The 60,948-nt window shown below is 43.6% G+C and overlaps 4 protein-coding genes across 10 annotated transcripts; 2 read left to right on the plus strand and 2 right to left on the minus strand.

Annotated features, from left to right (window-relative positions):
• Nucleotides 1-10,887: 10,887 nt before the first annotated feature.
• On the minus strand, nucleotides 10,888-27,964 carry LOC116799012 (scaffold attachment factor B1-like). 5 transcript variants are annotated; one of them, XM_032711762.1, is made up of 21 exons: nucleotides 27,664-27,963; nucleotides 26,768-26,855; nucleotides 25,032-25,096; nucleotides 24,665-24,943; nucleotides 23,485-23,547; nucleotides 22,679-22,706; nucleotides 21,226-21,724; nucleotides 20,747-20,796; nucleotides 19,868-19,968; nucleotides 18,190-18,339; nucleotides 17,991-18,091; nucleotides 17,396-17,532; nucleotides 16,544-16,632; nucleotides 15,868-16,004; nucleotides 14,947-15,240; nucleotides 14,336-14,473; nucleotides 13,539-13,578; nucleotides 12,626-12,738; nucleotides 11,742-11,854; nucleotides 11,502-11,568; nucleotides 10,888-11,279 (listed from the first exon to the last, which is right to left on the minus strand). In XM_032711762.1, the coding sequence occupies exons 1-21, from the start codon at nucleotides 27,856-27,858 to the stop codon at nucleotides 11,153-11,155; spliced, it is 2,874 nt and encodes a 957-aa protein (XP_032567653.1). In that variant the 5' UTR covers nucleotides 27,859-27,963; the 3' UTR covers nucleotides 10,888-11,152. The 5 variants fall into 5 exon arrangements, 3 of the variants coding, with proteins under 3 accessions (XP_032567653.1, XP_032567654.1, XP_032567655.1); XM_032711763.1 differs by lacking the exon at nucleotides 27,664-27,963 and adding an exon at nucleotides 27,442-27,603; XR_004360976.1 differs by lacking the exon at nucleotides 11,742-11,854 and adding an exon at nucleotides 13,270-13,343 and having other exon boundaries at nucleotides 11,233-11,279; nucleotides 27,664-27,964.
• A 326-nt stretch (nucleotides 27,965-28,290) lies between these two features.
• Nucleotides 28,291-46,870, plus strand: LOC116799013 (scaffold attachment factor B1-like). 2 transcript variants are annotated; one of them, XM_032711765.1, is made up of 21 exons: nucleotides 28,291-28,582; nucleotides 30,303-30,390; nucleotides 31,295-31,359; nucleotides 31,446-31,652; nucleotides 33,564-33,626; nucleotides 34,226-34,253; nucleotides 35,146-35,644; nucleotides 36,078-36,127; nucleotides 37,847-37,947; nucleotides 39,620-39,769; nucleotides 39,865-39,941; nucleotides 40,863-41,002; nucleotides 41,341-41,432; nucleotides 41,812-41,918; nucleotides 42,712-43,005; nucleotides 43,296-43,433; nucleotides 43,921-43,963; nucleotides 45,248-45,369; nucleotides 45,868-45,980; nucleotides 46,099-46,150; nucleotides 46,423-46,870. In XM_032711765.1, exons 1-21 carry the CDS (start codon nucleotides 28,394-28,396, stop codon nucleotides 46,550-46,552), a joined length of 2,748 nt encoding a protein of 915 aa, XP_032567656.1. In that variant the 5' UTR covers nucleotides 28,291-28,393; the 3' UTR covers nucleotides 46,553-46,870. The 2 variants fall into 2 exon arrangements, with proteins under 2 accessions (XP_032567656.1, XP_032567657.1); XM_032711766.1 differs by lacking the exon at nucleotides 28,291-28,582 and adding an exon at nucleotides 28,907-28,968 and having other exon boundaries at nucleotides 46,423-46,778.
• Nucleotides 46,871-49,434: 2,564 nt separating this feature from the next.
• On the minus strand, nucleotides 49,435-52,966 carry MICOS13 (mitochondrial contact site and cristae organizing system subunit 13). Its single transcript, XM_032711783.1, has 4 exons — nucleotides 52,839-52,966; nucleotides 51,490-51,646; nucleotides 50,690-50,741; nucleotides 49,435-49,655 (listed from the first exon to the last, which is right to left on the minus strand). Exons 1-4 carry the CDS (start codon nucleotides 52,865-52,867, stop codon nucleotides 49,558-49,560), a joined length of 336 nt encoding a protein of 111 aa, XP_032567674.1. The 5' UTR covers nucleotides 52,868-52,966; the 3' UTR covers nucleotides 49,435-49,557.
• HSD11B1L (hydroxysteroid 11-beta dehydrogenase 1 like) lies at nucleotides 52,964-60,312 on the plus strand. 2 transcript variants are annotated; one of them, XM_032711779.1, is made up of 8 exons: nucleotides 52,964-53,449; nucleotides 53,552-53,730; nucleotides 54,525-54,655; nucleotides 55,827-55,938; nucleotides 57,026-57,117; nucleotides 58,162-58,255; nucleotides 59,202-59,409; nucleotides 59,696-60,312. In XM_032711779.1, exons 2-8 carry the CDS (start codon nucleotides 53,646-53,648, stop codon nucleotides 59,880-59,882), a joined length of 909 nt encoding a protein of 302 aa, XP_032567670.1. In that variant the 5' UTR covers nucleotides 52,964-53,449; nucleotides 53,552-53,645; the 3' UTR covers nucleotides 59,883-60,312. The 2 variants fall into 2 exon arrangements, with proteins under 2 accessions (XP_032567670.1, XP_032567671.1); XM_032711780.1 differs by having other exon boundaries at nucleotides 52,967-53,449; nucleotides 59,244-59,409.
• Nucleotides 60,313-60,948: the final 636 nt, after the last annotated feature.

Raw genomic sequence — 60,948 nt, forward strand, 5'->3', positions numbered from 1 at the left:
CTCCCCTAAAAAATGACCAGTAACTCACACAAATCTCCTCGAAAAATGACCAGAAACTGACCCAAATCACCCCAAAAAAATGACCAGAAACTCACACAAATCACCCAAAAAATGACCAGAATCTGCCCCAAATCTCCTCAAAAAATGACCAGAAATTGACACAAATCTCCCCAAAAACTGACCCTAAAATGACCCAAATCCCCCCCAAAAAATGACCAGAAACTCACCCAAATCTCCCCAAAAAAAGGACCCAGAACTCACCAAAATCTCCCCAAAAAAATGACCATAAACTGACTCAAATCACCCCAAAAAGGGACCAGAAACTGACCCAAATCACCCCCAAAAAATGACCAGAAACTCACACAAATCACCTTAAAAAATGACCAGAAACTGCCCCAAATCTCCTCGAAAAAAATGACCAGAATCTGCCCCAAATCTCCTCGAAAAAAATGACCAGAATCTGCCCCAAATCTCCCCAAAAAATGACCAGAAACTCACACAAATCTCCCCAAAACCTGACCCTAAAATGACCCAGATCTCCCCAAAAATGACCAGAAACTGACCAAAATCACCCCAAAAAAATGACCAGAAACTGACCCAAATCACCTCGAAAAAGGACCAGAATCTGCCCCAAATCTCCCCAAAGAATGACCAGAAACTCACACAAATCTCCCCAAAAACTCACCCTAAAATGACCCAAATCTCCCATAAAAAATGACAAGAAACTCACACAAATCACCCCAAAAAAATGACCAGAAACTCACACAAATCACCCAAAAAAGGACCAGAATCTGCCCCAAATCTCCTCAAAAAATGACCAGAAATTGATACAATTCTCCCCAAAACCTGACCCTAAAATGACCCAAATCTCCCCAAAAAATGACCAGAAACTGACCCAAATCTCCTCGAAAAATGACCAGAAACTCACCCAAATCTCCCCAAAAAAATGACCAGAAACTGACCCAAATCATCCCAAAAAAATGAGAAGAAACTGACCCAAATCACCCCAAAAAAATGACCAGAAACTCACACAAATCACCCAAAAAAGGACCAGAATCTGCCCCAAATCTCCTCAAAAAATGACCAGAAATTGACACAAATCTCCCCAAAACCTGACCCTAAAATGACCCAAATCCCCCCCAAAAAATGACCAGAAACTCACACAAATAACCCCAAAAAATGACCAGAAACTCACCCAAATCTCCCCAAAAAAAGGACCCAGAACTCACCAAAATCTCCCTAAAAAAAATGACCATAAACTGACTCAAATCACCCCAAAAAAATGGCCAGAAACTCACACAAATCACCTTAAAAAATTACCAGAAACTGCCCCAAATCTCCTCGAAAAAAATGACCTGAAACTGACCCAAATCACCCCAAAAAATGACCAGAATCTCACACAGATCTCCCCAAAAAATGACCAGAAACTCACACAAATCACCCCAAAAAATGACCCCATATTGACCCAAATCACCCCCAAAAAAGGCAAGAAACTGATTCAAATCTGCCCAAAAACTGACCCCAAAACTGACCCAAATCACCCCAAAAAATGACCCAAAACTGACCCCAGAAACTGACCCAAATCATCCCAAAAACTGCCCCAAAAGTGACCCACTTTAATTAGGACACTTTCAAGACACTGTAATTAGGAGTACACTGAGCCATAGCCAGGTCGTTCCCACAGACAGCTTCACCGTCCAGTCGTACAAAAAAAAAAGCCCTCGCCGAGGCCTCAGGTAGGACGGTTCCTGACGCTGACCAGGTGAACACCTCCCTGGAAGCCCGCTCCGCTCCTGCCAGGCACTGGGGCTCCCCCAGAGGGGCTCTGCCAAGCACCCAATGGAAATTAAAATGACAGCCCGGGCAAAGGCGCTTCCCGCAGGACCGCTCCTGGCCAAGGCCACCGGTCCGTGCGAGTCAGCCCACTGACCGCCCGGAGTGGGGGGGGATTTTCAGGGGCACGCTTCCAGCTTTTATTCTCCAGAAACTCCAGTTCTTTCTGGCACCGCTTGCCAGAAAGTCTTCCCCTGTTGGAAGAGGTCACTTTAGTCTTTCGAGGGGCCAGAGTGCCAAAGCCCGGCCAGTCCATTCCCACGAGGAAAGGCAGCTTTGTCTTGTACAGGATACTGTGGGGGGCGGGGGGGGAGACACAAAATAAAAGTTTAATTTAAAACAACTGCCTAGAATAGAAAGCAATCCAAACATAAGGCAGACAAGACTCGTGCAAAACTGAATTACATTTGACTTCAAAGGAGAATTATTTCCCTCTGCACCTCAGAGAACGCAATTTTCACCCAGGTCCCGCTTACCATCGTCGCACAAAACGTGCTGACAACATTTTTCGTGACGCCAGTGAAGAGCTATCAGAGCACGCTGCACAGGGAAGCCGAGGCTGCCCCTGGATCCCTGGAAGTGTTCCAGGCCAGGCTGGATGGGACTTGGAGCATCCAGCCGGGGATGAGAGTGGAAGGTGTCCCTGCCCACGGAAGACAGGGTGGCCTTTGAAGGTCTCCTTCAAACCAAATCACTCTGGGATTCCCCTCCAAAATCACTACCAAAGAGACACAGCAATCAAAGCAGAGGGACTGCACTCCCAGCTTTTCTTACCTGCAGGCACGCAGCACAGCACGCTGGACGTAAAAGCCACAGGGTTAGTCCTGCCAGAGGCGTCCGGCACATCCACGGCAACCGAAGGAAAAGAGAGAGCCTGGGAACACGGAGTAAAAGACACTTTAATTAGGACTGCACTGACCAACAGCCAGGTCATTCACACAGACAGCTTCGCTGTCCAGTCACACAAAAAGCACTTACCTACCAGGGCCTCAGTTAGGATGGCTCCTGACGCTGACCAGGTGAACACCTCCCTTTGCCCCGGGGGGTCAAGAATAACATCCCTGGTAAGAAGTCACCCCAGATGACAAAAAGGGAAAATTAGTGAAGCACGGGGTCCTCTTCTGACTAGACTGCCACCGGCATTCAATAGCAAATGCCACGACTGTTCTGTTACAGACGAGAAAACCCTGTTCTCCCAAACAAACAGTGAGGAGATTTATGGGCACGCCTGAAAATTTCCTGTGAGGAACTTTTTGTAACTAAGGAGCAGGTGCTGCCTTGAGTTGAAGGCATCAATTTGACAGACACTTAGTACGGCAAACTCTTCAGCAGAGGAATTAATTGCTGCCTGTTTGAACAGCAGGGGAGAGAAAATGACAGTCGAAGGGAAGACAAGAAAAGCAGAACTGGAATCAGCAGACTTTTCTTCCATCTCTCCCGAGAAAGTCGTGTTTCTCTGTTCTAATAATTCTAGGCCCTTTTCTACACAAAACTTAGACCAAGGCTGAAAAAACAACTAGAAAACACGGAGAGAAGCTTTTTAGAACGTCACGTGACTTTCCCAAACCCATCCCAGAAAAGCAGAACTCGGTAGAATGTACTCACCTCCAGGCCTTTGGTCTTTTTTTCCATAAGCTTCGTCACCTGATGGAAAAAGCAGAGTAGACTCGGTATTTAGGCTCACAACAGGAAAACTTCCCCTTCGTTTCCTAAAAGAAACTACATTAATTTGCACAGCTGCAGGTGCGGATCCAGATGTTAAAGTCTTCCAGCTTTTCAGAGGGTGAGAATGCCCTGCTAAGGAAGGCTGAAAAATGCTCGGAGCCTGCACAGGTCAAAGACCACCTTGATTTTGTCTGTGTTCCAGTCCCTGGCTAAAGAAACGGTAGAACAACTGCAGTTGTTCCTTGCCTTTTCCCTAAGAGGTTTTGCCAGGTGCTGGGCCAGCCCGGGCGCTCCGGGGGAAGGCCGGCAGTGCCAAAACACTGCCGCTTTCCCACGGGCGTCGCTTCCAAGCGCGCCCCCCAGCGCCGGGCCCTGCCTCACAGTCGCCGCCTGGCGGACACGGCCGGGAGCGGCACTGCAGCCGCGCGCGCCACTGCAGCCGCGCGCCCCTCCCCTCCTTGGCGAGACGCGCGGCGCCTTTCGCGAGTACGGGCCTTTCTTCCCTAAAACCTGCCCTTGCCTAGGAAAAGCTGAGCAATTCACAGAGTTGCTGTTTCCACCCCAGCTTCCCAAAGGATTTCTCTCTCCCGGCAGCACAGACAGGGTCCCCGAGGCAGCGCAGACCCTCCCCGCGGGGGGAGTGTGGGGGGGGCGTGGGGGGGTGTGCAATGCCAGGGCACATCCGAACCCGGCCCTGCGGCGGCACGCAGGTGCAAGTTTCTCCGCAGAGGCGAGAAACTTGCCTGTCGCTTCCCCTGCCCGCGGTCCCCGCTGGCCGCGGGAGAGGCAGAAGAGCGGCCGCGCCCCCGCCGCGCCCCCGCCGCTTACCCCGGGGACGATCTCCGTCGGATCTGCCGCCGTGGGTCGCTTCCGGGGGGAGAAAGCGGCGGCGCAGCCCCGAGAGCATCTCCAGGGCACGGCGGGACCGAGCGGGCCGGGAGCGGGAGCGGGAGCGGGAGCGGGAGCGGAGCGGAACGGAACGGGGCGGAGCCGCGCCTGGGGGGGTCCTCGCGCTCCGGCGCGCGCCGCGGCGCCGAGAGGGGGCTGCCCGCGCCGGTGCCTGCCGCCGCCCACGAACCTGCCGCCCGCGCCCGGCGCCGCCGAGCGCCCCGCCCTGTCCCCACAGCGGGAAGAGGCGCGGCGAGACGGCGCTGCGGGCGCGGGGCGGGGGTCCGGGTCGCGGCGGAGGTCAGGCAACAGGATAGACGCCTCTCTGAGGCAAGGGGGGGGGGGGGGGGGGGGGGTCCTCTCGCTGCCATCTTTAGTGTGGGCTCGGCTAAGTTCCGGTCCTGGCGGCGCCATCTTTACTGTGGGCTTGGCGGACTTCCGGGCCTGGGCCGCCATCTTTAGTGTGGTCTCGGCTAGGTTCCGGCCCTGGCGGCGCCATCTTTACTGTGGGCTTGGCGGACTTCCGGGCCGGGACCTCGGAGGACTTCCGGTCGCTCTCTACTTCCGGCGACCGACTTTACCCAAATTAGCGTCCCTCGCTAATTTCTGCGCTTTCGACCCTAAAAATCTTCATGTTAATTCCCCACACACACCCCCCGGGAGAGACGGGAGACCGCAAGTCCCGCCGTGCCGCCGGAACCGTCCCTTAATTTGAGCAGGGAGCGCTGCACCGGCACGAGAGCCACTGCGCATGCGTCGCCGTTCCCGCGCCTGGCTGCCCTTACTTACCACGTGATCGCCGGCGTCTTGCCAACGACTGCGCAGGCGCCGGCGTCGCCACCTTGGCTGCCCCGCCGCCCCACCGCCCGGCTTCGCTTTCTTACTGCCGCTCCCCCTCCACTTTTTCGGCTCCCTGGGGTTCCCCCACCCACATTTTGGGGTCCCCTTCTCACATTTTAGGGGTGACCCCGCAATTTACGGTTCGGAGGGGGGGGAAAGGAAACGGGGTGCCCAAGAAGGGGTTTCTTTTTTTTTTTTTTTTCCTCTTTTATTTCATTTTCATTTTATTTCCTTTTTAGGTTTTTTGCTTTGATTTTTTTTTATTTTTCTTTTGTATTTTATGTTTCCTTTTTTATTTCGTTTATTTTTTATTCTCCTCTCCCAGTGCACCCCAGTAACACCCAGTGCTCCCCAACAACCCCCAGTAACACCCAGTGCTCCCCAAAAATTGACCCAAAACCCACCCAAATCGCCCCAAAAACTGACCCAAAACTGACCCAAATCATCCCAAAAGCTGACCCAAAACTCTGCATTTATTTGGCATCATTTCCTCTCAGAAACAACATCTCCAATTTAGTTGATCGCTAAAGCCATCATTTTAAAATCATCCCAGGAATCAAAAGGGACTGGAAAACACACAGAAATCATTCCTACATCCACCAAATCATTAGGAATTGGAACCCAATTCCCTCATCTCCCTCCTTGTTTTTCTTGGCTGGAAAACCTGATGATCCCCACTGGCTATTTTTAGGCTGGTTTTCTTCCACAGCTCCTTTCTCCCGGCTGAAACCTCCTGGCATACTCAGGGCTTATCTGGAGGGAAACCCCTCTGAGGTATTTCGTCTCGTGGCAATTCTGTGGGATGAAGAAGTAAAAAAAGCACGTCAAGAGCTCCTTCTACCCCCTTCCCTCGCAAACACCCTCCCAGTTTGTCGTCGGCAGCTCCATCCCCCTGGCACCCGCATCCAACGCTTCGGCTCCGTGGGAAAGGGACAGCAAGTGCAGGAGCAAGCTCAGTGCTGGGCAGGGGCTCCCTGGGGAACGGCACTTCAGCGCTTTAGTCCATGGCCTTTCCTGCTGCCCTCCCTCCCGGAGGCAGAGGATGACCTGTCCCTTGTTTCTCCCACGCTCGCAGACCCAGGTCCTGCTCTTTTGGCCCCACTTTTCTTAGCAGACCTGGCATCATTTTCCAGGGTCCCCAGGAAACATCTGCACTTGACCCATTGCTAAGTGCAGAGCACAGGGCAAGGGAAGGACAAATTTCTCACCACCCACCACCTGGAACTTTCCTTCTCCACAGCACGCTCCCGTTCCCGCTGTCTCTGGAGGTGCCTGCATGAGTCCTCCTTGTCCCAGCACCTAAGAGAATGTCATTTTCACCCAGGTCCTGCTTACCGTCGTCCAACAAAACACGCTGACAACATTTTTCATGATGCCAGTGGAGAGACATTAGAGCACACTGCACAGGGAAGCTGAGGCTGCCCCATCCCTGGAAGTGTTCCAGGCCAGGCTGGACGGGACTTGGAGCAACCGGGGACAGTGGAAGGTGTCCCTGCCCACGGAAGACAGGGTGGCCTTTGAAGGTCTCCTTCAAACCAAATCACTCTGGGATTCCCCTCCAAAATCACTACCAAAGAGACACAGCAATCAAAGCAGAGGGACTGCACTCCCAGATTTTCTGACCTGCAGGCACGCAGCACAGCACGCTGGACGTAAAAGCCACAGGGTTAGTCCTGCCAGAGGCGTCCGGCACATCCACGGCAACCGAAGGAAAAGAGGGAGCCTGGGAACATGGAGTAAAAGACACTTTAATTAGGAGTACACTGAGCCATAGCCAGGTCGTTCCCACAGACAGCTTCACCGTCCAGTCGTACAAAAAAAAAAGCCCTCGCCGAGGCCTCAGGTAGGACGGTTCCTGACGCTGACCAGGTGAACACCTCCCTGGAAGCCCGCTCCGCTCCTGCCAGGCACTGGGGCTCCCCCAGAGGGGCTCTGCCAAGCACCCAATGGAAATTAAAATGACAGCCCGGGCAAAGGCGCTTCCCGCAGGACCGCTCCTGGCCAAGGCCACCGGTCCGTGCGAGTCAGCCCACTGACCGCCCGGAGTGGGGGGGGATTTTCAGGGGCACGCTTCCAGCTTTTATTCTCCAGAAACTCCAGTTCTTTCTGGCACCGCTTGCCAGAAAGTCTTCCCCTGTTGGAAGAGGTCACTTTAGTCTTTCGAGGGGCCAGATTGCCAAAGCCCGGCCAGTCCATTCCCACGAGGAAAGGCAGCTTTGTCTTGTACAGGATACTGTGGGGGTGGGGGGGGGAGACACAAAATAAAAGTTTAATTTAAAACAACTGCCTAGAATAGAAAGCAATTCAAACATAAGGCAGACAAGACTCGTGCAAAACTGAATTACATTTGACTTCAAAGGAGAATTATTTCCCTCTGCACCTCAGAGAACCCCAATTTTCACCCAGGTCCTGCTTACCATTGTCGCACAAAACGTGCTGACAAAATTTTTCGCGATGCCAGCGGAGAGGTATCAGAGCATACTGCACAGGGAAGCTGAGGCTGCCCCTGGATCCCTGCAAGTGTTCCAGGCCAGGCTGGATGGGACTTGGAGCAACCGGGGTACAGTGGAAGGTGTCTCTGCCCATGCAAGACAGGGTGGCCTTTAAAGGTCCCCTTCAAACCAAATCGCTCTGGGATTCCCCTCCAAAATCACTACCAAAGAGACACAGCAATCAAAGCAGAGGGACTGCACTCCCAGCTTTTCTTACCTGCAGGCACGTTGGACATAAAAGCCACAGGGTTAGTCCTGCCAGAGGCGTCCGGCACATCCACGGCGACTGAAGGAAAAGAGGGACCCTGCACAGGTCAAAGACCACCTTGATTTTGTCTGTGTTCCAGTCCCTGGCTAAAGAAACGGTAGAACAACCGCAGTTGCTCCCTGCCTTTTCACTAAGGGGTTTTGCCAGGTGCTGGGCCAGCCCGGGCACTCCCGGGGGCAGCCAGAGCTTTCTGCGGTGGCCCCTTTTCCCCGGGAGGAATCTCCGTCCCTATTCGATTCTGGGAATCGGACTGGCAACGCAAGCCAAGTCACCGGCACAATTCTGGACCTTTGGTCTCCTCAGAGCGCCCACGGCGAGGGGAAAAAGCACCTTTGGGTCACTGTCCCGAGGATGGAAACAAACAAAAAACCACGACACCGGACTGAATTCCCCCGCAGAAGCCCAAATTCACCGAACGCTTGCTGAACTCAGCAGGGACACACTCCCTCTACGCCTCCGACTCCGGATTTAAGCTCGGAGAAGCCCGGCAGTGCCAAAACACTGCCGCTTTCCCACGGGCGTCGCTTGCGAGCCCGCCCCGAGCGCCGGGCCCTGCCTCACAGTCGCCGTCTGGCGGACACGGCCGGGTGCGGCACTGCAGCCGCGCGCGCCACTGCAGCCGCGCGCCCCCCCCCTCCTTGGCGAGACGCGCGGCGCCTTTCGCGAGTACGGGCCTTTCTTCCCTAAAACCTGCCCTTGCCTAGGAAAAGCTGAGCAATTCACAGAGTTGCTGTTTCCACCCCAGCTTCCCAAAGGATTTCTCTCTCCCGGCAGCACAGACAGGGTCCCCGAGGCAGCGCAGACCCTCCCCGCGGGGGGGGGAGGGTGTGTGCGATGCCAGGGCACATCCGAACCCGGCCCTGCGGCGGCACGCAGGTGCAAGTTTCTCCGCAGAGGCGAGAAACTTGCCTGTCGCTTCCCCTGCCGGCAGTCGCCGATGGCCGCGGGAGAGGCAGAAGAGCGGCCGCGCCACCGCCGCGCCCCCGCCGCGCCCCGCGCGCTTACCCCGGGGACGATCTCCGTCGGATCTGCCGCCGTGGGTCGCTTCCGTGGGGGAAAAAGCGGCGGCGCAGCTCCGACAGCATCTCCAGGGCACGGCGGGACCGAGCGGAGCGGGAGCGGAGCGGAACGGGGCGGCCGGGCGGCGCCGCGTGTGCACCTGGGAGTCGTCGCGCGACCGCCGCGCACCGCGGCGCAGAGAGGGGGCTGCCCGCGCCGGTGCCTGCCGCCGCCCACGAACCTGCCGCCCGCGCCCGGCGCCGCCGAGCGCCCCGCCCTGTCCCCACAGCGGGAAGAGGCGCGGCGAGACGGCGCTGCGGGCGCGGGGCGGGGGTCCGGGTCGCGGCGGAGGTCAGGCAACAGGATAGACGCCTCTCTGAGGCAAGGGGGGGGGGGAGGGGGGAGGGGGGGCGTGTCCTCTCGCTGCCGCCTTTAGTGTGGGCTCGGCTAAGTTCCGGTCCTGGCGGCGCCATCTTTACTGTGGGCTTGGCGGACTTCCGGGCCTGGGCCGCCATCTTTAGTGTGGTCTCGGCTAGGTTCCGGCCCTGTCGGCGCCATCTTTACTGTGGGCTTGGCGGACTTCCGGGCCGGGACCTCGGAGGACTTCCGGTCGCTCTCTACTTCCGGCGACCGACTTTACCCAAATTAGCGTCCCTCGCTAATTTCTGCGCTTTCGACCCTAAAAATCTTCATGTTAATTCCCCCCACACACCCCCCGGGAGAGATGGGAGGCCGCGAGTCCCGCCGTGCCGCCGGAACCGTCCCTTAATTTGAGCAGGGAGCGCTGCACCGGCACGAGAGCCACTGCGCATGCGTCGCCGTTCCCGCGCCTGGCTGCCCTTACTTACCACGTGATCGCCGGCGTCTTGCCAACGACTGCGCATGCGCCGTCTTCCCCGCTTTGGCTACCCCCCCCCCACCGCCCGACTACTCGGCTTTGCTCTCTTACTGCGCGCGCCTCGCCCGCTTTTCTGCGGCCTCTCCCACATTTCGCGGCTCCCCCTCCGGTGCTTTTTCGGCTCCCTGGGATTTCCCCACTCACGTTTTGGGGTGACCCCCAATTTACGCGTCGGAGGGCGGGGCGGGGATTAACCGGTTACCCAAGAAGGGTTGTTTTTCTGTTACATTTCACTTTTCATTTTATTGCCTTTTTAGTTTGCTCGCTTTTTTAATTTTCTTTCGTATTTTATATTTCCTTCTTTATTTCAGGGGAAATGGCCTTACAATGAGAGTGGGAAGAATCATATTAGAGATTAGGAAAAAATTGGGTGGTCACGCATTGGAATAGGTTGCCCGGGGAGGTGGTGGAGTCGCCGTTGCTGCAGGCGTTCAAGAGGTGTCCGGATCTGGCGCTGGGTGACGGTTTACGGGTTACGGTGGCAGTGTTTGGTAATAGTTGGACTGTGGTGCCAAAAAACCCGGTCCGAAAAACTGCTCAGAGACTTTTGTATCTTTAAGCAGCAAGGTATTTGTTTATTTAACGTTGGGAACAAGCCAGGTCCTGTTTAATTACTCATAATTAATTACTCATAATTAGTTAATTACTTAGTTACTCATAATCTGCACTCTTTTGATTGTGGCCACGACGTCACAGCAGCAGTCACCTGGCCAGAAGCACCAGGAGTGCTCCACGAAGCTCCACATGCTGGCCCTCAAGTGTCCGCAGCCATTTTGCTGCAGCATGGCATTTCCACACCAGGAAGGACTCTCTGCTCCCGGTGGAGAATTAAACAAGGAAACGCATTGATCCTTCCTCTCTCAAATGCAGGTAAGGAGATACAAATCCATAGTGTCACAGATTTGTCACTTCAAATCTCACAGTGTTAAAAGCAGATGGTCTCTTCACTGACTTTTACATCCCTCATAAGAGGCATATTGCCAAAGACTCTAGAAACAACAAAGTAGTAGCCATACGCTGATTTTATTCTTTTTGAAAAATGGAATGCTTCACTTACAGAAATTTAGGTGATGTTTGACAAACACCACGTTCATTACAAACAAAAGAAAACAAAAAATAAACCAAACCAATTTGACATAGTATTTGGCTACAATGCAGCAGCAGTCTTGCTCTTTTATAATCACAAATTCAATGTGAGCCTGGTTAATAAAATTCCTGACCACTGTAATCTGGTATTAAAAAAAAAACAAACATATATGTACAGCGCTTTCAGTAGCGGCGGCTAAAACGGGGTTCAGTCAGTCTGTTTGTCCGTTCCTGGCCCGCAAACACACCTTGGATTCCAGTACTCTGCAGCATCTGGCTCTGGTTTCCAACTTGTGTAAAGCTTCCACGTCTAAAAATAAGGCCAGACAAATTGAACATTGCCCAGAAAAGTTACTTCTACTGTGACTCTGAGAAAAGATGTGTGTTTAGTTTGTTGGGTTTTTTTTCCCCTTGCCAATCCATTGTTAAGCAGAAACTGAAAGTATTTTTCACAATTGACACAGGAATTTGTTTTATAGAGATCAATCAACTATTACAAAAACATTATAAGCACTCTGACAGAAATTCTTACCCAGACATCCCTCCTCGATTCATCCCATGGCCTGGTCCTGACTGACCAGGCATGCTTCTATCACCACCTAATTTAAAAAGAAAAAAAAGAAAAAATACAGGCTTTTGTGTTTTCCTAATAAAAAAGTCAGCTTGTTCCCAGAATTTCATTTGCTTTCTCAGTGATTTAACTACCACTAGAAGTTCAGCAGCAATAATTCACAGAAAAAACCACAATCACACTGGTAAGCAGCAAGTGTACCTTGCCATCTCTCATGATCCCGTCCCATCATTCCTCCATCCACATTTCCCTGCCATGTACGATCTTGATGCCCCTCTAACTTTCGACCATGATCTCCCCAGTCACGTCCATCTCTTAAAAAAATAAAAGAACATCTTCTAGGTACGTCCCCTATCCATTTAGCAGCATAGGGTAAAGCCAAACACCATACCCCATACAAAAGTGTGTTAAATGGTTAATCGAGCTGTAGCTATAACCACCCAATCATCACAATAAAAACTGGTCAAAGTGGAACAATGAGAAACTTGCTGAACAGCCTCCTTCACACAACAAAACTTGCCTTTCTGACCTATAGAGACATCACTGATATTGCAATGGACTGAAATACTTAGACATGGAACAATTCATTGGCTGCCATTTCTCCGTCTGGTGTATTTTTAGGCAGAACTGAACATTATGCATCTGGAATATGCCCAGCTTGACTAACCGGTTTAAAGAGAAACCACCATGATTCTACATGAGTCAGTTCTCCACCCTCACCACTGCAGAGACTCTCATCACTCAATTTTCTTAAAACCTGATCACTAGCCATAAATGAGACTTTTGCAGGCCTTACTGGAGCATCTGGTATGTGACTAAATCTCACCTGTAGACATGAAAGTTATTTTTATGAGAAACACAGCTATGAGCTAACTGAGCAGCATTTCTTTATTCACTACAACGCTCCATTCTCCTGATGGATGCGGGAGCTACACATGTGAATTTCTTGCTCCTCCAGGTGCTCAAAGAAACTGCCTGGAGAAAGGATTCACACTTGTCAAACTGCTTCCGCTGTCATCCTTCAAAGGTTCACTGAGCACTAAAATTTTAACTACAATCCCTTCCCTTATTTCACAAGCACTAACCGGGTTTGTGGGGGTATCCCTCTCCCTTCATTCATTCTTCTGTCAGACCCATAGCCACCCCAACTATCCCGTGAGTGACGATCAGGCCCTCCATGGCGATCATCCGGGTAATGCTGAAAGGCAAATGGTACTCAGTTATGCTAAGAATCAACATGGGTTTTCTTTTCTGATTGCAAAAATTCAGCTTCTTGGACGTTGCCTTCCTATCAGCTGTCAAAAAACAAAATGGTAGCAAACTCATTTTTTTAACTGGTTCCATTGTTGCTACTGTGCAGGGTTCACTCTAGGCATTTATTTTGTTTCACAGCTCATATTCTGCTCTGCTCACTGGTGGGAGAAGTCTGTTTGTAAGGTTTTTTAAGGCTTACATTCTGGCTCCAGATTGTTAATTTTTACATAGATTATCTGCCTACTTCCCACCTCTCTTCAGAAGTGAAAGGTTTTGAATACCTTTGTGGTATTGGTTTTCACACCTGTCCTTTTATCTGTCCAAGTCATCTGCCTTGTTTCATTATGGCACTAGTTATTTTCTAAAAACCATTCAGATAAATGTGACAGAAGGGATCCTTCACCAGCTAAGAAACTACAGCAACTATCTCTTAACACCTAAGATGGTTAACCAGAAAACTTTTATTGCAACATACCAGCCTGAAAGGATGCTGTACCGTAGCTCCCATCGCTCGGAGGTTTCCCCCTGCCCGTATCTGTGGCTACCACCCTAGCAAGCAGATAACATAGTAACTTACTTTACGCACATTAGCGTACAAAATTAGTTGCTGCTTGAACATCTGCTCAGTTTAAACCCAGTGGTGACTGCGTTTAAGAACTAGGCTGCACGAGCACTGTGTTCTTTCTGCTTTGGGGTCAGCTTGACTGGCTTTTTCACAGAAGCGATTATTTGGTTCTAACGCACCTGCCCATCTCGATCTGGTATGCCTCTTGTACAGTCTCTTCTGGAACAAAAAAGGGCAGTTTCAGTTTAATCAATACAGTAATCATAATTCCAATGTCTGCATGAAATAGCGCACAAAAATTTATCTTCATTAGGCTGTAAATCTGGATGCCAACATTCCTTTAGCGGCAAGATACTCAAAGGAGTTGCTTCATAGCATAAAAAGAAATGAAAGTAGCATCTCTCACTGTAACATGGGCAAGCAAAGCATCACTGAGGCATGGGCATGCACTCAGTGATACCCACAGAGAATACTGAGTGAACCTACCAGTATCAGAAATGAGTTACAAGGCAAAAACAAAGTAGTATGGCTTTCACCAAAGATCCTTTGGGAGCAAAACAGAAGTCTCAATGGCACTATGCAGAAAACATGCTTCCATTCTGTGGAGCTAAAAATCTGCATTAGCCAGGCTGCAAAGATGAAAATACAGAAAGTTTTAAAGCAAAAGACTAAGTCTTAGGCTGAGGAACAGGGATTCACAAACCAGACTTGCACACATCGAGAGAAGCTGTAGTATCTCCATTAGCATCATGGCAGACTACATTAGGACTTGGTTTACAATCTTTATGCAGCCTCTTTCTGGTATGTCCATAACCCATGAAAACAAAGGATTGCAAGCACATGCGAAATTAGACATGAGAAATGCACAAGGGTCATTTGTTTTACTCTTCTGACACCCTTCAAGCCATTAGGTAAGCCACAAAAAGACACTAGATTTCCATAAAGGTTTAGGAAGAAAAGATACTGCCTTGCCAACCTGTCCAAACAATGATCTTGGTATCGTCCACGATCCCTGTGGTCAAAGTCGTGGAATCGGTCTTGACGACTAAATTCAGAATGATATCTATCATCTATTGCCATTCGCTTCGCCTCTGGCCAGTACGGGTCATCTCGCCTGCAAAGGTGGTCACCGTTAGTAGTAATCGCAAAACGATCTTCCTTTTCCTGCTCTCTTGATATCAAACCTATCCAATTACCTAAACTATTACTTTTTATTTCTAATTAAAAACCTGCGCGCATTAAGAAGGAATCACATTTTGGTTTCAGAGAAAACCAGGTGTACTGACACTATACACAAAGCTTAATTTCAGCACAGTGCTGATGTAAGAATGAGTATCTGTTCCCACTAGCAATCCTGCTTTAGAGTTGATGCAGTTACTATTCTTGGTCACTCCTCTCTGAGAAATAAGAATAAATCTCGTGTAATAGAACACTGCTTACAAGTATACAAGCACAACATTTCTCCTCTTCAAGATTGCTATAAAGTGTTAAAAGCAACACGTAAATAGTCCTTCAGCTGTGAGCTTCCGTGGCTGCTTTATCAAGAGTACTCTGAAGAGTTTGGAATGTCACTGCCATTATCATTACCTGCCATCAGGATCATAAGGCCTTCTCATGGCAGATCGCCGTTCCTGTTCATAACGTAGCTGCTCCTGCTGACGTCGCAGCTCTTCCCTCTCTCTCTGGATTCGCTCCTGTTCTCGTCTCCTTTCCTGTTCTATGTGCATTCTTTCTCTCTCCAACCTCTCTCTCTCCAAGCGCTCCCTGTCAAGACGCTGCCTTTGAAATTCCAGTCGTTCTCGTTCTCTCTGGAGCCTCTGTCTTTCATCCCGTTCATGAATAGCTTGAAGACGTTGCTCTCGATCTCGCCTCTCTCTCTCTCTAATTTAAAAGAGATACTTTGTTTTAAATTGAGAATCTTAAGTCTAAGCTTTACTGCTTCTTTGTTTTGGATGGGGTTTCTTGTTTGCTTTTGCTCTTTTGTTTGTAAAGTTTCTGTGTTCTTACCACCAGCTGCTTAAACTCGAATTATCTCTTCCCAATTAAATAACAGCAGCTTAGATTACGGGAAAGTAAAAAAGTCCCCATGAAAAAAGCAAAGATGAGCATTTGAAAAGTGTCTAAGAAACACAATATCTACTCTAAGACAGGTCTGAAAAGGCTTTCATAGAGAGCATGTCCTAAGACATAAGTCTGACAAACAAAAAGTATTTACAAGATTACAGGGAAAAACCAAGTATGGAAATTCAAATCTGACCAAGTGGAACACAAAACCTACAAAAGTCTCCTGAAACGCACAGGCTGAGAACATCGATTTCAATAGGAAAACCCTTCATTGTCTGGTATTATGTCTATTTTACCAAGAGATTAATATCAAATCAATCTGAGATACCACTCTTGGAGGGTCAGCACAACACTACTTTTGCAAGCCTGTTCAAAACACAAAACACATAAGGGAGGTAAAAAGAAATACCAGTCAAAGTTTAGAGCAAAACTGGGAAGACTCACCGGCGTCTTTCCGTTTCCCTGATTTCTCGCTCCCTCTGTCGCTGACGTTCACGTTCTCGCTGTTCTTTGATTTTATCAAACGATAAAATATCTTGCTTTTCTTTGCTCTCAGATTTGCGATCCTGGCTTTTTGTACTCTGAGTTGAATCAAAACAATACATTAGCTGAACACAGTGCATTTTTAGCTAAAATTCCTAGGTAAATGCCTACTTTATAGCAACCTGAACAAAACAGACTATCATACCTTACAAGAGGCAAACAATGTTGGAATGCCAGGAAAAAGTAGGCGAGGGAAAAGTATCCCAAATTTGGCTAAAACTTCTCAAGCATTTAAATACATATCAATACTAGGAGCACGTGACCTGACTTGCACTGATGGCAAATAATACAACTTTATGGTCACCAGTAACTGTATTTCAAACCTGGGGAAAGAAATCCTAACAACATTTTCATATTGCAATTCTACTTCTTCAACTAGGACAGCAGTGCAAAACTATAAAGAAGGTGAAACAGAAACATTTACCCTTTGCCACACCATTAACACCCTAATGCTTTCCAGAGACTGATAAAAGGATGAATGTACCAATATGCAAGGCAAAAACCCCTTCGACTATAAGTGTATAAAGCTATCTGACACCTATTTTTACACAAAAGCTTCTCTGAAAGTTGGACTTACCCTCTCTTTTGATGCAGAGGTTTTTACACTAATAACTGGCTCTCCTTTAGATTTATCCATTACGACTGTCCTTTCGGTTCCTCGACTTGCTGGAAAACCAAATACATCCAAAAATAAGTAATACACGAAACATTCAACAATTCATGCAAGATTTAAAACTGTGAAGACACTAAACAGTAAAAAGTTATTTTATTGAGGTTTTCAATTACTTACGGAACTTATTTATGATTTAAATAGCTTACCAAGATTTGGACAAGTTGAGGATGGGGGCAGTAAAGCTACCACAAAATTACAGTAGTATTTTCTGGCAGGGATGACAAAGAAAGCAAATTTAATTTAATTCTCCTGTCTGCAAAATACATCCCTTTGCCACAGTTTAAAAAAAAAAAAGGGGGGGGCCACATAGAACTACACACTGTGTCGGGTCTAAATTCAGTGATAGTTCCTTAAAACTCACAGTTTAACGTTTGGAGTAGTTAAAGTCCAGTAATTATGAAAGAATGCTAGTAACTTACAGCAAAGTTAAGTCAAAGTTTTCAAGGTATTTTCTGATGTTGGCTTTTGTACACTAAGAAAACCTCAGTCTTACTAAGCTTCATGGTCTTTTTACCAAATTAGCAATCATATCTAATAAGAACACTAAGGTTTGCAGAAGCTGAAGTCTATGAATCAGCTGCAAATTCTGAATGTTTATACTTGTTCTTCCATTTCCTATCAAGTTGGAAAAGGAAATCTTTTTGGATGTAAAGTAAAAGTTTTGTCACGGCCACCATATTCTTCGCACCAATTTTCAATTGTTTTTTTCTGAAACAAGTGTCTTTGAAAACATTTCTGAAAGACAGCTAGCATTACCCGATTTGCTTGCCCTAGATCTATCAGAAGATCCAGCTTTTTGTTCCTCTTTCTCTTTTCCTTCTTTTTCATCTTTTTCTGATTTCTTAGCATCATCTTTTCTGTCGGTCTTCTCCTCCTTCTTAATACCAACAGATCTACAAAAAGAAAAATGCCTCTTTCAAAAGCAACAAACCACTTGAAAAACAAATATTTGAAGTATCACTTGCTAACCACACCAACAGTCAACCAAGAAGACAGACTAAATCATAGAAATAGCTGTCAGTTAAAAGAGGAGACCAAGCCGGAGTCAGATCAGAGGATGAGCGACTGATAAAAATAAGGGTTTATCTAGAAAGGAGTTGATTTAGTATCTCCTAATATAACAAGTTTTGATATTAACCCTAAAGAGCTTTGTATTTCTGAGCAGAGGGCCAATTAAGATGGCCTTGCTGCTGAAGAACATCAATTTCAAGTTTTCGAGTATTACTCTTATTTCAGATGCAATATGAAAGAGAAAATCAAGATTTATCACAGTTACTGTTCATCTTGGTCACATGGCTGTATTTCAAATGAGTGGTCTTTAAATGTAGAAAAATACAAAACAGCACTTTACTTCTCAGATTTGGACTCTGCAGAATGGTGCCTGTCTTTTTCCTTCCTTGTTTCACCTTCCTTTTTGTCTGAAGGTTTTTTTCCAGCTGGTTCATTTTTTGCCTAGAAATTTAGCCAGAAATAATTTTATAGTGAGAGACAGACATTAAAGTTGCATTCTTTTATTTTTATTACAGTGTCCTGAAATATCTACCACTTACCTTTTCCACAGAAATCATTTTGCCATGCAGTTCTGTTCTGTGGAGATGATTAATACACTTAGTGGCTTCCTCAGATGTTGACATTGTTACAAAGCCGTAGCAGCGAGCACCAGGACTGCGAGCATTTGTCACTACTTTTGCACCGACCACCTTTGTGGGGGAAATAAAAAAAAAAAACAAAAAACAAAAAAAAACCCAAAAACCTGTGTTTGCAGATCTGCCACTAAAATTCTAATTTAATCACCATTTCATGGAAGCATTGAATGGTTTAGGTTGGAAACGACCTTTAAAAGCCATCTAGTCCAATGCCCTGTCATGGGCAGGGACATCTTCAACTAGCGCAGGCTGTTCAGAGCCCCACCCAACCTGGCCCTGAATGTTTCCAGTGATGTGGCATCTACCACCACTCTGGGCAACCAGAGTTCCAATGCCAGTGTTTCCACCACCTTCATCGTAAAAAATTTCTTCCTTATATCTAGTCTGAATCTATCTCTTTTAGTCCAAAACCATTTCCCCTTGTCATATTGTTTCAGGCCCTACTAGAACTGTCCCCCATCCTTCAGCACCTCTGTCTACCAGTACTACACAGTATAGCACCTATCCACTTTTAACAGGCAGGAATTATGCTCAGCACAGAAGATTCGATCAGTATTCTCAGAAGAACACATCACTAGGCTTGTCTGATAGACAGCAAAAGAAAGGTCATTGTTTTAACTTGACCTCTATATTGCTGGGCCAGCCGTGTTCTAGAAGTGCCTCACTAAAGACTACTACACAGAGTGTGATGTGAGCAATGGTTATGCCCATGTCAACAGAAATAAAGCATGGCAGAAAACGTTCAAATTTAACATTGTTACACATGTTCACAAAAAAGTATAAAATTAGCACAACATTCTATGAAACAGCTAACTCCGATCGTAGAACAGATTGCTGATTACAGCTCTGCTGAAAAAGAGACCACTGTCATAATCAGCTGACAAAAATTCATCTTCAAGTCGCTGAGCAAATCAGTAACTGAAGGAAGTTATCTATATAGAGATATATAGATATAGATACGGAAAGTGGGGAGTGTAATAATTAAATAAAACTGAAAAAAACAAAATTACTACCATTTTCTTTTTTCTTTCAGCACATCTGTGCTAGTTTCAATCCACAGATGACAATCTCATAACAGCCAGAGGCACGCGCTTAGCGAGACAAACATTTAATACTACATTCAGAAATGTATTTGGCAGAAGGGCAGATAGTCACACAAGGAGTTTCTTTCCACAATCACGGCTCTTGTATGCTAGTGGGCACCGCAGAACAAATGGAAGCCTGCCCTCAAAAACTAGATTGCTCAAAGGAATACTTCTTGAAATGGAAAAATTTAAACCAGCTCTCAAGAGGTGTAATTAGATTACAGAACCCCACATGATACTCTACCAGTCTCTCCTATTAAGAACTGCCTCATTTTTGCAGGCATCTGCACAGATATTCTCAGCAAACTGGTTTTCTCCTCCCCACCCCTCCTTTTCAGACAACCTTCTTTATGAAGTATGCTACTTTCAGATACAGAGTTTCAAAATAACGCAAGGAAGTTAAGTACTTAGCTACCCAGTTATTCATCAGGGAAAATAAGATCTAAATTTAAGGTCAGCCTTAAAATGGTCTGTTAATTTACATATCCACTACATACCTTTCCATACTTGCTGAAAAGATTCTTCAAATCTGTAGCTCTAGTAGAGGATGAAAGTCCACTAACCCACAAATTTCTGCCAGAACCACTACCCACACGGCCTGAGGTACAAAAAAGCCAAACACAAAAGACCATGTAGCAGACAAATGCAACAGTGCAAAACCAACTTCTTTTCTTCCTAAAACTTTTCAAATGCAATTTCACTCCTACCTCTTCCATTCATTCTTAAAATCAATGCACCGGAGCCTGCAAAAATTAACTTCTGAAGTACAGGCTTACTGTGCATTTGAACAGTCTTAATGTGTTTTTAGAAACATATTTTCTTCCTGTACTTCAATCCCTTTTAGGAGAATTACAAAGTAATAAATGTTAATTCACAAGAGGCTCGTTATTGAACCAAGAAAACAAAAAAACCAACCAGCAAACAAACAAACAAACAAAACACCCCAAAAAACCAAAACCCAAACTTTTTGGTCAGTAAGGTTACAGAAGTTACATGAACTGAAATTTTTTAAGCTATACTTCGAAGGCCTGTGTGACAAGTGCATTGCAGGTTCACTGAATTAACAGTCCTCACCAGAACTGCCACACAGAGTATAAACCTAGAGATTTAGCGATCTGTTAAGATTTTTCAGACAAATCCTGGTCTTTCTGGTACCTAATACCATTCATGAAGCTAGTGGAACTCCAGTATAACTATTACAACGAAGACAGGCATGTGGTTAAAGAATGAAGAAGACACAAAAAGAAGCAGTGTTAACTCAGAAGTAACTGTTAGAGTCGACCCTATAACATTTTTATTTCCGGTCCTTTGTACATTAAAAACAAACAAACAAACGAACAAAAAACCCACACACCACAAAAAACCTATGTACATACCTTTCTCATCTTTTGAGATTATCTTCCTATCTCTGTTCTCCTCAACAGGGCTAGAGACAAAACATCATATTATTCAACCAACTGAATGCAAATAGAACATTAATTCTAGATAGTTTACTAAAATTGGATACCTACCAGTAAATTAGTTTCAAACTAAACACTATATACACAAATTTATAGAAGAATGACAGGAAATAGGGATTTGTACCCGTAAACAGACAATTCTGTTTTGCATATGACAGAAATAAGAGTAATTTGGGAAAACAACCTTTGAAGGTTGAGGAAGGAAAGAAATCAAACCCACTGTGTTTAAAAAAAAAATTAAAAATATCTGCACACGGAGAAATAAAACACACTCTTTAGGAATAGGCTACAATTTCATCAGTCTCGGTGGCCAATTGAAGGAAACAGCTTATTCGCATCACTTAACGACCAATGATAAAAGATAGCATCTGGTCTATAACGGAGAAAAAACAAACCTCTTTTTCTGATCACCGCCCTCACTGGCTGAGGACTCTTTAGTAGCAGGGGATTCCTCAGAATTAGCTTTGTCTTCTGTTCTCTTGGCATCTTCTTTGCTATCTTTGGCTTCAGGACCTGCGCCTTTTGCCGCTGTTTCCCCACTAGAGGCTTCCAGGCCTTGGGAGCGTTTGCTACTCTGATCGCTTAGGGTCTCTACTACTAAAGATTCAGAGTCCGGCTTCTCTTCCTCTAGTGTCTGTTCACATGTCTCCCCTTTTGCTACAACTAAACGCTTTGCTTCCTTCCTTGCCATAGCTTGTGCCGATTTGCTGTCCAAATCTAAAGCATCTTCCTCCAACTGAGCGGCAGCAAGAGCGTCCTCTTCCTCCGCCAGCCTCTTGCCTGGCACCGCGATACTTGCTTCCTGTGCATGTGGCCGCTCCACTTCGGAAGTTTCTTCGTTAAGTACTTCAGATTTACAAGTTTCCCCCAAAATGTCGAGTATTTTCTCATTTTCTACGGATTTAACAGGAATAGAATGGCACAAGATTTAATCACCAGGGAAATACAGCAATCACAAATGTGGAACTGGCATGGCTGCCACACTAACACCAAGAGAACTTCTAAGCTACACAGAGATTGGAAAACCCTAGTGTACACAGTGTTAAAAGTACTCTGCTAACTGCTTTCTGACAAACTACCAAATCAGCCCTAAAACGATAACAGGGAAGAAAAATGCCCCCACAGATTTAACAAAAAACTTCTGGCTCATCCTCCATATTCTTCATTAAATCCTTCAGCTTTTTCTTCTCGAGTTAGCTTCCAGAGTCCCAGATGCTTAACTGAACGTACCAAGGCACTGAGAGTTCAATTTCCAAATTTCTGTGAATTTCTTTTAGCAGACAGTCCAACATGAGAACTGGGCATCTTCTGATGGTGCACGAGTGTGTTTGCAGTCCAGAAAGTGAATAGGATCCGTAGTAAATTCCTGTGATGACAGTGTATTCCTTCTTCTGAAGTCCCGTCACTCTTTAATGTCTGTTCTGTACCAGAGCTTTGTACTACCTGCACTCCTGTATTATGTTTATAGAACTGCTGTACAGTGTGATATCACAAGATCTGTTTTCAGAACCTTTACATCTTTAAGGCTCACTCCTTAACTCCACTCTGTAGTAACAGTTCTATGGAATCATTCCATCGCATTAAACACATTTTCAAAAGGTGGTTATTCACAGATCTGGTGATATGACTAGGTTTCCAATCTCTATGACCCTGCATTGACCTGGATTGTCCACCATAAAAATGAACACTACAGTAATACATTTAAAAAAAAAAACAAATAGGGACGCAAAAAGCCTAAATGAAGAATGGAACTGTTTAAATGCCCAAGACTCTTTTTTCATTAAAAAAATACCAAAAAAAACCCAAAAATACCAACCAAACAGAAAAAAAAAAAACCCCAAACAGTACCTGGCTCCAAAGGTAACTCTTCAAGTTCCTGCAGTGAAAAAGATTTTAAAAAGGAGAAATATCACTATTTCATAAGAAGTCAAGCTGTTTTTCTGAATGACACCTTTCAACCACCCAATACACAGCAGAATTTAACGGAAGTGTTACTATGATTTAACCTATTTCAGCTTTGAAAACGTTGAAATTTCTCAGAAGGTTTAACGTGAGTTTTTAACATCCTCAAAGTTTTAGGAACTGTGTAAAAACTTTAACGTTTCTCAAATTCAGACACCTGTTGAACACATGGTGCACATTCACATCGGTAAATAAATCAACAAACATAAGCCGCACAGAGAAAACCTTATTTTCATGTTACCCTTCTTTACAACGTACTTTGTGACGTCTCCTTTCTGAAAACAAGATCAATAGAAACACCAGGTTCACCTGGAGCTAGTGTCCTTAACTTACCATGAGCGATGTGGAACCAAGGTCAGTATTTCAGGAACAGTTTCAGTTTCCTTGACAACATGGGATACCTCCACTTTTAATGGAAGTTAAATATAATGTAAAGCACTGAGTTGGTATATACGTCAGATAAAAGGAATCAAATCTACCACCAAACTCAGTATGGTACATATATCACATATACATATATACATTCTGAGAGATACACAGATCTTTGTACATACGAGTAAATTAGAAAGGCCTTAGTTCCTATTCTTTGCAGAGTAAGAATGCACCCACTGCGTACTTCCTGTACATACACTGTTTCAACATATAGCTTTATATGGGGTTTTTTCTGTAAAGAAAAACTGGCTACGATTTACCTTTATTATGGTTAAATCTGATGAAGAAGCATCTAAACTGTTTCCAACATCTTCAAACTCTACCTTTAAAAAAAAAAAACAGATGGAAGACATTTTGTTATCTATAAAAGAATATCGTCAGTGAAACCTGAATGAGAAACCCAAGATTTTAGTTTCACTGACAACCGGTATTAAACAAATATATCTAGCACACAAAACAACCAATAAAAGTAAAAACTGAGCAATGACCCTCAAGATTTCTCTCGATCTCCACTGACTGGATAAGCTTTCTCATTACCTCTTAACTATGTTGGTCAGCTCACACAAATCTTTTAAGTACGGGGATTCCAACAGAAAACTTTCTCTGACTTATATCTCTGTTATTTACAGCAACATAAAGCCAAAAAGTCTATGTAACTCGATAACTATTTCCTTCTTCAGTGGTAAAAAGCAGACCACAGGAGGTGGCCTGGTCTCAAGCAATTCAGTCACTGAAAAAAACCTACTTTCCCTGTATTTCTATTTGACTCATGTAGGACAAGGATATGCTTTGGGATAGGGGGTCAAACTTATCTCCGAACTTTCAGATCACGACAAGGGAACCACACAGCTTTAGAATCTTGTAGTCCGGACTTATGACACAATGGGCGTGCACAACAAAGAGCTACACTCCCTCTTAGATGGGGCAGAAATAACTTTCTTAAAATGCTGTGTTGTACATTTCAGGAGATACGCACTTGATTCCAAATGAACGTGGAAAGTCAACATAAAAATACTTTCGAAACTGCAAGACCCAATCTTAACAAAAAAAATAACAAAGAATATAGCTTCCTGAATGTTGCTGTTCAATTGAAGAGAATAAAATAAGCTATTGCATTTGTATGCCTCACATGTTCTCTAAAATAAAGATGTCAAAATGGGAATGTAAACATAAAGCGAATCAGAGTTCAAAGCATGATTAAAAACAAATGCTTTCTGGACTGCTATTAATTCATACAGTCATGTGCCCATAAACAACATATAAGTATTTTAAAATTAAGAATCATATTTTCACAAATATATAAAGGAATAAGCAATGGCCATAAAAACCAGTAGAGTCCCAAATCGTTCCAAATATTCTTTAGCTACCATTGTGCTATTTAATTCACAAGTAAATAAATTTAAAAAGAAATCTGATTCCACACACATAAGAGATGCATACCATCACTATTGGTATTTCTCTTGATTCTTCTTTAATTTCTGAAAATTGTGGGGATGCCTCCAAGTTACCTACAGCATACTGTGCAGGCTGATCTGGAAATTCTTTCACTTCTGCATCAGCATTTTCTTTACTATCAGACAGCGAGTCAAGAATATTATGAGCACTGTAATCCTCTCCGCAATCTACCACATTTCCATTATCTATTTCAGCTTCATCTAACACACTAATATCCATCATGTCAATATCCTGCAAGTTATCCAAACTTGCTTCAATATCGTCCTGTAAAAAGAAAAAAAGTACATGTAATAGTCATTGCAACTTAAAAGCAATGCTGTCGTTACTTTGCTTCAAACCCAGCCTCACATACCTGCCCATCTCCCGAGTCCTCTTCCAGGCCATTGTCTTCTACTCCCTCTTCCTCTGGTCTACGTCCTAACAACATTACGATCGTTAGAATGAAAAGACAGTAAATACATAAGTGCTCTTCAAGTTTTACTTTTTCATCAAAGTTGGTATTCTCTTCAATTTAGTTATCTGCTCTACCCTTATTTTCCACAACCGAGCATTCGTATGCCATACCAGTTCAGTAACTGATACACATGCTACAACCCAATGTCTGGCAAGAATTCAAGTAGCACCACTGTGCACTCCCCAGAACATTTGGCTCAGCTGAGATTGCAGCAATTTATTATCTCAACTTTCGTTTCTTTACAGACATTTACTAGAAATAAAAAAAAAAAAGCACCCGAACAAAAAACACAACACAAACCAATGAAAAAAACCCTATCTCTGTGAGTATTACTGCATTGCTCTGTGCACCGGTTGGACTTGCCATATCACAACTGACACTACCGAAAACAGCATGCCAGCTTCAGCATGAAATGGTAACTCCTCAAGCTCAGAGCTAAGTAGTTGTTTCATTTTTTATGAATTCTATTTTCCTCAAAAACTACAAGCAGACTTCAAAGCCAAGAGAATAATTTCATTTATTTCCATCCCAATACTAAAAGTGCTGTAACATGTTAAGTATTTTTCTGAGACTTGAAAACTAATGTGATTATCAAAAATCTCTGCTTTTACCCAAAGCTGTGACATTTGCTCTCTATCTGCTCAAGATTTCACATTTTAGTCTGCAAGCAATTGCACTATCACTCCAAATGGGATGTAACAACAAAAATTTGGATCAAACAAATTAGTTGGCAAAACATTTGAATCTCATCTCACAAATTTACATTTTGTTTAAGTCAAAGTCAGAAATAAAAATACTTAATCTAACCTAGTTATTCTGCTTAGCTCTAATACAAAAAATTTTAACAGTATTTGATCACAAAATAAGACGAAACTGTGCTAATTAACTAATTCTAGAAAAAGAGTAGACTATTTTTTTAAAATAAGGATTATGTAAGACTGTCTCACCATTAGAAAAATCCAGCATAAAGCCCTGAAAACACACTTGATTTCACATATTGATTAAAAACTAGTCTTCTGTGAACAAAAATGTGACTGCTATTAGCTATGAAGCCTAACCATAACACTACAGAGGTTATCTTGCAGTTGCTAGAAACTTCATTCCTACCTCAAAAAAAAAAAATTCCTTTTATTTCTCAAAAACGAAAGTACAGTCACATGAAAAACCAAATTAACTATTTTAAAAATAGAGACACTGCTTTAGTGTTACTTAGTAATGTCTGCTACAAATTTCAGGGAATGCTGAGAAGAAACCAACAGATCCTTCAAGTAGACCATTTCCTGCCTTATTAAATTACATTAAATTCTGTGAATAAATGACCACTAACCACACCACCCATCCCTAGAAACCTGAGCACAAATGTGAAGAAGACTACCAGTAACATGGGATTAAAGGTCCGAACCAAGGAACAGAACATTCAGTTGTGCTTAATTTCTTCCAGAAAACCATTTTTACTCAAATCTGGCTCGGGCAAGTAACATTAGCTACAGCTTTGGGACTGCAAAACATTTAGCAACAGTGCCCAAAATAAAATCAAGCAAAAAGAAAAACAGAGAAGAGGTTCCATTTCATGAGTACAGTTGCTTGAAAACTCAAGGGAGATGGGGTGGAGATTCTCCCTAACTGCCCTGTACCTTTGCTGCTTCTTTTTGGAGTTTTCTTCATGATACTTTCTGAAACCACTGGAATTTCATCAGGATTCCCTCCTTCCTCCTCAATAGCCTAGTAAAAGGAAAAGACAAAGGTAGATATGAAGATGGACATAAAAGATTTCATTTGTGCATTTTTGCTGAGTTTCAGAGTTGGACACTAGAGGCTGAAAAATTTCAAAACAAGAATCTGGTGCTTGGAATCAGCAACTTGGATACACAAATGAAGAACCACCAGCTCAAAGCAACAAGTATGGAGAAAACAGTAGCATGTTGGTGTAAAGCTTCTGCAAAGCAGTCAAAAGTCAATCATACAGCATTTGCAACTGTGCACTGCTATGACAGAGTGAGAACTTCGCCTCTAGGAAACAGCAAGCATCAGTTTGGTGAAGGTGTTCCACATTCTGCTAACATACCAAACATTCTGATACAGTGTACAGGCTACCAACCAGAAAGCCACAAAAATACCAGTACGCAACAAAAGCCTAGTGCATAGTGTACAGAAATATAAATGCAGGAACTGAGTGGAAGGCGGAAAATTCATGCTAAAAGCACTTAGGCCGAATGCCACAGCAGACCCGCTGTGCTGTACGGGTCTAGGATATCGGGAGCTGATTCGCCGCGTAGATGAAAGCGCCCGGCTCGCACACAACACCCACCGCCACTGCGTGACAGAAGGGTTCGCTCCTAGGATGGCCAAGCGCAGGGCCTCCCCCGTCAGGCACGGAGCGGTCGCAACGGGTTCCGCGGAACTCCCGCTCCCGGCGCAGCCCCGGCCCCGCCGTTCCTCGGCCCTTTGGCGCCATTTTCCTCGGCAGTGCCCGCCGGGCCCGGGTCACGCCGGCTACACCCACCCCTCAGGCGCGCGCCTCCCCGCTCACCCTCCTGAGCCGCTCCATGAGGACGCTCTTGTTGCCGCCGCTGTCCAAATTGCGATGCTTGAGCTCGGCCCGCAGGTCTATCACGCGCAGCTCGCTCAGCGGCCGCCGCCGGTTTTCGGACTCCGAACGGGAAAATCCGAGCCCACACAGGGACGCAGGCTCTCCCTGCCCCGCCGCTGACTGACTCTCCGCCATGGGCCGTCGTTTCGAGTCGCGCTCGCAGGGTAAAGTGGGATAAAAACAACGCGGAAAAGCCGCAGCACAAAATGGTGGAAAACCGGGGCTCGGGGGAGGGGGGAACAGTAAAAGGGGCGGGAACGGGAGGAGCCGCTGCGCGCGCAGCTTACCCGCGCCCTGACGCGCGTGCGCTCTGCGGCTCCTCTCGCTCCAGGGCCGTGATGGCAGCGCGTGCGCGCTGGGGCTTCGATACCTCACCGCGGGAACGCGCGGCCAGCCCGCCCCGGCCCCCTGGGCGCGTGCGCGAGAGCTCGCGAGCCGTCCTTGACGCGGGCGACGCTATCTTGCGCCTGCGCGGGAGCCTTCACTCACTTCTCCCTCCAGGCCCCGCCCCCTCCCTCCTCCCCCCGCCTGCGCACTGCGCGCTTTGTGCCCCCTCCCCTCGGCGCGTCTCGCTCCCACCATTTTGTGCTGTGATCGCAAGGTTTGTCGCGGGGCTGGGTTGTGTTCTCCCGCGCGCTCGGACTCGAGGCAAAACATCGAAGGGGCCTTGATGGCGGAGAGTCAATCAGCGGCCGGACTGGGGGATTTCACATCCCTTGGCGGGGCCGCGGCTTTCGGTTCGGAACCCGAAACGCGGCGGCTGAGCGAGCTGCGAGTCATCGACCTGCGGGCCGAGCTCAAGCGCCGTAACCTGGACAGCGGCGGCAACAAGAGCGTCCTCATGGAGCGGCTGAGGAAGGTGAGGCGAGCCCCGGCGGAGGGGGGCGGGGGGGGGGGGGGGGGGCGGGCGGTGCCATCCGGGTCCTTTGTCTTCGGCGCGCTTGGCGCGTGCGCGCTCGGGGCCGAACCAGGGACCGCCGGCGGCCCTGAGGAGAGCGGGGCTGCAGCCGCTCCCTGCGCTGCGCCCCAGAGCCACCCCGGGAAGCCGCGGAGGGGTTGTTTGGCACCAGCGCGTCCTCTTCTTCGCACTGCTACGGAGCCCTTGCGGGGACGGGCAGCAGCCCCACCGCTGCTTTGCTTTGTGACACCCGCCCGCCCCCCAGCCGCTCCGTTGGAGCGCTGCTCACATTCCACTCGGCGGAATCCGAGATGGACCCGGCCTTCCCGTCGTTCCCTGACCCTGAGGTTGCGCGTCCTTCTCCAGTTTTCTCTCTCATTCACGCGGTCACACGCACACGCGATTCTTTCCCATATCTTTCCTCGTGCTTCTCTGCGCGCTTCATAGAATGGGTCAAGTTGGAAGGGATCACAGTGGGTCATCTGGTCCATCCTCCGTGCTCCAGCAGGGCCATCCCAGAGCACATGGCACACGATTGTGTCCTGACGGTTCTTGCATATCTCCAGTGAGGGAGACTCCACACCCTCTCTGGGCAATGTTCTGGTGTTCAGTCACTGTACAGGAAAGATTTTTTTCCTCAAACTCAGGTGGAACTTTCTATGCATCAGTTTCTACCCGTTGTTTCTTGTCCTGTTGCTTGGCACCACCATACTGCACCTGACTCCATATCTCCTACCTGTCTGGAATGTATTTTTACAGACTTTCACGAGGCCAGAACAGTATAGTCGGTCCTGGCCCTTTTATGGGTTCTAACAGGCCTGCACATTGAGAAAAGGTTGCTGTCAGATATGCCTGAGTTCCTGTAGTAGTCACTCTCAGTTTTATAGAGTTAAAGTAGTTATTTGCTGAATAAGGAGCTTTGCTCCTCAGTCATAGCTTGATTTGGCTGTGGGGTTGTGTTAGACCTTCCTATTTAGTGCTTCTGTCAGGTGATATGGCTGCCCGGCTGTATGACCTGAACTAGAGAGACACTAATGACAAATCCTTAAAAATGCAGTTGTAGTTTAACCTCAGTAGGCAGCAAAACACCGCATGGCCAGTCATTCATCCCTCACTTCTTACAGGATGGCGACTGGAAGCGGAAGGGTAAAAATGAGAGTAAACTTGCGAATTGTGATAAAGACAGTTTAATAATTTTAAAAAATCCAAGGGTAAAAAAAGAGCAACATAGATGAAGAAAATGAATAAAAAAAAAAAACAGGTCATGTAAAAGAAAATAATTGCTTGCTGAGCCTGTCCCCAAGTAATGGCAGCCCCACCATCTTTCACCCACACCAATTTTATTACTGGTAATAATTGGTGGAATTATCGTATGGTCTGGAATATCCCTTTGGGCAGTTGGAGTCAGCTGTCTAGCTGTGTCCCTTCCCAGTTCCTTGTGCACTCCCAGCCCTTTGCTGATGGGGCAGTGGGAGAAGCAGAGAAGGTCTTGACACTGGGTAAGCATTGCTCAGTAATAACTAAAACATCCATCCCTGTGTTATCAGCACTATTCTCAGCACAAATTCAAAACGTAGCCCCATACCAGCTACTGTGAAGAGAATTAACTATCCCATCCAAAGCCAGTACAAATGCACACCAGCGAAGAATACAGTAGATGTCATACTGCTGTCTCCAATAGGCCATTGAAGATGAAGGAGGAGATCCTGATGAAATTCCTGTGGCCTCAGAACTGACCAACAAGAGAATGCCGAAAAGAACTAGCAAAGGTATGGTGTCTGAACACTTACAGTTCCCTTGTTTGCTTGTAGCTAGAACCTAGCATACAAAATTGATGTCTTCTGTTTCATTAATTTTAAAAAAAAGTACTTTTTACCTTATGGAAAACGGTAAAACTCTGTTGCATTAATGAGCAATAACAAGTTTAAGTGATAATATGACACCTAACTGTACTTTGTTAGCAAGCCTTGAAACCTGTAGATGAGACTGTAAATTGCAGGTGTTTCTGTACTTGTGACCATGAGTGTAGAATTGGCTCAGGTACAGAGCAAGCAGCTGCAGCATAAACTCCTGTGGAAAGCTCATTAGTGATTTCAGAACATTTTGGTTCCAAACATTAAATATTGTGTGTGCCATGTTAAACGTGGCTTATTGTAATTGCTCATAGCCCGTTCTTTAAAAATACATTCTGGAGAGAAAGGGGCTGTTGAAGCTGCTACTTTCAAGATAAAGGGACTAAAAATAGAGAAAGAGCAGTTGTCTGAGTAGCAATGTGAGTTTGCTGGTGAAAGTCATGTGTGCGTCCAGAATCTCTAAGTGAACGCTAATTCTAAATCAGTTTAATTAAGAGAGGGTTTTTTCCTAACAACCTTCGAGTGTTATTTTTACATGCAACACCTTCTTAGACAGTGTTGTCTTTGTAGGTACTGAAGTGTAGTGGAATGAGACTGTAGCTGTAGAAAAATGTAGCCATGCTACTTACAGTTCATGCTCGTGCTGTTAGCTTCTATTGAGTGGCAGGTTGACCTCGGTTATATCCAGACAGACCCAGACTTCTGAATCAGTGTCTTAATGATTTCTTGTTGAAACAAGCTCAGTGTTAGATAATTCATCACAGATTAAACACATTACAAAATTTAGTGCTACGTCTCACTGCGGTGATACTGTTTTTAGGAAGAAAACCGGAAGACGAAGGTATTGAAGACAATGGCCTAGAAGAAAACTCTAGAGATGGGCAGGTAAGTTGAAATCATGATTGCGGTTACTAAGAATATGCATCATTTAGCCCACAATAAGTACACATTTAACCTTTTTCTTTCTGTAGGAGGATATTGAAGCAAGTCTGGATACCTTGCAGGATATTGACATGATGGATATTAGTGTATTAGATGAAGCTGAAATAGATAACGGCAGTGCTGTGGACTGCGGAGAAGATTACAGTCCTGATAATATTCTCGATTCTCTGTCTGATAATAAAGACAACGTTGAAGCAGAAATGAAAGAACTTCCAGATCAGCTAACAGAAAATGAGGTGAGTAGAGATCTTTGTAATTTTTCAGAAGATACTTAATAAGTATATGGGCACACAAACAAGTTATTTCAGTCTAGTAGAATATAGGACATGAATGGGGTCTGAATTCTGTTTCACATTAACAACTCCTATGTCATACTCTTTTAAGTGGTAAATATTCTTGGACTGATAGAGGCTTGAAATGTAGACGGGTCACTGCCTTCATTGCCTTACAGTATCATCTTTACTTAACACGATAAGAGCCTGGAACTGAAAATACTGTATTAGTTTCCGTGTTCACTCTTCCCATTTATCTGTTATTTGTCTTGAAGTGTACATATATATATCTCTATCTGTTTAGTCATCTAGTTAGTTATATATATGGAGAGGGAGAGAAATACATTTTCGACTCACAGGTAATTTGAAAATCTTTTCTGCAGAAATAATGCTCAGGTTTAAGGGAGTTATGTTGTTCTGCTTTCTCATAGAGATTAATAAAAGAAGAAGCAGAACTTCATATATTGCCCTGTTCTGACATTGTGAGGCTTTTGACTTGGTTTTGAGGGCAACTTGCAATCTCATTTACAGATAGCACAATCTCCTGCTACTGAACGAATAGGGTAATCTGTATGTTACGTTCAGTCCTCACGTATTATCCTTCTTGGATCCTTGTGGGTTTTTTTTTCCTTTTGGGCCGTTCCCTCACAGAACATACTATCCTTCCTAGCCTCCTTAGGGTTCTTTTTCTTAATTATTTTAGACCTGCATATCTGTCTCAATTTTTTATCATTTACCTTCTGTCACGTGAAATGGGAGATTTTCTCACACCCTTTGTATTTGACTGGCCTGTCAGTGCCCCAGGACAACTGAGAACCTTGCGCCCAAGCAGTCTGTCAGTGTCCTGTTGTGGGGAGTCTTGACTGGACAGTCTGGATCAGAGGGTGGTTCGACCGAGCTGTTCCAGGTCACATGCCAACAGCGTGAGACAGACCCCCTCCCAGGTCTCTTCAGTCAAGTATGGTGCTTGCTGCCAGCAACTATTAGTGCCCTTGAAGGACTCACACTTAACAGTTTATGGAATAACACTATTAATATAATAGAAAACTGTGACAGGTTAAGGTTTGTGGATTGCTCGTGGTAGTATCTGGCTGCAAAGAAAAAGTAACATACCAACAAGCTGTAATTCCTAACAAAAGCTGGCTTGAGTTAATCATTCAGTGGCACAGTAAGGGTCTTACCCATAGACATCCCAATGGAGGAGAAGACAGGTTCTACCCATCGACTGTTACAGTGGAGTCTTCCCTGGCTTTGCCCTTGGCTTTCCCAGGGCATTGATAGACTAATCAAACACAAAGGATTTGAGAAAATCTCTCCTTTAATGTGACACCTTGGAACACAGTCATTCCAATGGCATCCAGTTAACCTGAAAGGCAATTTTGTGGTGGTCTGTAAATTAAAGTTGTTGTGAGTTATGTAACCCATGAGCTTTGGTTGTGTGTTACCATCAACTCTTAAGGAAGGAAGGAAGATTTTGGGGATATGTTTTGGTTTTGTAAAAGTAGAAACCTAAGTCAGCCTTACTTGTAACTTGTTTTTTCATTTAGAAACTAAAGTTAATAAGTGGGAAAATGGAGAAATACATTCAGTAACCACAGAAACGTGAAATAAATTTCTCCTCTAAATAAGAGTAACTTTGGGATAGACAATGTCATGTTGAAATTAAAATGAAAGGTAGTAGGAGAAAGATATTTAATCATCAAGAACATTTGTATGTTGCTGCTCATTCTTGGCCACAATCTGAAGTAGCAATTGAGACCTGTCAAATACTTAAAAATATTTCTTGTTTTCTTGACAGGGAAAATTAAATACAGGTGTATTCTCTGTAAGTTACTATTGGTAAGAAATTATATAATTCCTTTTTTACTCTTTTAGGAAGATTATGATGAAATTGAAAACAATTTAGAAGCCTCCTCTTCTGATTTAATTGAAATGAAGGTAAATTGAAAATGTAGATGTGTTTCAGATTGCTGTATTATCAGTATATTGTATTATTAGTATTCACTCTGTTCCCACACTAAAAAAAGAAAATGTGACCATAATATGAAATTGTAATAGAATCCAAAACATACGTAATCTTGCTCAGCATATAGTCTCTGAAATGAGAATGCCCTATTGATTTTTCCTACTTTCCAGTCAGCTCTCAAGACTTCCTTCACTTTCATGACAAAAAAAAAAAGATCTTGTACTGTTGATTTTTTTCTTTCTCCCGCTGATTGTTTAAAATAGCAGCTGGGATTGTTTTTTTCTGTAGTTGGTGTGGTAGTACATAAAGATACTTTATTGGTCTCTTTAAAATCCAAAGTTAGTGGTGACAATGCAGTTGTGGCTGATATTTTGATTCAGTTTTCATGTGCCAGTAAAATTACCTATATAAAATACTCAGTTCCAGTGGATGGTGAAAAAAAGAGCTAGATGTAGTAGGTGAATTTGTGTAGTTTTCAATCTTGAGATTGGGCAGGGAGTTGCTATTATTCTTTGTTAGAAAATGCGTTCTATAAAATCCTCATTCTGTGTTGGTTTTTTTCTCCAAACAGAAAATTGAGAAGCTGCACTTGGAGCCAGGTACTGTTAAAGAAAAACATATTCCTATCTTTTCAACTAATACTTTTTAAACCATTAACTATTAAAAAAAACAAGCAAAAACCCCATAATTTGCATTATTTTTATGATGGACAATCCAGATCATGCAGGGTCATAGAGATTGGAAACCCAATCATATCCCCAGATCTGTGAAGTGATGCTTGTCATCTTTGAAATATTTCCAGTGAAATGAAATGGTTTAAAAACCTGTTAAACTACATAAATGGATTTAGAGAAGTTTAAAAAGCTAAATATTCTACTTGTAAACAGATCTTGTGATATTGCACACACCTTAACTCTATTACTAAGTAGTGGACAGTGAAAGCACTAAAAAGATATTCTAGGGCACTAAAATGTAAAGATTAGTTACTGGATACAGAAGAAAGAAGAGTTTCTTCATGGAAATTTCATACAGATACTTTTCACTTTCTGGACTGCAAACACACTCATGCACCATCAGAAGATGCCCAGTTCTCATGTTGGACTGTCTGCTAAAAGAATTTCACAGAAATTTAAAAATTGAACTCTCAGTGCCTTGGTACGTTCAGTTAAGCATCTTGGACTCGAAGCTAACTAGAGAAGAAACAGAGCTGAAGGATTTAATGAAGAATATGGAGGATGAGCCAGAAGTTTTTTGTTAAATCTGTGGGGGCATTTTTCTTCCCTGTTATCGTTTTAGGGCTGATTTGGTAGTTTGTCAGAAAGCAGTTAGCAGAGTACTTTTAACACTGTGTACACTAGGGTTTTCCAATCTCTGTGTAGCTTAGAAGTTCTCTTGGTGTTAGTGTGGCAGCCATGCCAGTTCCACATTTGTGATTGCTGTATTTCCCTGGTGATTAAATCTTGTGCCATTCTATTCCTGTTAAATCCGTAGAAAATGAGAAAATACTCGACATTTTGGGGGAAACTTGTAAATCTGAAGTACTTAACGAAGAAACTTCCGAAGTGGAGCGGCCACATGCACAGGAAGCAAGTATCGCGGTGCCAGGCAAGAGGCTGGCGGAGGAAGAGGACGCTCTTGCTGCCGCTCAGTTGGAGGAAGATGCTTTAGATTTGGACAGCAAATCGGCACAAGCTATGGCAAGGAAGGAAGCAAAGCGTTTAGTTGTAGCAAAAGGGGAGACATGTGAACAGACACTAGAGGAAGAGAAGCCGGACTCTGAATCTTTAGTAGTAGAGACCCTAAGCGATCAGAGTAGCAAACGCTCCCAAGGCCTGGAAGCCTCTAGTGGGGAAACAGCGGCAAAAGGCGCAGGTCCTGAAGCCAAAGATAGCAAAGAAGATGCCAAGAGAACAGAAGACAAAGCTAATTCTGAGGAATCCCCTGCTACTAAAGAGTCCTCAGCCAGTGAGGGCGGTGATCAGAAAAAGAGGTTTGTTTTTTCTCCGTTATAGACCAGATGCTATCTTTTATCATTGGTCGTTAAGTGATGCGAATAAGCTGTTTCCTTCAATTGGCCACCGAGACTGATGAAATTGTAGCCTATTCCTAAAGAGTGTGTTTTATTTCTCCATGTGCAGATATTTTTAATTTTTTTTTTAAACACAGTGGGTTTGATTTCTTTCCTTCCTCAACCTTCAAAGGTTGTTTTCCCAAATTACTCTTATTTGTAATCATCTTCTTAATGTAAGTCTGTTTAAGAATCTGACTTCATTATTTCTTGTCAGATTTCTTAAATCAAGTATACAGAGGTGTGTTTTCATTTGCGAGGTATTTTCTGGTAGGTATTTAATTTTAGCTTTTTTCATAATTTGTATTTAATCACTTTCATTTCTGACTTGAATAATATGATGTTTTGTCTCTAGCCCTGTTGAGGAGGACAGAGATGCAAAGATAACCTCAAAAGATGAGAAAGGTATGTTTGTTTTCAAAAGTAGAACTTTAATGATTGCTTGGATAAGTGTATTGGATGGGGTATTTCAGCAGGAGAAGCATATCGGTCTGCAGTTGTTAAATAGTATAAATTCACCTCTTTCTGGATTTTCTTTATTCATAGAAGAATAAGTATTTTCCTTTTATGCATTTTTTAAGAATGTCTGCATTGCACCCTTTTGCTTGTAACTTGATCTTTAAAGATAGACATTAAGAGATGGCAAATATGTCTTTTATGGCAGTGAAGATGCTTACTACCAGCTGTTAGTGAGTCAAGAACCTTTTGCAATTGTTTTTGCTTTACTGTGCACTTGTGATTCTTCAAACCATCTTCTGTTTTGCTGAAGTAATTTGGGATCTAGTATTCAAATATTAGAATGCCAGAAAAACGTACAGCTTCATGTTGCCACAAATTTGATTGATTTATTAAATCTTTGTCCGTGCAAATCCTATTTGTGATGCAAATGGGCATCAGAAGCAAGAAAAAAATTCTTGGTCAGCAATCATGTACCCACTTCTTCTTTTCCTTGTGCTTCTTCCTTTTAATACATCAGGCAACTGAGTCTTTGCAGCTCACCCCACCTTTCTGTTCTCTTCTACCTGACCAGGGCAGAAAATTTAGAACTGACTGTAACATTATTTTTACACGCTGCAGCAGGTAGTTCAACACTTTTAATAATAAGCAAGAAACTCATTATGAGGTCTCTTTACTGACTGGACAGGAAGAATTTGTTTGGTTTTAGTTGGGTTTTACAACACAGACTCAACTCAGTGTCACTGCTTTTTCCAGGATCCAGGGTTATGCCTATTTGTGCAAGCTACTGGACCTCACTGTGAGCTTCATTAGGGTCTGCTCACCCTAAAGTCTGTAGTCTTGTGTTCTCTTATTTCAGAATATTTGAAGAAGTATTTTGTGCATGCTGTTGTTTACCTGAGGACTTGAGTATATTTTTTTTGTGGACTGAGAAAACTTTTCTTGAACTTTGCATTTGAAACAGCCTTCACGAACCTGGGTGTCTGATAACCACCTTGCTCCTGCATACCTTTCTCCAAAGGATGTGATGTGTTCTGTAACATTGGTTTTAGTCATTTTCTGACTTAGTGAACAGCAGTGGTGAGAGTTAGCTGCTTGATTACGTGGCATTCTCTACATACAGAGCAAAATTATTGAGCCAGGATTCTGGTGCCAGTGTAACTGCAGGTAGTCATTTTGAAATCATAGAAGTGTTGCGGAGTAAAAGCATCAAAGCCTAAGGCTCAGCTCTTTAGAACACCAAGACGATGTATCTCCCATGTGTTTGCATGCATGACATACCTTAGTCCAGGCACTTCTTGAGATAGATGATGGCAGGTGTATATCTATTCTCTTTTATACAGAAGAGCTCTTTTTTGTTTGGGTTTTTTTTTAAGAGTTTGATACAAATGATTGCATCCTTCCCTAGGAAACTTGTGTAAATGCTAACAACTGTGATCTCAGCACTAAGCTCATACTTGCGGCAATGACAAAAGTTATCAGGAAGTAAAAGATGGAAAGACACCTAAATAAAATAGCATTCTGGAAAGGTTCTGGAAAAAATATCTTCCCTCAATAAAAGCAATTCTGTGAAATTCCATATATCACCAAAAAATAAAAAGGCATATGGAAGCAGATAGTTGTTAATTAGAATTTTGGGTATGTTCTGGTTTTTGTTTTCCTAATTAGGTCGCACTGCTAGCAGTTCTGGTAGAAACTTCTGGGTGAGTGGACTGGCTTCCACTACCAGGGCTACAGATTTGAAGAATCTGTTTAGCAAGTATGGAAAGGTAAGAGATTATTTTCGTTTGGTTTGTTGTTGAGGGTTTTTTTGCTTGAAACTGTTAATAAGACTTCTTAAGCTCCTGTGACTGAAAGTACCAGTGAAAGGAATCCAATTATCAAAAATATTGTGGGATGTCAAGGAAAAAATCGCGGAAGTATGCACTGAGTGACTGAGAGTTTTTTATTCGGTTGCTCTCTTCCAAAAAAACCATAAAATTCCATTTGCAGTCCTTTATTTGAAAGTCAGTAACTGTTTACACATACTTTTGTCTCCTGTGCAGTAGTATAGTGTCTTTACCCGTTGAAAATTCACGGTCAGTGGTGAATTTAATGTTTATAAAAAACTGCCTTAGGACTAGGGAAAATATGCAGGAAGTGTTGAAACACAGTTATTGGGGAATAAAGAATTGCCCTGGTATCTGAAGTTTTATTTTTATGTAGAGTTGGCAGTTGCTTTAGAAAGCACTTGTTTGGATAGCTTGGGATATCAGGAGGGGTCGTTTGGTTTTGTTGGCAGGGGAAGTTCTGCTGTTGTTATTAATGACAGACAAAATGGTAAGTTAAATCTTCCTGTCAGTTGGAAAATGGAAAGAGCAAGGATTTTTGTAAGTCGTTTGAAGCCTATTTAAAGATTACTATCAGGAGATTGTAGTAAAAGAAAACTGTATGTACAAGCAATCTACCACTGAATATTTTACCAGTGAAAATACTCTGGAACTTAAATATGACCTTACAAATAGGTACAAAAACAGATTAAGTGTAGCAAAGCTTTGAGTTTTTCTTCAGGTCATGAGACTAGTAAAACCCTTTTAATGCTTCTCATAACAATAAAAATGCAATGCTTTCCTTCCATTTATTTGCTTAGAATTCTATCTGGTAACCTAGAACATTGATCATAGAGATGTGCCACAAAATTTTAAATGTAACTAAAAACTAAGCGACAGCAAAGCTAGTGTTTGCCTCTAGATAGATGCCATGGTACTATTTAGTCCTTTAAATAAAATGACAGTTATTTTCTTTAGGGTATTAGCAGAGGCAAAGCTCCCTAGAAGTAAATGTACACGTACAATAAATCAAATGCATGGAAGTAGGTTCTTCATCCAGCTGTACTTTAAAATACGACATTTCTGTGAAATATGGTTGATTTCTGTAATGCAAAGTGAGCTGTATTGAATATATGAACATAAGTAAACACCATTTATGTGGGCTTTTTCAAGCTCTACTCTTTGAGGAAACCTCCTGTTTCTTAAAGAAGATAAATAACATGGTTGGTCTGCCTCACCACTGACATGTAAGCATTTTTTTGAGGGAAGATGGGACTTAGCAGTTGAGCTAGCATTAGCATGTAGGTGGAAATTGGCTTAAAAACTTCTATTTTGTTGGTTTTTACTCTTTTACATTTGAACAAAGTGGTGTTGTTTATGTAAAGTTAGAGCCTTTTTTTTGTCCCCTTGTGGTCTTTCTCCAGAAAAGAATTCAGTCTTTGGCTGTCATCTATTGATGCAGCTTTTGTAGGGTTTCACTGACAACAGAAGCATCGTTGCAACACTCCTTTGTGTTTGTTAATCTCTTAACAACAGAAGTTTCCTGAATGATAATGGGCAAGAATTAAAAAGGGTAGAAAGCTTGCAGTTCTTGCTTGTTACAGTGAGTGTAACACCTCTTTATTTTGGAAAGGTGGTGGGTGCAAAAGTGGTTACCAATGCTCGAAGTCCTGGTGCTCGCTGCTATGGCTTTGTTACAATGTCTACTGCTGAGGAAGCAACAAAATGTATCACCCATCTCCACAAAACAGAGTTACATGGGAAAATAATTTCTGTAGAAAAAGTGAGTACTTATCCTCAAAGATACCAAGTTCCCATCAGATTGTACCAATGATCGAGACCACATTCTCAGCTGATCATGTGCAAAATAAATTTCAGGCAAAAAATGAACCTGCTGGGAAGAAGACAAGTGAAAAAAAAGAGAACGAAGCAAAGAGAGAAACAGTCAGTGAGAGGTACTGTTCTAAAAATTCTCTGTCCAAAGGTGTTTTGCTGTTCTTCGGTCTATGTTGATGTCAGGGAAAACAAAGTTACAGTAAGAGTAAAACATTTCTGTGGCAAACATTCAAAAAGAGGAGTTCCTGCAATTTTTTAACTTTTTCTACAAGATAAACTTCTGTTGATGTTCGGTGCCTAGTTTAACATGTTTCTGTTATGTGCTTTAAGGTTTCAAGCATCCCTTTTAATTTAGGTGTGTTTAGGTTTTAGTAACAATTGTGGTGCTTTCATGTCTTAAATCTATAGGAAAGACCGTTTGAGGATTTTGATCTGTATGTCACTGTTTTTTCATTACTTTTTGTCTCTCATTGGAATAGGGTCTCCTCCAGTGATGGTGGTCACAAACAGTTAAAAGAGAGTTGTCCAAAATCCTGTTTCCAGAACATGTTCCTCTACAGCACTATGCTTTTTCTCTCTGGCATTACTGAAAGTCACTGAATAAGACACTAGGAGAGTGAATAAGACACTAAGACCTTTGCTTCTGTTGTCTTCTTGAGGCATAACTTGTGTTAAATGCTATTTGCTGAGAACTTTTTGCTTTTATTTCAGCTAGTTGCCTGACAAAAATGGTTCACATTGGCACTTCTTAATTGTCACATTGTTTAAGAAACTTTGTGGGTATTAAGCACATCATAGTGTGAATTTTTCCTCATTCTTCCAGTTGAGATGCCTGAATCAAATGTTTTGACAACTGCACTGGATGGTCTGGATGTCTTGTTTTCTGGTGTAGGATGTTGTGGAAGGAAACGTTTGGAAATCTAATTATGACTGTTATCGCATCAGAATTCTACCTTTTTAGTGTGTCGCTAGCATTCTGCTTGAATTTCCTTTTCTCTTAGTCTGTATTAGTCTAACCTATATCAATATCTTATCTATAGACCTGGCAGTGGTAAAAGGGATGAAAAATCTGACCAGAAAGATGATCCTAAAAAGATAGAAGACAAAGATGAAAAGGAAAAAAAAGATAAAGATGAACAGAAGTCTGGTTCATCAGATCAACCTAAAACTATTAAGTCAGGTAATTTGGCTATTGTTTCATAGAGTAAAATATATGTTGATGTATGAATACTTAATTTTAGGTAGTTCTTTCCAAAGAACTGCCAGTGTTCTAGGATTGTTTCTGATTCTTAGTTGGAAATCCAGAATGTATAAGGGGGAGGGTGTTTTGGGGGGAGATGTTTGACATTTTGTCATCCTTGAAAGAAGCACTTGGAGTAGGTGTAGTGAAATAATTGGTTTTGAAGAGAGGGTTAGATGTCCATTTTCACATTTTAGAGAACGTAACTTCTAGCAGAGCAATGAGTTTGGTGTAGGTTGTATAGTCTGATTGTTTTTTCCACCTCTGATTTTTTTTAGGAAGTAAAGGAACAGAGAGAACAGTAGTAATGGATAAATCCAAGGGAGAACCTGTTATTAGTGTGAAAACATCAACTACATCAAAAGACAGAGTGAGTAATGTTTCTGTGTGGGAAATATTTTCCTTAGAAACAAATACTGAATCCTGCTAGGCTACATGTAACCCACACTTGTCTTGCCAGTTTGTCCAATTAGAGTTTCTATAACATGGATTTACATCTTAATTAGTAAAATACTTTTTGTTCAGCTGATACTATATTCAGCAATCAAATCCTGCCAAACAAATGTGGGAAGGTATTACTGTGTTAATACATGGCGTGTCTGTAATGTTAAAAAAAGAACAGCTTTTTTTAAAAATGCAGGGACCAAGCTTTCAGATATGATAGTACAAATGGAAACAGAGCTTAGAGTATCGTTTGTAATAGTTGTCCTTTAATAAATTAAGTTTCTCTACTTCAATATTAAATACAGAGCATTAAGAGCCAGGATCGCAAATCAGAGAGCAGAGAGAGACAAGGCATTGTGCCATTTGACAAAATTAAAGCACAGCGAAAAATGAGGGAGGCAGAGCAGCGCCGGTAAGAGCAACTATGAAATTGTTTGACATTTTTTACCCTATAATGCATATTTTATTTTCATTTTCATTAAAATGACTAAGAGATAAGAGGATTTCAGGGGGGTTTTTTCACTTGTAACTTGTTAAATGTTTCTGGGTCACATATCTATTGAACTTAATTCAGGTATTTATTTATTTTGGGTGGGGTTTTATTTTTGTTTTCATGATGTTTAATACAGGATAAAGGTGATAATGGCCATCCTTCAAATTCCTTGCTAAAACTGTGACTTGAATTCCATGTTTTCCACACATTACAAAACTTTTATTCCTCACCTAAATGTAGTTGAATTAACCAGGAGAAAAATGCTTTTGTCATTCTTAATGGAGAGGAAGAAGTTTGTCTCTCATAGTTAGATTTCTGAGCTTGAGTGAAGTCATTATCCAGCATACCATTCTGGCTGTCTTGACAGAAATAAAATATTCTTCACAGATACTTTATTTCAGTATAAGAAATGAGCTATGGGCATTTGGATTCAAATTCCCCTGACCATATGGAATTATTTGCCCCCACAGGTGGGTTTTGTGGGAGTAATACGATCGGTCTCTTAATACAAGTAATTCCTGTGTACACTGAGTGTCTTCCCTCCATGCCCTCCCTCCCATACCCTTCCCAGATATAATTTCAAGGAGCTGAACAGTCACTGTGCTATTAATTTTTAACGCTTCTTTCTCTTTTTCTTCTTTTTGTTTTTCTTTTTAACTTCCTTTATTTGTTGAAGTATTACATCTGTAACCTTTTGTTTCTGTTAAAATAGCACACGTGAGCGTCGGGAGAGACAGCAGCACCTACAGACTATCCGTGAACGAGAAGAAAGGGAGAGGCTTGAGATTGCTCGTGAGAGACTGGAAATTGAAAGGCAGCGTCTTGAACGAGAACGAATGGAAAGGGAAAGACTGGAAAGAGAACGAATGCACATAGAGCATGAAAGGAGAAGAGAACAAGACCGCATTCAGCGAGAAAGAGAAGAGCTGCGGCGCCAGCATGAGCAACTGCGCTATGAACAGGAACGTCGGTCCGCAATGAGGAGACCATATGACATAGATGGCAGGTAAAGCCAGCAAATACAGATTATGCAAGTGGGAGACATTGCTGTCAGGTTCTGTCTCATCAGCCTGGGCTATAAAAAGCCATACATATGCTCTCAGCTTCCATCAGTCAGCAGTTGTTGACTGCATTGAGCTGACCGTGTTTAAGACCCCTAGTCAAGCTATCCTCTCTAAGGTTTTTCAACTCCATTTTGAACTTAATTACCTTTCTTTTAGTTTGCACTTTAGTTTGGAAGGGGGAACAATATCAGAAGTCATTATCTGGACTAAAATGACTACGTTCTTTTCTCAGGAGGGATGATCCGTACTGGCCAGAGGCAAAACGAATGGCAATGAATGATAGGTATCACTCAGATTTCAGTCGCCAGGATCGCTTCCATGACTTTGATCACAGAGACCGTGGTCGTTACCAAGAGCATTCAATAGACAGGTTGGTGTCTTACCTCCACTGTATTGCCTGAAATCGAAAGACAAAAGACTGTATTTAATGTCACATTTTGCTGCCTTTACTGTGTGCTTGGTTTGCATTTTATTTTTCAAGTGTGGTTTAGTGGCTGTGGACCTTTTTGTCTATAACCATGAAGAGATCTGTATTGTGCAATGAGTTGAAGCTTCTGGCAGGCTTGTTCAGAGTTTTTTTTTACAGTGCTGTTTCACATACTTGTAGGATTCTGAAAACTTTCTAAATAATTTGAAGGCACCTAGCATTTTAACAAGAATATTCTGGTTTATACCTCAGGACTAATTGGTTTTCCAGGAATCCAAAATGTGCCATTGTTTTCATATATTCCAGCTGTTTTGTAGATGTTGGCCCTATGAGAAAGCAAGATTTTTCATCTGTGTTTATAGATAGATGGATTTTTATAAACTGCTGTATGTTTTACTACCACAATCTGATTCTAATTGTCTGCTTATAGGAGAGATGGATCAAGGACAATTATGGGAGATCGGGATGGACAAGTGAGTTGCTTTATAGAGCTATGGAAACATCTTAACATCTTATAACCTGTTTTTTGTAGTGTGTGTCAGATTAAGTTTCAGTAGTTGAGAATTATATGATATCTCCCAAAATACGTATCAATAATCAATTAGCTTATTTACTTCAATAAGATGAAATTCAATCAAAGACTTGTTTATTATAAAATATATAGTTATTCTGATAGAAATCAAAACAAGTGAATTGCTTCAAAATAGAGTATTCCAACAAAAGATGGCGTAGAAGAGGCAGAGGTACAAAGTATACCTCTATGAGGTTACGTGGAAATAACAGCAAAATTAGTAGAGATGTTTGCACTCTTTGAGGGCTGGAAGAAAGACCTTCAGGGCACATTCAAGCAGTGAGAGATTAAGAGTCAGGGAATGCTCAAGTGCCCTTTACTGATGGTTAAGCTGTGAGATTTGGAGGGACCTGGATATTCTGGAGAGTTGGGCAGAGGGGAATATCATTAGGTTCAACAACAGGAAATGCTAAGTCTTGCTCCTGGGGAGGAATAACCCTGTGCAGCGATACATGCTTGGGACCAAGCAGACCAAAAACAGTTCTGCAGAGAAGGACCTTGGCGCTGTGATGGACAGCAAGCTGATAATGAGTCAGCATTGCACCCTCCTGGCAAAGAAAGCCAGTAGCATCCAGGGAAGCATTAGTAAAAGTATTCCTAGAAGGTCAAGGCCTTTTTACTCAGCACCTGTCTGATGTTCTGTGCCTAGTGCTGGGCTCCTCAGTACAAGAAGCTTATTGGAGTAAGTGCAGTAGGGCCTAGAGAATCTTCTGTATGAGGAGAGGCTGAGAGAGCTACGACTGTTCAGCAAGGAGAAGAGAAGGCTGAGGGTTTGTCTTATCAACGGGCATTAATACTTGATGGGAGAGAGGATATGGGGAGGATATAGCCAGGTGCTGCTCAGTGGTGCCCACCGACGAGACGAGTCAATGAGCACAAACTTAAAACACGTGAAATTCCATGTAAAGTTAATACAAATCACCTTTAACTGTGAAGATGGTCAAACGCTGGAACAGTTTGCATGGAGAACTTGGCTCTAGCTGTGAAGAAATTTAAAACCTAGGGGGAGAATCTTCTAGGCAGCCTGCCCTGGCTGATCCTGCTTGAGCAGGAGGGTTGGGCTACATGATCTCAGGACGTCCCTTCCATCCTAAATGACTCTGTGATTGAGTAATTACAGCTGAGCAACTTTAAGCAATTAACAAGTCTGTTTTGTGCAGTCCTGTAAGTGTTCTTTGCCTTTTAGCATTACCCAGATGAGCGCCACGGAGGACCAGACCGTCACTCACGAGACTCTCGAGAAAGTTGGGGTAGCTATGGATCTGACAGAAGAATGAGTGAAAGTAGAGGGATACCCCCACAGTCACGGTTAGTACACTTAACTAAAAATACATTTTCTTGTGCATCAAAGGAATATTTCCGTATGTGGAAGTAGGACGCAGTTTTTGGAAGTACAGTTCTTTCTTTCCAACATTAACCTCGAGTGTGTTGGATGGACTGCAAGTGAGTATCTCGTTCAGCTTGCCTTGTCCATCAAAACATGCATTTTGGCATGAATTTTTTTTTAATAACCACACATCTTAAAGTCTTCATCCTTTCCATTAATTTTAACTAACATTCCTATCAAAGCTTGCTATTTTCAGGATAGTGGTTCTTCCCTGATATCTTTTTTTCATATCTGTCATCTTATTTGGTTTGAGCAGAAGGATTCTACTGAGATTTGACTTAACAGATACCAGTATAAATATAAGATTTGCATGCACCTTGGTAAAGTATTTGAGTAAGTTTGTGACTTAGTTTCTGTACTCGAATCTATTTTGTGTGCTCTGGCTCATGTGAGAAGATATGAATTTCATACCTTCACAGGGATGGACGTGACTGGGGAGATCACAGTCGAAAGTTTGAAGGACATCAAGATCGTTCCTGGCAGAGCAGCGTGGATGGAGGAATGATAGGACGGGATCATGAGAGATGGCAAGGTATGCTTCTTGCACAACAATTCATTAGTTGTGCTATGTAAAGAAGAAAAATTACAGGCATTATCACTGAAGTAAAACTATTACTGTAGATATAAAGGAAGCATTTGAACTTTTTTAGGTGGAGGTAGAGGCAGACCTGGCCATGTGATGCATCGTGGAGGCATGTCAGGGTAAGAACTTTGAAAGGAGAGAAGTGTTTGTTTTCCTTTTAAGGGACATTTCTTCTAAATAGAAACTGGCCAGGGAAACATTTTATGGGAGTATCGGTTATTTAATTAGTTACTTAAATGTCAAGGAATAATAAAATATTCCCATGGGTTTCATGTAGTGCATCTAATGGAAGAGTGAGAAATCACACAAAAAACTGTGGAAGAACACCTGTACTAGCAACCTGACCACCAGAGTCACAAGAGAACATTAAAATGTCTGAATTGCTTTCTAGGCGTGGCAGTTTCATGCAAGGTGGCAATCAAAGTCAGATCATGCATGGAGGAGGAATGCAAGGAGAAGGATTTGCTGGCCAGGAGAGAGCAAACAGACCGAATGACCCTCGTTTCAACCGTCGCTACTGATTGTGTTTAACTTTTAATGCAAGGTGGCAAGTGAAACAAATCTGTTACCCAGGGTTACCATTAATTGTAACTTATGGGCTACTGTAATTTTTTTTAAGCTGCTGCCATATTATGTCACTCAATCCAATGTGAATTCATTTGTTTTGTAAAGTGTTGTTCATATCCCATTTAAAATGTTTGTTAATGAAGCATTCCATTTTCCATAAATAAATGCCAGTTTACAATGAATTGCTTTGTTTGAGCAGTCCCTGTAAAACTAATTTATTCAGCTCTGTGTTAAACCACGTAACTTTCAAAGATGCCAAAGTGTCAAAATGCCTTACAGGTGTCCCTTTGCACTTTCAGTAGCACACAACTCCCAGAAATACACTGAAATACTGTGTTACCTTAGACCTGTCAAAATTAAGTAGACTATATGCCACCATAAGAGAACCTTAGTAGATTGCAGTTGTCAAAGTTTGAACACCCTGACACTGCAAAATTGACATAGGATATTGTAGGACAAGTGGTGAAGAATTTTTTTTCATCTTGTCTCATGTTGGTAGGTACTGTGGAGTATAATACCCTACAGTCTCTGAAAAAGAAGTTCCATACTGAGTGAGCAGCACAGCTTCTGTAGAGACAGCACAGAGGTGCTTGTGAACCTCTTCCAAGTGTGTGTCAGAATCATTTTATTTAGCTTCTGATAGATCAGGGTAGTCCAAAACTCCATCAGTTTCAGGGCAGTAATTTTATTTAGCAGTCCATCATTTCTTTAAAAGACTAGTAACAGCCATTGGCTGTGCTTTAGCATCATTTTATGAATATGTTGAGAACTAACGTGATCATGACATGATCTGTCACTTCGTTGTATCCAAATTGTAATTTGTCTTTGTGCAGTCATCTCTGGAGCAACATGGCCTCAGCATTAACCACCAAGGATGGCTTTTATGATGGCAAGAGGAAAAAAATCCTGTTCCTTTCATTTGTAGGCTCATTTGGGTTTTTTCCACCTTCAGAGATGGTGTTTTTATCAGTTGCCTGAAGATATTTTTTCATACATCCATAGAGAAGGCACATTACAATGTTGAATCTTTAGAGAGCAATCATCAAAGGGCAAAAAAGTGGTATAGATCATTAAAAGCACGGAGGAGAACTAAAGTTCTAAGCATACCGGAGGTGCAGTATTCTACCTATTTGTATGCAGTGTGCTTTGTTCAAAGTGATTACATTTTGTAGCAAAAGCTAGAGAGATGAAGACTCTAGATGACAGTGTCAGAATTTTCTTAATGGGAGGTTTGGCCTGATGAGATGGAGGTTATGACTTGTAAAAATTAAACAGTGCTCTGGAAAATCAAGTCCTCTCTTTTACCAAAGCTCAGTGACAGGGTAGTCAATGGCAGACTGAGCTTTTCATGCAGACTGACTCTTACTCTAATTTGAGGGAAGAGAGGTGTATTCCAGTAAACCCACATTCCCAGTGCATCCTAAGCTGAGCTATGTTAGGTGAGACGTGCTGCTTTTCAAAGCCAGTTGCCTAAGCTGCAGCAAGCTTACTATACAGGGGCTGTAAAATGGCAGACAGCTCCTGTCTCATAGCTGGAGTTTAACTTGGTGTCCCCAGGAGCCAGCCTGCATAAGCAGTCCTGCACAAGTATCTTAGCACCATTATTTTCTGGGGTGTGTACATGGGGAGCTATGACAGAAACTCCTGCAAGAAAAGCTGTGCTGCTTCAGAGGCAGTTGACATTGGGAAGCTAAGGAAGAAATGGGATATGGATAGAGGTTATCAAGGTTCTAGAATGAGGTGAAGGATCTGGTACCTGCACAACAGAGAACTCCAACGTTTACTAAACTTGTAGCTTCCATCTGGACCATAGATTTGGACCTATCCCTCAGGAATTAACTTAAGCACTTTTTAAAGCTATTTATACCTTAGTCAAATCCTCTAAAATCTCTTGGCAGTTGGTTTCATCATATAACTGTTTGTTAAAAAAGGAAACAAAACTGCAAATCCTTCATTCTCGTGTTTTAAATCTGACTCCTAATGTGAGTAAGCACTCATCCTGCTCTCCCTACCTACCACTGCCTGTTTCCTGTTCTATAGTTGTGCCTCAACTCATTCTCTAACTAGCATAGACTAGAACAATGCAACTGTTATTAGCACATCAGTGTGGAAGAAATGACAGTCCTGCTGCCAGCAGTGAGGTCAACCCCTGTCCCTGGTTTTAGAAGCATGAGCAGCAGCTCTGGGACCGAGACCCAAGAACAGAGAGGTTACAAGCTGTGCATTTACAATAACCCATCTGATATACACACAGACGCTTCCTGTGAGGAGGGAACAGATTCATACTGATGCTGTGCCATGATATAATGACTTCACCAACCTCCATGCTACAATCCCCTCACAAAGGGTTAAAAACAGAGACTGTCTGTAACTTCATTTTACAATAGTGATGCCCTCTAGGCCATTGGTGCTCCTTACGTACACCTTGGCTGAGACTGAAAACTGACCTCAGAAAAGTTTTCATCCACATTAAAATGAAAACATGCAGAGTCTGCCAACTGGAGCATATTGCGACCTAACAAAATGTTTCATGCTCAGTTACCCTCCCTGCGCTTGTATAAACGCCCTAAGCCATCTTTTACTGTTACCTTGGATTTTTAATTTTTTTTTAACTCTTGTTGGCTTGTTTTGAATAAGATGGCATTCACTTTCAAGATTAATTCAGCTTCAGAATAATCTGTTTAGCTACCAAGCTTGGCAGCTTTGGAACAGAGGTAGTACCTCAGCATATGGCCACCACTTCATTACAAATGATCTGTGATCCCTGAAGCCTTTGATCACCGCTAGGAAAAAGCAATTGTTCCAGTCTGTATGCTAAAACCAACCCAAATACAAATTGAAGTTCCAAAGTCTTTTATTGTAGCCCTTACACGGCTGAGCTGCCCTCCAGAGCGACGGACTCTGCATCCTCTCAAAGACAACACAGGACAGAGAGAATCATGAACCCTGGAGAACGTGTTCATTTGACAAGATCCTTCACATACTTCCAGCCTTCCACCGTGTATTCACAGGCCCTGGCGGGAGCTACAGACAAGGCAGACATAACTGACTGCACTCCTGCAAGGAAAGCAGAGAAGAATTATCCCAAGATCATCATTCAAGCCAAATTTCCCAATGTTACTCTAGCATTGTAGATCTCTAAACACAGAAAGAAAAACTGAGCTGTAACTCAGATGCTTTCAAACACCCTGTGGCCTGAATGATCCTTGGTTCAAGTACAGCTTTATTGTCTCAGTAACATTTGTGACACAGAAATTCCAACTTAAGGGCCTTTATATGAGATGAAACAATCACAAGACTGAAACAAAGAACTGGGCTAAGTTCCATTTTATTTCTGGCCTTATCACAGACTCCATGGGTGATGCTGGACATGTCACAGTACTTGTGTACCGTGTTTCCCCACAATTACATAAAGACTCTTTGCTGCACCATAAAAACTATTTACTACTAGGTATTTATAACATGCTTTAACCTTCAAACAAGATGTCTAAAATTCTAGTAACAACAGGAATGACCACCCCTTCTGAAAATTCCAGGGCTCAGTTCAGACATACTAGCATCTGTAGTCTTCAACCTTTAACCAAAGGTACACCTTTCTTAAGTTATCATTTATTTTTATCCTCTAGTTTCCTTGATCATTGCCAGTGCTGATGAATTCACTAGTGCATAAACTCTACTTATTTATGGTGGGGGCCACAGGCCTCCCTGAACACTTTACTGAAACTTTCAATCTTAGATTCTAGGATAGCACAGACACGCCTGTCTTGGGGCACAGGTAGGCAGCAAGCTTTGTAGGTAGAGACACCAGCTCCCCGGTTAGAAAAGGCAGACAGGTTTATGGACACACATCCTCCTCCTTATTTCACAGTTGAAACAACAAGAAATTAAGTCCAAAGTCAGTCAGTGTGCTAGTCTGAAGCAGAACATGCTTCCTCAGTCCCAGTCCCAATGCTTCTTCCACCAGACTGTAACATCTATCAGCTCCTTCTCCATCATTCAATTTAGGAGGACAACGTTGAAACAAGACTGGTGTAAGCTACATCACTCTTGGCCCCTTGCTCCTTTCAGAGCTTGGTGATCAGTTATTTTACCTTTATTCCAGGAATCAGAGAGGGAAAAGTCAAATTTTGGAGTGGGTGGGAGCTAGAAAGAGAAAGACAAAATATCAGCACCTGAGGCGTTTCACTTAGAATTCACATCACATTCGCAAAGCCTCTTGGCCTCAGATCTCAAAAATACTTAGGTGCCTACTCTCCCTAAGTCTCAAAAGGGATCAGACATGACACTTTAAGTCTGGGGTTTGCTCTTTTCCCCAGAAGGTAGTACACATCATTTGGGTGTTTGTGAAAAACATCTCCTGGGCTGTCTCCTTACATGGCTGTCATCTCTTAGTTTATAGTTGTCTCTAACATGAAAAATGCTTTTCAAACTTAAAGCAAAGGCTTCTTTTCTGAGGATTTTAAAAACTAAGAACTAATAGAGAAGGGCCTCTTCAGGCAATTTAAATTCAATTTGATGAACTGTTAGCAATTTGAGAATATGGGAGGATAATATTTTCATTGTTTTTTCTAAAAGCGTGTAGGATTCTTCAAAAGAAGCTTAGGAATAGCACTACATAGTGAAATATCACCCAGAGCATGTTTGCAATCCCCTCCTTGACCCTGCATAGGCTGGTTACCCCTTCTCCTTTGAAGTAACATCTGTGAGCCGTATATCTCCCCCAAATTTAAAACTTTATTCTCCTTCCATTTCAATCCTCTTCAAAATATTTGCAATGTTAAATCTACTTTCAACAGTAAAACTCCTGCTAACTTCACTGGAATCAGAATATCACCCCAGTGTTTCCTCCTCATTCAGAGAATGTGTTTGTTTTGCACTGTCCAGCCCTTACCTCCCAGCCTAGGTAACTCGTCCACTCCTGGATAGCTGGAGGCAGTGCTGCTTGAGCTTTTTTGAGTGCTTCAGCACCTTGTGTGCCACTGCCCAGCAGCCCCTGATCATATGCCACATATACAGCAGCTCCAGCCAGGCTTCCTTTGATAACAAACCTGAAAGGATCAAAAGCAGAACAGTTCAGTTCACATTATGACCGTCAGTGCATATGTCTCAGTAGGTTGTGATTGCCAAAAGGAGGGTATTAGTAAAGAAATCTAAGGGTCACAAATACTCTAATGTCTTACTGCAGACAAAAAGCCGCGGAAAAATATCTAGCTACCTTCCTTTTCTTCCTAGGCCAACTGCTCCCCGTTAGCCCCTTGAAACTGTACCTATTCGCATTTTATCAGTAACAGTTTTCACGAAAAAAAGGCAGAAGTGTCAAGCATCTCAGAGTATCTGCCACTCTGGCACATACCTTTGATAAAAGGAACTAAGGGATTCTGCAGTGGGTAAGTCATCCATGTGCTTCTTGCTGCCTTATTAATAAGGACAGACACCAATACCTCATTAAGCTCATTAAAGTCCAGTTAACATCTGGCTATGGTGTTTGCATTGCCCAGGCTTTTAAAGTTTCCCAGCAGACTGCATGGTGTGCAGTTTTACAGCTGTAGTGGCAACCTACAAATTGGATGACGGGAAGATAGTATTTGGCCTTTACTGGCAAGTTCGTTATAAATATGAGATCTGAGGAGACCGACTTTTCTAGATTCACAGGACAGAGAATTGTTTTCCCTTTAAAAAAACAAGAAAAGCTATTGCATGAACAAACAAACCAAAACCTGCCAGACAGCGGTACTGCAGTAGTAGAATATAGGGACAGATACAGCTGTCGAGAGAGGCAAGAAGAGAATCAATACTTAAATTCATGTATTCACACGTATTTTGGGGAAAAGGGATTTCTCTGCTAAAACGTACTGTTCGCTCCCAAGAATACCCTTCCGCGCTTCCTCCCTGCCAGTGGGGCTGTATTTCCAGATCTGAGCGTGTTCCCTCGGCAAACGGGCGCCCTTCCGCGGCACGCTGGGTTTAATGTTACGTGTTCATGCTCGCCCCGAAAAAAAACCACCGCAATCCCGTCCGGCAGGTGAAGACACAGGTCGGGAACCAGCCGGGCGCGGGGACGGCCGAAGCCAAGGGCGCGGCGCGGAGGAGCGAGGCGAGGCCGGGGCTGCGGGCACGGGCCCGGAGAGACGGGGAACCCCTGGGAGCCCCTGGAGCGGGAGCCGCGGGGCGGGCGGAGAGAGCAGAGCGGGAAGGGCGAGCGCCGGGCCGGGCTGTGCGGGCAGGGCCGCGGGGACTCACTTGGCGACGGGGACGAGCCGGGCGGCCATGGCGGCAGCGGCGGGGCTGCGGAAGCCGTCACCTGCTCCGGGACGGGAGCTCCGCCCAGCGGCGGCGGCTCGGGGGGCGCAGCCGCGGGGGCCGAGGTTGTGGGGCCGGGAAGGGCGGGGAGGGGCCCTGCCGCTCCCCGCGCTCCCGCGAGGAGAGCGGATCCTGAGGGCGGCTCGCGCCCGCTGTGGCGGTGTCCCCGCCGCCGGTTTGTCGTGGTGTATCTCAACATGGCGGCAGAGCGGGTTATCCCACTGCGCTTCGTATCCCGACAGGAGCTCGGCCTGCGCGACAGCCCCTTGTCCCCAGGCCTCCGGCCTGTGGACTCTGCCACCGCCTCCCTCCCGCGCTGCGCGGGGGAAAGCGCCGGCCACTCCCAGGTCCGGCTGCTTGGGGTGGCTGCTGCCAACTCTGGGCGCCATAATTCTTTAATGAATTAAACGTTCTGTAAGATTAGACGTGAGGGGGTTTTGGTTTTTTTTCTCCTGTAGGCCTGGGGGGAAGTCGCGCTGTGTGGAGGCTGGCTCTGAGCTCAGAGGGCTTTGGCAATTGCCAGTGAAAGATCGTTTTCGTTCTTGACAAAGGTAACTGTGGCTCCCGATGAGGGAACGACTCGGGTGGCGTCTGAGTGAAACGACTCAGGTGGCGTTCTGGATTCTGTACAGGACATTACATGTCTCTTGCAGGTTGGCTCCCGGTACCAGAGAAAGGAGAATACAGTATTTTAGGTGGAGTGCTCAGCTTCCAGACTTCACTTTGTTCTTCACAACTTGGAGGGATATGAAGGCAATTGGAAGAGTGCTTTGTGCTACAGGAATTGTAGCTGGACTCATAGCTTTCTTCTGGAAAGACCCTTTTATCCCAGGTAGGCTCATCAGGGGGATGATCTCAAGCTGAAATATAAGTCATATATAGATATGTCAGTATAAGAAGAGAAGAGGTTGAATTTCCAAACTCTGACTGATGGTCTCATTCCTGCCCATTGTCTTACCAGAGTTGGTTGCTCCAAAGCAATGCTTCATTCCCAGAAACAAAGAGAAGCTTGAAACAAAGAGGAAGACAAAATGGTTTAAGAGCAGGGATTCTGCTGTCTGTGTGGGGAAAAAATGGCACTTTGCCACTGCATTTCTTGTTTTATGTTTTGCTTGCAAACTCCTTGGTGTCAAGATGGATCTCTATAGATGTAAACTGCCCAGCACAAGAAGGCTGACCTGTCTCCAAACTCACAGCAAAGAATAAATGATACGCAGAAGGCTCATAGCCTGGTTTATGTTGCACAGCTTTTCAGAATGTGTAAACCAACTTTATTCTTGAAAGATTTTGGTCTAGCAACCCAGACAAAAAGAATGTGAGACAGCTCGCTTGCATAATGATGTCATTATTCCTTGGCAGTGATAACAAGGTACAATGGCCACCAGAAACACACAGTAACGAAGCAGCACAGGTCTTGGGCAGTTGGGCCTGGGGGGTTGGTCCATGGTACCGTTAAGTATTCTTCAGGTCAGTCCTGCCTCTTCTAGTTTTGAAGAAGCATCAAGACTTCAGCACTTACATACGTCTTTCTGCTTTAGAGCTCTGCCAATAGTTACTAGAGCAGCTCCTCCTCTGCTGCTTCCTTCACTTACTTCTATATCTTTTATTCTCTTTCCCATAAATAAGAGAGCTTGTCTGGTGCCCGTGTTCTCCTGACTGGAGCCAGTGCTGGGATTGGAGAGCAGATGGCGTATCATTATGCCAGATTTGGTGCTGAAATTGTTTTGACTGCTAGGAGAGAAGCTGTGCTGCAGAAGGTAAGAACTTTATCGTTGTATAAGGGAAGACATAAGAGATTTAGGCTTTTTCCAAAACAACAACAAATTAGTTGTCAGCGTGATAAATTTTCCTTCAGAATTGTTGTTAGGCATAAACCCAGAAGGGAGCTTGGCCTGTACCATAAGATTTATATACACTGCCTGAAGTTTTTACTGCCTGAATATTTACATGAGGAAATGGTATGAAGCTGTGTCACGGAAAATTCAGATTGGACATTAGGAAAATGTACTTCATTGAGAGGGTGGGGTCAGCCAGTCACTGGAACAAGCTCCCCAGGGAGAAGTGGTCATACCACCAAGCCTGTCAGAGTTGAAGGAACATCTGGACCACAGATGTTAATCATACGGTTTGGTTTGAGGTAGCCCTGTGAGGACAGGGAGTTGGATTCAGTGATCCTTGTGGATCTCTTCCAATTTGAGATATACTATTATTCTATGAACTACAATTCCTGTGCAATATTGTGCAGCTTTTCAGAGTCCAAACTGTTCTATTTATAGCTGTTTTAAGCCTTATTGTAGGTTAAATACTTTTGGACCAGCTCAAATAGATTAGAACTTCATCTGTAGTTTATAAAATGGGGCAATATTTAGAGATGGTAACTCTTTAGCTGCGGGAATATGTGACTTCCAAGGAAAGTTTTTCACTATGAAATGTCACAAAAGGTGATCTGGGGACAGTGAGCATAACAATAGTTCCAAATTCCTGGAAGGCATTATTTCAGCAAATAGCTAAACTGCGTGTCATTACTAGGCACCTTCACGTACTCAACATAGCAAAGGAATTATGAAAGGTGAATACCTTTCCAGGTATTTTGGAACAAAAAAGAAGAACTTAATGTAAAGCATAACCCATACTTCAGAAGATTTCTCCTGAAGAAGACTGGCTTTTTTTGGGTGAATCTTCATCCTTTTCCAAGGTAGATTTAATCTACATCCTGCTAAGAGTTACCTCTATTTAACTGTCTGGTTAAACAAAGTCTGGATGCAAAATGAGTTCTCCGTGGGCTGAATAGCAGTAAATTTAAAATTAAACTGTGTCTCTGTCCAGAATTGACTCTCACTGACAGAGTATGTGCTTTACGGAGCCCTTTTTTTCTATTCTTTTCCGCCTCCATAATTTTTAATCTCTGGATTTGTATTCTCTTTTAAGGTGATGGAGAAATGCCTGACACTTGGAGCAAAGAAAATATTTTATATCCCTGCAGATATGTCTTCCCCTTCAGAACCTGAAAAGGTGGTTCAGTTTGCTGTCCAAAAGCTGGGTGAGCATCTTGGGCATCTCTTTGGCTTTCAGATATGTAGACAGTTCTCATTCTAGTAGGAGCTTCCTGCTTAAGTTTCCTGAACTGTTCCTCACTGAGAGGGATGTTAAGGACAGGAGGGTGTGCAGTTTGTAAATACCAGGTGAGATGTGGTCATCTTTGTAGTAGCCTTTCATGAGGAGGGCATGTCTTTGCTAGAGGAGAAAAGTATGCAGAAAGTACTTGCTTGCAGTGCTCCACTAAAACCACACCCCACAGCGACAGCTGCAGTACCTCACCTGTCACAGGGTACCACATGGACATGTCTGTGCCTTACGTGGGTGAGGACCAGCTGCACATATCCAACCCTGAATGTAGTGCCTTGGGTTGAGAGAGACAGAAACTGTGAGACCTGAAAGCCGTGACCTGCCTCTGTAACAAAGCAAAGGACAAGATATGTCCACTGTTGAGTCCTCATTGTGTCTTCTGAGTTTTTGGTTGGTGCACATTTTGACCACAGCCTACTTTCTGATTGCCTTTTGTGCACCACAGGAGTTGAGTGACTATGGTCTTTTGTCTCTCCACTTTGTCTCATTTGGGTCAGACTGTCATTAGGCAGTGTTTACTGTTATACTCACTCCATTATTTGAGTGTCTTAATTACTTCATTATGCTCTTGGTTTTCCTGATGTGGGCATCCTAAGAAACTGTGTAAGTGTGCTGTGATCTGGATGACCTGTCAGTCCAGCAGTGCCGTTTCTGCTGTTACATTTCCATACCAATCATAATTTTTCTGTTACAGATTTGTATACTTGTAACTTTGGAAATAGATGTACAACCAGAACTAGGTTCCAAGTCTGAATCACCCCGAAACATCATTTTGGATAGCTGTTGTCAAAGACCAACACCTTTCCTTTCAATTCTACCCTTGAGGAGCAGTCAAAGCTGCTCCCAGATGAGCATATTTAATCTATCTTCACGGTAAAGCACTTTCTAGCCTTCTGAGGGAGTTCCTGGTTGGTTCAACCCTCCTGCTGGCATTTCTGAGTTCCTTGGTTACTGGTTAGGGGATGGGCCCTTTGTTTGACTGCTTTTTCTCCTGTCCACAGGGGGACTGGATTATCTGGTGTTGAACCACATTGGCATGACCCATTTCCAGATGTGGACAGGAGATGTGGAATACACCCGCTGGCTCATGCAGGTGAGGTTTGCCAGCAGGAAGAGCTCGCCTGGAATTAGGTGAGTCAGGCTTCTCCTGGGACAGTTTTGGGAAGCTCCAAGGCAAATTCAAGTCTATGGCAATGGCTGAAAACAAACCTTTTATTTCATCCATGTTTCAAGTCAAACAGTTTGGAGGCTTTGTTAGTAGAGAGACATTTTGCTCAAGTGTTGTACATTTTGTGAAGAGAAATTTTTGGCAAGAACTGCAAATTTCTCTCTTTCCTTCCATCCTTTTTATCTCTCATTAGCCCCGGACTGTTGGGATCAATAGGTAGTTACAGTTAAGGTGTCTGATTTAGGAAGGCAAATAAGTGAGCAGCAAACACTTCCTGCTAATCTATGGCAAGTACATGTGGCATTGCAGAACACAGCAAAGTTGTTTGAAATGCTGTCTGCCATTTGAATCTCTGTTCTCAGAGGTAGGGTTTTCCTATAGAATTACCTTGGTTTCAGGTTTTGGGACCATGGAAATGAAGAGCCGTTTTCTTGATTCAGTCTTCTTAGTTCGGGTGCGTCATACATACCAGTTCTAATTTCGTTTTGGAAGGAGCCTGTTTGCTGGAGAGTGGGAACTTAGGATCACAGGTAAGAGATTCTTACAAGTTAGAGAGCAGTCAAACTGAAGAGATGCTGAATTTTATGCTTCATTGTAGTCTGAGCTCAGTCAAGAGAAACTTAAAGGGGAGCAAATTGAGACACAGATATCCTTGTTGCTGGATAGGGATTGCAGAGTAAAGAATAGCATACAGAGAAATCAGGGACAGCTAATTGTATCTCATCAAGAAATCTTTATGTTAAAAACAAGGAATAACCTTTTCTCTGAAACTTCTCCGTTGCTTTTTATGGAATCTGCAAGACTGATGGATGCAATGTTTGTCCCCATTTTTACAGAGATGATTTTTCTCTCTTGATGTTTGAAAAGGCAAATCCAGGCTATGCTCCTTTCTATTTCTGACCACATTGACTTTCTGGCTCATGTTTTCAAACCCTCTTGCTTCTTCTATGTCTACTTTTATCATTACAGGTGAATTTCTTCAGTTATGTGGCACTTACAACAGCAGCTCTTCCCACCCTGGAGAAGAACAGAGGCTCGCTGGTGGTTGTTTCTTCCCTCACAGGTTAGTGACTTTACCTGGAGTAAGTGCTGGCCCTGTGGAACAACAGTTCCCAGCACATCATATCTCTGTCATTCAACCCCTCAACACATTTTCGAACTATGCATTTTATAGTATGTAATAATATTATAATAAATATGTAATAAGTATATGATAATAAGAGTGTGTGTGTATACAAACACACACACACACACACACACACACACACACACACACACATATAGGGGCAGCTTCAGGGCAGGTGCTGCTGCTTGGCTAGAACCCCCTGGAGGGGAGAGGGGGTCAGGATGTTGGCTAGCTGTCTTCCTGTTTTCTGGAAGACCTTCTCTGTATTGCACCATTTTTGCATTCCATTTCAACTTTGTTCTTCGTTTGTCATGTGCCCAGATCTGCTTGTTTGACTCCTGTCCCTCACAGCCAGGCCCACCTCTGCTGCATTTCGGACACAGCATTAAGATCATCCTGCCACTCTCAGGCCTTCTGGCTTTGGCCAGCCAGAATAGCAGGCTGCTGAGCAGCTGCATCTGCTGTACAGGATGGAAAGGCAGGAGAGTCTTCAGTGCGTGCTCAAGGGAGCTGCATCGCCTTACACAAGTTCAGACTTTGGGTCATCCCTGCCTTGTTGATGCAATGTGCAAAGGAAATGTCATGGCCAAAGACCCCAGCATGCAACCCAGTCCCTGTGTTTGCATGTTATGGGGGAGGGGAAGGCTTTTTAGTCCAGTATGTGACCTGGTTACTGTGTAAGTTAAAAGAAATTTCCTTCCCTTATCCACACATGTGGTGGCTTTTGTGCTGAGATTTGTTTGCACAAATTGGTATAATCGTCTAAGTACTTGCATGGGACTAGAAATAGAGGGGAAACTCACCTGAACAGAATGTGAGTTGATGCAGTATGACAAAGCCTACATCTTTGCCCAGATTCCCTAACCGTGGATTCTCCTTACAGCCAGTTTCCTGGCGGTTTCCATTCTCTCCTTTTCCTTTCCAGGGAAAATACCCACTCCCTTCACCACTTCTTATTCTGCCACCAAGTTTGCACTGGATGGATTCTTCAGCTCATTGCGCCATGAACTCATCATGCAGAAAAGAAACGTCTCTATCACACTGTGCATCCTGGGTCTGATTGATACTGATACAGCGTTGCAGAATACCAGGTGTGTATTTGGAGGAGGATGAAGGAATCTGGGAGGGAGTGTGTCTGCAGGAATATATCTCTTCTTGAAAATGCGCAACAAAATGCACCACAACTGTGTTTGAGTTGGTGTGTGAATCTCTTTGGATGTGCAAGAAAACTAGTGGGAAGTGTGCACTCGTTTGGGTACATCACAGGGGTTGTGCATATCCGCCTCAGCATTGAACATGAGCATGCAGGGCCCTGTGGCAGAGTTAAAACCACACCAGGGATTGACTGGCTTTGATCCTCTGACCATTTCTTTCCAGGGGCAAAGTGCACATAAGTGCTTCGCCTGCTCATGAAGCTGCACTCGCCATCATCCGGGGAGGTGCTACACGGGTGCAGGAGGTTTTCTACCCCTGGTGGCTGCAGCAGGTGTGCTGCCTCTGGGTTTTGTTCCCCAGCAACCGGGGCCACATTTTAAGGAGTTACTATAACTACAGCAGTCCTTAAAAGATGCCCAGTTTGTCTCCTCTCCCATCCTACATCCCTTTTAACTACATTCCCGCCATCCCACTAAGCCTCCTGTTGGTGTCAAGCAGGAGCAGGGCAGCAGTGGTGGCAAAGTAACTTTAGCTCTTTTCCTAAGACTACTCTTGGTTTCCCTCTCATCCTGCTTTAGCCATGGTTCTGATGTTGCTAGCTGTGAGTTAGAGATCTTCGCTGTTCACTCTGTCTTAGCCCTCCTCCCATCTCCCCTCCTTCAGCCTCACCTGTCTGCTTTTACTACATCCAGCCTTCTCTCAGCTCTAGCTTTAACGTCTGTCTGCACGCTCCTGGGACATCCTGCTCCACTGCTTTTTCGATTCTGTGAACCTTCTTGTTTCATATAAGTAGAATTTTAATCTCTGTTTTAATTAAACAGTTTTTTAATGTGTTGGTATTACATGTTGATGCTTCCTCTATGAAAGAATACTGGTCACTTGGATTCTGCGGGCATAGGCCTGTTGGCAGACATTTGCTGACTGCATGGGACCTGTTAAATCAGCCCCAGGGCTCTGGTAATGTCTTCAAGTGCAAGCATTGTGCAGTAAGTGAAAGCAGGTGCAACTAACAACATGAAGTAGAGCTCCAGTTACTTAGCAAGTAAAACTTTTATTAAATAAATTCAGGATTTTTTTTTTACCAGAGTGAGGAATTTGACATTGACAAAGCTTGTATCGCACCTGCAACACTGTACAGTCACATCAGTAACTGTGATGGAAGAAATTGTAAATGCTTGTTTTAAACCAGCTTGACCTAGGATTTCCAAAGTCCTTTTTTTCCCATTTTGCATTTGTTGGTCTTTTTTCTTTTTTTTTTTTTTTTTGTTCAAAATTAGACTAAGTTTAAACTTCATGAAATTACTTGTAGCAGAAATAAAGTACATTATACAAATCACATACATAATAGATGTTAAGTATAAAAATGGTATTTACAATAAGTAAACATGGACTATAGAAACACACGGACTCACACAGCTTCATTCATCTCTCATAAACTCTCAGCATCAGATACAGAAGGGTAGTTGAGGAGATGT

Source organism: Chiroxiphia lanceolata, chromosome 27 (assembly GCF_009829145.1).
Source record: "Chiroxiphia lanceolata isolate bChiLan1 chromosome 27, bChiLan1.pri, whole genome shotgun sequence".
Taxonomy (NCBI): domain Eukaryota; kingdom Metazoa; phylum Chordata; class Aves; order Passeriformes; family Pipridae; genus Chiroxiphia; species Chiroxiphia lanceolata.

Coding starts and splice junctions, on each gene's coding strand:
- LOC116799012 (XM_032711762.1), bottom strand. CDS start 27,858: ATGGCGGAGAGTCAGTCAGCGGCGGGGCAGGGAGAGCCTGCGTCCCTG. Junction 19,969..20,746: donor AATCTCAAAAGATGAGAAAG/GTATGTACATAG, acceptor TTTGTACCTCAG/GCCGTGTGGGTAGTGGTTCT. Junction 16,005..16,543: donor CCTCTGCATCAAAAGAGAGG/GTAAGTCCAACT, acceptor GATTCAACTCAG/AGTACAAAAAGCCAGGATCG.
- LOC116799013 (XM_032711765.1), top strand. CDS start 28,394: ATGGCGGAGAGTCAATCAGCGGCCGGACTGGGGGATTTCACATCCCTT. Junction 30,391..31,294: donor GCCGAAAAGAACTAGCAAAG/GTATGGTGTCTG, acceptor TACTGTTTTTAG/GAAGAAAACCGGAAGACGAA. Junction 46,151..46,422: donor CATCGTGGAGGCATGTCAGG/GTAAGAACTTTG, acceptor ATTGCTTTCTAG/GCGTGGCAGTTTCATGCAAG.
- MICOS13 (XM_032711783.1), bottom strand. CDS start 52,867: ATGGCCGCCCGGCTCGTCCCCGTCGCCAA. Junction 51,647..52,838: donor CGGCTCGTCCCCGTCGCCAA/GTGAGTCCCCGC, acceptor TGATCCTTTCAG/GTTTGTTATCAAAGGAAGCC. Junction 49,656..50,689: donor CTCTGATTCCTGGAATAAAG/GTAAAATAACTG, acceptor CTTTCCTTGCAG/GAGTGCAGTCAGTTATGTCT.
- HSD11B1L (XM_032711779.1), top strand. CDS start 53,646: ATGAAGGCAATTGGAAGAGTGCTTTGTGCTACAGGAATTGTAGCTGGA. Junction 55,939..57,025: donor GTTTGCTGTCCAAAAGCTGG/GTGAGCATCTTG, acceptor TCCTGTCCACAG/GGGGACTGGATTATCTGGTG. Junction 57,118..58,161: donor ACACCCGCTGGCTCATGCAG/GTGAGGTTTGCC, acceptor TTATCATTACAG/GTGAATTTCTTCAGTTATGT.